At 44.6% G+C, this 72,089-nt stretch overlaps 1 protein-coding gene across 1 annotated transcript; it reads left to right on the top strand.

Moving 5' to 3' along the window:
* The first annotated feature begins 37,328 nt into the window (after nucleotides 1–37,328).
* HAS2 (hyaluronan synthase 2) lies at nucleotides 37,329–65,951 on the top strand. The gene is made up of 4 exons (XM_090040574.1): nucleotides 37,329–37,961; nucleotides 52,971–53,597; nucleotides 59,069–59,170; nucleotides 63,075–65,951. Exons 2-4 carry the CDS (start codon nucleotides 52,971–52,973, stop codon nucleotides 64,002–64,004), a joined length of 1,659 nt encoding a protein of 552 aa, XP_089896700.1. The 5' UTR covers nucleotides 37,329–37,961; the 3' UTR covers nucleotides 64,005–65,951.
* The last annotated feature ends 6,138 nt before the right edge of the window (nucleotides 65,952–72,089 follow it).

The following is a 72,089-nucleotide window of genomic DNA, read 5'->3' as shown; positions in this document are numbered from 1 at the left end:
TCTTATGGAACAAACAGACAGGGCAGTGTGAAATTTCACCAGCTGCTTCGTTTCGTTTCTACACTGTTTCAATTAATTTTGAGCTTGAAACAGCAAAATCGCAATGAAACGAGGACAATCAAACATTTTGAAAGTTTCAAAACGTTTTGAGTTTCAAAGCTCAAGCTCAGCTTGCCTGCAGGGAAACAGAAAGGAAGAGGGAGGAGGAAGAGGGAGGAAGGACTGCTTTCATATTGACTGTGTAGTTCGCCAGTGACTGTGATCCTTCCCTGAGGTCCCTTCCAATCCCAGTGCTCTCAGGGAGGGATGGAAAAAAAGCATAAAGGGCAGCATTGTTTAAACTGGCCTGCTTTCTGCCTTGGGGTCTGACAGTTACTGCGGTATGTTCCAGCAGCTCAGAAGCATTAGACAATGAAGGCCACTACTAGCATTGATTTGAATGATTTCCTGCTTGCTAGCTAGCTTAGCAAGCAGGATTTCATAGATTTCATAGATTTCATAGACATTAGGGCTGGAAGGGACCTCGGGAGATCATTGTGTCCAGCCCCCTGCCCAAAGGGCAGGAAGTCAGCTGGGGTCATAGGATCCCAGCAAGATAAGCATCCAGTTTGCTCTTGAAGGTGTTCAGTGTAGGTGCTTGAACCACCTCCGCTGGCAGACTGTTCCAGACCTTGGGGGCTCAGACAGTAAAGAAATTCTTCCTTACGTCCAGCCTGAAACAGTCTTGCAGGAGTTTGTGACCGTTCGACCTCATCATCCCTTGGGGCGCTCTGGTGAACAGACGTTCCCCCAGATCCTGGTGGTCACCCCTGATAAACTTATAGGTGGCCATCAGATCACCCCTGAGCCTACGCTTTTCCAGGCTAAAGAGTCCCATGGCTCTCAGCCTGTCATCATAAGATCTGTTTTCCTGACCTCTGATCATGCGCGTGGCTCTCCTCTGGACTCTCTCAAGCTTCTCCAAATCCTTTTTGAATTGTGGAGCCCAAAACTGGACGCAGTACTCCAGCTGCGGCCTCACCAAGGCCGAGTACAAGGGGAGAATGATGTCCCGGGATTTGCTTGAGAAGCATCTATGGATGCACGCCAGCATTTTGGTCACTTTACTAGCCGCAGCATCCCATTGCAGGCTCATGTTCATCTTGTGGTCAATGATGACCCCCAAGTCTCTTTCTTTGTAGTGCTAACCAACGTAGCACTGCCGAGCCTATAAGGATGCTGCAGGTTTTTCCTCCCAAGGTGGAGAACCTTGCATTTATCGGTGTTAAACACCATGAGGTTCTCGTCTGCCCATTTGCTGAGCTTGTCCAGGTCAGCCTGGATCACCCGCCTATATTCTGGCGTGGATGCTTTGCCCCAAAGTTTGGTGTCATCGGCGAACTTGGCCAGTCCACTCCTAACTCCAATGTCCACATCGTTAATGAAGATGTTGAACAGGATGGGTCCCAGGACAGAGCCTTGAGGGACCCCACTGGTCACAGGGCACCATGATGAGTGACTGCCATCAATCACAACCCTCTGGGTCTGACCACGAAGCCAATTTCCCAGCCAGCGGATCGTGGTGGAGCCAAGGCCACAACTGGGCAGTTTGGCCAAGAGGTGATCATGGGATACCAGATCAAAAGCTTTTTTGAAGTCAAGATATATGACATCAATCTCTTCTCCCTTGTCCAGGTGATGGGTCACCTGGTCATAGAAGGAAATGAGATTGGTCAAACAAGACCTACCCGCAACAAACCCATGCTGGCTGTCCCTTAGGATGTTAGCCTGGGCCAGTCCCTCAAGGACGGCCTCCTTAATAAACTTTTCTAAGATCTTCCCCAGGATAGAAGTCAGGCTAATGGGCCTGTAGTTAGCCGGATCCACTCTCCTCCCTTTCTTGAAGATCGGCACCACATTGGCCTTCTTCCAGTCTTCGGGCACTACACCAGAGCGCCAGGAGTTTTCAAAGATCTGTGCCAGGGGCTGGGCTATGACGTTCGCCAGCTCCTTGAGTACCCTGGGCTGCAGATTGTCAGGGCCGGCTGACTTGAAGGTATCCAGCTTCTCAAGGTGTTCCTTCATGAGGTCAGCATTGATGGAGGGTAGGGGATCCCCATCACCCAGTATTTCCCTGTCCCATAGCAGGCACGGGCATCCCGTGTGACTGATGAAAGACTGACGCAAAGTACCTATTTAATAGGTTGGCTTTTTCCTGGGCGTCAGTTGTCAGTTGCCCCATGTGGTTCAGCAGGGGTCCAACATTGCCCTTGCTTTTCCTCCGGCTCCCCACATATCTGAAAAAGGACTTTTTGTTGTCCTTGATGCCTGATTCTACAATACCTTTTGCTTTCTTCTAGACCTTTTTATTTATTACTATATTAATTGATTTATTCTTTTCAATTTTATAATTATATTGGATATTAAACTATAGAATTTATATAGGAAGGGAGACACATTTAAATTTTATTTCTATACATTTATACCTTGCAGCATATACTACATCCATATCTTATAGAATTTATATAGGAACACAGATACATTTATACCTCGCGGCATATACTACACACCTTATAGAATGTATATAGCAATGCAGATACATTTATATATTTTTATTAAAAAAAGACACTATGAAACATACCATGAAGTGTGGTGGAAAGGCAGCTGGCAAGCCTTCAGGGAGGGGTAGAAGAGGGGGAATAGGGAGAGGTATAAGTCCCCCCCCACACACCCCTGCCCCAACTAGCAGGGATGAGACTTCCAGAAGCAGCAAGGAGAGGGGAGCAGTGCCAGTGCCACTGCCTGTGTCTCAGATTGCATACCCTCCAAGAGCACCAGCCACAGCCCCCACCCCCACCATGACAACAAGCACCAGCACCAGCATGACAGTCTCCTCCATCCCCATTTCACTTCCCATGCTGAGCCTTCCAGTGCCAGAGGAAGAGCTGGAGCTGCATATGGATCTGAGTGCCCCAGCAAGGGAAATTCTGGGGAAGGAGGGGGAATCATCTGAGTTTGTTCTCCACATCCCTCAAGTTTGCCTTAGAGCCAGGTCTTTTTCCCCAGAAGGCACTTCAGAGAAGGCAGAGGTAGAGGTTGCAGAGGCAAGCAGCAAGTCCACTCCTGTTGCTGTGCCTCTGCCTGCTGAGGAAGAGGAAGTGCAGCATCCACACATGCATCCACACTCCAGAAGCGAGTGGGTAGTGTGGTTTGGAATCATTTTGAGCTGGCATATGATCCCACATACGATATCTGCCTGCACTGCTGAGCCAAAACCAGCCAGGGCAAGGGAACAGAACACATGAGCACCACAGGGATGCTGATGCATCTCTGCAGGCACCACCCCCTTGCCCTTGCTCCTCCTCAGCCTGGCACCAGCAGGAGCAAGCCCAAAGGGAAGGCCCCCTCTTGCTACAAAGCCCCCATCTCCCCAAAGCAGAGACAGGCCACCGTGGAACAGTGGAAGAAAGGCAAACAGAAAGTGGGGTGCATTGCAAGGGTGAGCGAGATCACTCAGAGCACTGGGGAAATGCTTGCTGTCAGTAGCCAGCCCCTCTCCTTAGTTAAGCAGCCAGGGTTTGGGCAGCTTATGGTGCTTGTGGCCCCATCTTACCAAATGCCTGCATACACTACCTTCAGCAGGATGATGGTGCCCTCCCTGTATGAGGGCATGCAGGGAGTATCTGAGGGAGGAGCTGCAGGAGGCAGGTCCACAGGTGGCCTTACACTTCACTTTGGACATCTGGAGCAGCTGGAATGGAGATCATGCCTACCTCTCCCTCACAGGGCACTGGTGCAATCAGTCAGGCTGTCGGTGGACTCTCCTTCAAGCCGAGGTGATGGATGAGTCCCACACGGCAGCTGAGATCATAGGGGCCATGAATCACTTAGTTCAGGGGTGGCTCACTGGGCAGGGTGAGCTCACATGGGTTCGTGGTCACCGACAATGGGGCCAATATGGTCAAGGTGGTCCATGATGCCAACATTGTTGGCAACCACAGTGTGGTACACGATTTACATCTCATTGTCAGGGATGCCTTGGAGGGGGACAGGGCTGCTGGTGACAGTGCCAGGACCACCAGCAAGCTCATTTCCAAATGCAGGAAGGTGGCAGGCTACTTCCACCGGAGCATCAAGGGAGCTGGCAATGCCCTCTTTAGTGAGGGAACTTCAGAGCCGAATGGAGAGCTTCCAGGGGATCAATATTCCTGGCTGGGGCAAGCCGCTGTCACTAGCCATCCACCACTGGTGAGGCAGCTGAAGGAGGGCAGCAGGAAACAGCTTGATGCCTTGCGGTTTAGTATGGTCCACATGCTGGCCGCCATGTGTGACCTAAGGGTGAAGGGCAGCATATGCAGGAAAATCCTGAATCAGTGGACAGAGGTGCTGGTGAAGAGAGGAAGGCAGAATGGCAGAGGTGGGGGGACACTGAAGAGGGGGATCCACTGTCCTGTGCTAGCACACCATCCATCAGCCAGTCTCCTCCTCTACCACAGGCACTGCCAATGTGGGCTAAGGGCATGGCTTTCATGGTGGGGTCCAGAGGCACCAGACCCCACCATCAGGCAGGTAGTGCTCAGGCCTTCGTGGCTGCCTATCTCACTGAGGATGTGGAGCCACTGCTGTGTGAACCCTTGGCCTACTAGGCAAGCCACAGCCAGATGTGGCTGCGTCTGGTTACAGTTGCCCATGAGCACTTGTCCTGTCCACCCACTAGTGTTCAGAGCGAGAGGGTATTCAGCATTGCTGGGAATGTAGTGACACCCCACTGCACCTGCTTGGATCCCGGTTTGCTGGAGCAGCTGGTGTTCCTCAAGGTGAACCTCCTGCTGCTGGGGTTCCCCACGCTCCAGGTGCAGACAGAGTGAGTGCCTCCCTCCTCACTCTGTCTGCACCTATTTCATTTCTTCATTTTTCAAAAGCCATTTAATGCCTCACTTTCAGAGCTGGAAGAGGCACTCACTGCATCACCAGCCAGCAGGGGAAGAGCATGTCCCTGCTGAGCTTCTGTGCCAGGATGAACTTGGAGGTATGGGCTGGGACTATGGGGGTGGGAGACCCCAGATCCGGGGCATGACCACTAAAACTGCACTCTGCCAGCAGCGCAGCAGCTCCAGGGAATGCCAGGAGAAAGTATCCCCCTGGTGAAAGGCGGGTAGGAGGTGCCATAACCTCCAGGTACCACACGCATGCACACAGTCCTGGATGAGGAAAGCCCAGACCCGTCACATCTTTGATAGGCCTGAGGCTTGCTGGTTGCAGTGGAGCTGTGAGGCTCCAGGTGAGCTCAACTTACCTGCCTGGGATGCCAGGTTTCAGGTTGAAAACCCCTTTGTCAGGCTGAGGAAGCACCTGCAGTTGGTATGTGTGTGTGCTGTTCCTGGATGGAAGGAATAGGAAAGAAGTCAGAGGCTGACACGCAATGCAGGCAAGAAAGCCAGTCAGTGAAAATGGAAATGGAGGTGTCAGGGGGTGAGGGACAGGCTGGGGAGGGGAGGGGGGAAAGGGGGATGTACCAGGGCAGGTAAAAGTGGAGAGGTACCTGGGGAGTCCGACGTCTGCCAGGTTGCAGTGTGTTAGAATTCCAATGTCTGTACTGAGTCCATGAGTTTCTGCACCTAAGAGGCTGATGAAGTGAAGTTCATAGGCCCAGCTGTGTAAAGTGGTTTGTAAATTCCCTTTCAGGATCAGGCCTGAGAGACTGGAGACAGAGTGGTTATGTTGTGAGAAATGTACCCCCCCACAGGTAGTTGGGTATTCTTGTCTTTGACAGATTTTGGTGTGCGGTTTGTGGGGGTCCTGGAGATTGTTGGAAGGTTTTGTGTTTTGAGCTGTAGGAAGTTGGCTTCTGGTGATGAGGTTAGCAAGATTCGGTGCTTGTTTGATTTACAAACCACTTTTCAGAGCCAGGCCTATGAACTTCACTTCATCAGCCTCCTAGGTACAGAAACTCATGGTCTCAGTATAGACATTGGACTTACGACACACTACAACCTGGCAGACATCTGACTCCCCAGGTACCTCTCCACTTTCACCTGCGCTGCTATATCTCCCTTCCTGTCCCCCTACCCCAATCTGTCCCTCACCCCCTGATGCCTCCATTTCCATTTTCACTGACTGGCTTTCTTGCCTGCATTGCATGCTAGCCTCTGGCTTCTTTACTATTCCTTCCATCCAGGAAGAGTGCACACACACCAACTGCAGGTGCTTCCTCAGCCTGACAAGGGGTTTTTCAACCCAAAAGCTTGCTAAGTTATAGTTTTGAAACTATTCAGTTGGTCTGCTAAAACATACCAGATTAGATTGAGCCAAAGGAAAAGACCTTGTCTGCCAGTGCCATGTCCTCAGATCAACACCCCTAGCACTTGACCGGAAGGAGACAGGACCCTAGGCACATCTAAGCCCCAGGGCTGGGGCTAGAAGGGACACTTCTCTGGCAGCTGCTGGAAAATAAGTTCCTGCGGAGAGGAAAAAAAGGCTCTGTCACAATTTGGCTGCCTGAGATGCTGCTGGTGCTACTGTGTTAGTGCTCACTAAGTTATTTTATTATCTGTTGTCATTTAGAGCGGTGGACTGGACTGAGGCTGTAGGGGAGGAGGAGTCCTCATTGGGGCACACTACCATGTCATGTAGAGACCCCAGCACCAGTGAGGGTGTGCCTTAACACACACACACACACACACACACACACACACACACACACACACACACACACACAGTGTCACCCATGTCACGAATTTTGCTTGTCAGCAACCTGAAGTGCAGTTTCCCAGCAATGCTTGCACCTATCTCCTTGAAACCTGGCAAGCTCCATGGCCTCAGCAGGGCCTAGCACGCCTGCAGTTTTCACCCCACTGCACCTTAACATATACACAGTGTCACTCATGTTGCAAGTTTTGCCTGTCAGCAGCTTGAGTTGAAGTTTCCTAGAAACCCCTGGACCTATGTCCTTGAAACTTGGCAGTCTTTGTGGCCTCTTCAGGGGCTACCATGCCTGCAGTTTTCACCCCACTGTGCCTTAACACACACATGTGACATGAGTTTTGCTATCAAGGCTTTGAGGTGCAGTTTCCCAGAACTTCCTGCACCTATCTCCTTGAATCTTGGCAAGCTTCATGGCCTCAGCAGGTGTTACCATCCCTGCAAGCTTCATCTGAATCAAGCAAGAAATAACAAAGTTATAGGCAGTTTCATGCTTCCCCATTACAGGCAGTCCTTAGACTTATGACACAATTAGTTCCTGAAAGCCACATCTTAAGTCCAAATTTTGTAACTCGGAACCAATTTTCCTATAAGAAACAATATTATAAATGGGGGATTGGTTCCTCAACCAAGGCCTGATACCCTATTTTTGAAAATACCCCAGAATTTTGTACTTGATCAATTATAGATGAGTAATATAGCTACATTGATGTATTTATATTGTAAATAGCAATCATATTGATTTGGAGGGACTTCTTTGAGGTGACTTTGCTGGATTTTTTGAAAGGCTCTTGTTGGACTTGTTGGACTTTTTGAAGGGTTCTTGACTGGAGTCTTCTCAGCAGTCTTGGCTGCAGGTTTTTCTGGAGTCCCATCTGCTTTCTTAAAGAAAGTGTCCAAGGAAGTTTGGACAGATGTTCTCAAGGGAGATGAGTGATGCAGTGAACTTGTTCGCTGGCATGGCGTCGCATCGAATCAAGTGTTGTAAAGTCAAAACTGACGTCATAAAGTTGAAACAGGGTGTAAATTTATAAATGTTGTAAGTGCAAAATGTTGTAACTCAAAACGTAAGTCGAGGACTGCCTGTATAGCCTATGGGTGAAATGTCAAAACAGTGCTGAAACAGTGAAACAGTTTTAATGAAATGAAATAGAACAATGGTTTCAAAATGAAACAAAATTCAAAACGAAACACTGTCCCATCAAAACGTCAAAATGAAAGTTGAACAGAATGGTGCTACAAACAGATTTAGAAAGTCCAACACGTTAACATGAGTCTGTCACTGTATAGAAGTAAATAGGTCAAAATAGTTGAGCATTTTGAGTACGGAGATCTCAGTCTGTTCTGTCCCAGAAATCATTAAAACATTTTTTTAAATATGCAGCTCAACAAGGAAAATCTTTTGAAATATTTTAAATACAAAAGATTACACACAAGGCATTTAGCCTCATATATTACCACAGAGATATTTTTAAATGAATTTCCCTGTTTTTCAATCTCTTAGATGATCATAAAATTGATATTACCTATCCTGATGTGGGAAAAGATTAAAAAATAATTGAGATGGACTAGAGCTCTCATTGAGCAAAGAGAGGTAGTTTTCCTGTTAATCTGAAGTCAGGCAGAAGAGGCAAGGTATATTTGCATCTTATAGACCAAGGAAATCAGAGACTCATAAGCTTTTGTAAGCATCATTTTAGGATGAAGTAAGCTGCTGGTTACAAAAGCTTATGCACCTCTGATTTAGTTAATCTATAAGATGCAAATATACCCTGCCTTCTGCCTGGAACTCTCAAGTCCAATCCTGATCCCCTTAAGACAAAGACCAACAAGATAGAAAAGAATGGCAAACATAGAAATGCAGGTTCTATCTCTGGTGCTGACTTCTTTGCAACCTGGGGAGGGTCTTCCCAGCTACCAGTATCTGGCAAGCCTGTGTCAACACTGAGCTGTGTAAGGGCCATTTAAAGGCAGCATTGGGCTCTTATCTGCCTGCTTTTGGCTGTCCAATTTGGAAAGGACATCTCTCAGGACCAGGAAAATGAAACCTCAAGGGTGTCAAAATGAATGCTGATAAAAGTAGAGCATGAGGGTGGGAGCATAAAGGATGATGGAGGTCAATCCCTATTTCAGTCCTTTTCTCCGAGTCTCTCACTTAAGAACCCAAAAGGAATGATGGGCAAAATATTGTATCTTCTCATTGTTTAGGCCAGCAATTAAGCCAAATTTCTGACACACCAAAAATTTTGGTCCATTGATATGCAATGTCATTCTTCTGCTTCAAAGGCAATATCTTGACACCGTCCATGAGTTGTATCAGGAGACCTTTCTGACCTTTCCTAATCTCCTCCTTGTTTATTCCTTGGCTGCATCTGCATGAGATGCTGACTGCGCAGTAGCCCAAGTCTGCTACGCAGTAACGATGTGTGGCTACAAGTGTGATGGGACACTACTGCACAGTAGTCTTGAGCTATTGCAGTCAGTGTCACAAAAAAGCTGTGCATTGGTGCTATTTGTAGTAATGCAGGTTACTGCACAGTCATTTAGTACTTGTTTATACACGTACTTGTTTATATACGTATAAACAAGTACTAAATGACTGTGCAGTTAACAACTGCACAGGCAGCGTCTCATATAGACACAGCCCTTATGTACCATTTTTCTCTTAACATTCATTGATGCAGGTCATTGAAACGTTTTATAAACCTTACCCTTTCCGTGTACTTTCTACTTGAGGGGACCTGGATGAATGCCAGTTTTCACAACATGAGTTTGATTGCTGTAAATGGCAACTTTAATTGAGAGGAAAAGAACTCAATTAAGCAGACTAAATATTTAGACATTGTTATAAATGACTAAAAACACATATGTGATTTAGCTTTCTTGTCTGAACATGTTAACTGTTGATAAAGAATTCAGGCCAGATCCTATTTCATCTTTTTGTGTCTAAGTGGGCACACCTACAAATATGCTTTAATTCATATTAACCTATTTTAATGAGCATTAAATTGTCACAAAAAACATGCTTTTTAGTTAATGCTCATTAAAATAGGCCAATATGCATTTTTCTAGTACCTCACGATGGAGGTACTAGATTTAATGTGCATTACCTAAAGCATATTAATGAACGTGTAGATGCACCCAGTGATACTTAAATATCTAAGGCCTGGATTTTTTTCTGCCTCCTAAATGTAGTGCCATTTATACAGATTTTAGGTCCTATTCCATGCTGTCCACTGAGAATTATTCTACCACACATGCTCAGCAGTAATCCATTATGATCCCCAAGGCTGTGTGTAGATGAAACAAAAGCACGTGTGCACGACACTTTAAAGCAGGCTAAATGCTGTTGCACCACTTCAATGGTGCCAGTGTTTGATTGCCTTGGTGGTGTATTGCGCAGGGACTGCTCTGCCTGCCTGCAGCTCACCCTCCCCTCCCTGCTGCCAGAGCGGCAGGTAAGTCAGCAGGATGTGTGCATGACATGGGAGGTTAATCAGCCCTAAACTGAAGCAGTGTTTTTTAATACCCACTGTTCAATTTAGGGCCCCCGTTTCGTCTACACATGCCCCAAGGTATCAGCCTGCTGCAATCCTAACCTGTTTTGGAAACCAGGTACTTTTCTTGTTAAATCCCACATAAATTGCCAGAACTTTAGGCAGAGAAAACAGTCTATTATGTATGCATCTACGAGGCAGAATCTGATCTGATCTGAACTGATTTGGCAGATGACAAACAGTAGTGTATGGCACATTCTTTCTTTATGGGCTTGTTTCCGTGACCGTTCCATTCAGTGGTAAAACTAGCATTGGTCTCAATGGGACTGGATGAAACCCAGGTCACTGGTGGCTGCAGCAGTCCCTCAGTTGAGGCTGACAGTCTTCCAGTAAATAGATAAATCATTGGTGAGTCCATAGATGACTGAGGAGGCTGACCCAAGAGCCATGTGTTCAACTGCTGATATAGCAAATGGTTCCAAGAGGAAAGGAAAGAGAAAGTTGTTGTGATGTCGGGTCACTGCTTTGTCCCTCTTTATCTCCTTTTGTTTCTCTCATCTGTCTGCCTCCATAGCAATGTGAGTTTCCTCAAAATAATTGTTTTCATGACCCCCAGCTGGTTCATCTGTTGTTTCCCAAGAAACCTGAAAGTCACCCAAACCCTCACTCTCCGTGGTCCCCAATAAACATGTTCAGTTCATCACCCAAGAATACAATCTTCTGCGAGTTTCCTCAGTGCCATCCTTTTCTGAACGCCCCACCCATATTTTGAAAATCCTTTTGTGGGGTTTATAGAACTCATATTACGTTTTGCTGAGACAGCCGTCTACCACCATGTTCAAGAGTTGCAATCCAAATAAAAGTAAAACTGTGTTTTTTAAAGAGAAAACTCAAGGAAATATTCAAGTACCTAAAAATACACAATAAAGATCTCCACTGGCTCTAGTAGGGCTTGGATCATCAGGTCCTTGCTTTGGTCCATAATTTTGGCAGGGGAAGATCCTTTCCACCAATTTATATATATTCAAATAGCAGTAAAAATCCCTTGCTCTTTTAATCACTAGCACTCAAAGCACTTTACAAAGGAGGTCAGTGCTGTTACTTTCATTGTATAGATGAGGTACAGAAAGGTACAAAAGGTCACTTGACCATAATTAGAGCTGAGAATAGAACTGAAGTACTAGTCTATCCAGTAAACAGTATTGCCTTGCTTATATTCAAAACCTGAAAAAACTTTAATCTCTGAGAACTGTTCTAAACATATAAAAGATTAGGATAAATCAAATAAGTATTATAATTTTCCCTTTATAGAAACAACTCTAAAGGTTATGATCATTGTATTTTTTTTTACAGTTCTTTTAGAAAAAATGTGACTACAAGGAACATCTCTGGAGACCAATTTTTTCTTATTTCACAATACTGTTAATTAATCTTTTGCCATTTCTTGTCAAAGGTTAACCACAACAAAAAGATGAAAAATACTTCTGTTCCTTCACCCATAATCTGTCTTTGTTTTATGAATTACCAGCTACTGTACTTCTTTCCTGTAAATTCTGTTTTCCTCAGTGGTATACTTCAATCACATTAGCGGAACACAAATTAAAGCAATTAATCACTGCAATTATTTTCTCAAGGGCATTTATGAACCTCCCAAATGAACCTGTTTTCCATAGACAGACCAGGTCATTTATGTAATCATTGCAAACATTCATGACTATTTACTCATGTGGGCAATCCCATTGAAACCAATGGGACTAGTCACATAATGAATGGCTGACCAAAATCATGAAGGGTTGTACAGTCTGACCCATGGAAAGGAAGTGTCTGGCTTAGGACACAGCCTTGAGAAATAGACTGTGCCTTAGGACACACTCTGTTTCTAATTCCTAGATGGGAAAGCGAGGTTACTCTTAACAAGTGGGAGATTTTTTAACCACAAGTGTTTATAAAAATGATACGTGAATGAATAAAACCAAAAGTTTCCTGTCAAATATGTGTCATTTCCTGCTCAAGGGAGAAATATGCATTCATAATGCATAGGAATATCACAGACCAGTCTAGCCTGTTGACACCTAATCAGCATGATTCCCATTAGACTAATAAAATAAAAGGGAATTGAGTTAAGGCATGGGAAGCTGATGGGGTGTTTTGTTACCAACTGTCTTGTTCCCCACAAGCCTGACAATGTTTGTGGAACCTAATTATGGGGAGAAATTGAATACTTAATGCTATCATGTCTCAGCATATAGGACCCAGGAAGAGCAAATTAAACTTATAATGGCCTGGGCAGGGGAACGTGGGTAAATAACATGGCTTTCACTTGGCAAGTTAAAAACAAAGAAATTTGGAAAAATGATTCAACAAACTATATGAATATATGAAGTGACCATATTTATTCAAATGCAAGACATTTTCCACCAATCAACCTGGGGGCAAAAAGGCTAGTCTTGCAGGGGAAACTGCATAGCCTGTCCCCCACCCAGTAACTGCTCCCACCCCACCCCTACTCTCTGCCACTTACCTTCAGTTCCAGCTGGGAACCAGCCCCTCCAAGTCCAACCCACCCAGATTTGGAGCTGCTGCCACTGCTTGTCCCTCACAGGGCCAAGCTGGGCTGGGGCCACCACTGACTGGCCTGGAGCCAGAGCAGAGAAAGTAAGCAGCAGATTGGTGGTGGTGTAGGGGGTGGAGGAAGTAAATGAGAGGGGGGCCAGCACTAGGGACAGACAGACAGCAGAGGGTGCATTGGACTCTTCCCTTGCTCTTGCTGATGCAGGAGGATCCCAGGATCATGGGCTTCCCCCATACTGGCAAAGGGTGCAATTGATTCCTAATCCCACAATTGTGCTTTCTGCTATGCATGTGTGGCAAGGCGAGAGGCTCAATTGTTGTGATGAGAGATTAGATCCCATCATGCCTTTAAGTGACCATCTGAAAGCACCCACAGCCATGCTCCATTTTTCCTGCTCACCTGCCAGCCCCACGTATTTTGCATACTTTGCTGCACCAAGTTCATCAGAGGGGTAACGAGTGCTTCCATTTACAGGAGCCTCTAGCTTGGTGCTTAGGACATTCTTCTGCATATTGTGAGAGGTGGGTTACAATCTCTAGTAATTATAACAAAAGAGCATGGCAGCAGCACCACCAGCATCGTGACATCCTAAAAAGAGTGATCCTTCCTCAGTCCTTTCAAAAACTGTTTGTAGGTGCCCATGCTCAGAAGTCACTTCCAGGCTCCAAATTTTGAGGGGATGGATGGGCCTAAACTTCAGAGAAAGGTGGGAGTTCAGATTCATCCAAAGAACCTTGCCTGCTTATGTCCTTAAACCAACATGGCTACACCCCTGATTCATCCACATTGCATTTTCAGTATAGCTTTGGCTTCCTACTCAGCAGGAAGGTTTTTTGGATCACCCTTTTGAAGTGACTGAGGCTCCCCATGCACTGAGCAGGAAGCCAAAGTGCCTAACTGTCTTTTGGATTCCATGTAGGGATTGGGAGCTGAGAGGTAAGGATAATGGCACCTGCAGAATTTATATAGATGCCTTAGTCCTTCTTTGGACCTGGTGAATAGTTCTTATTTGAGTAACCATTTAGTTTTGAAAAGAATATAAAAATACTGAAAAAAATATGAAATATTTTCCAGGGTAGGTGTCTAACTACTCATACATCACCATATCCATAGTACATTATAACACTTTAATATATTTTAATGAGTTATGTTTAAATTCATCCAGATTAATTTTATCTAAGTAACCATGTCCTAATAGCTCATCTTGGAATAGAAATTTGTCCTAATCCTTGGGTATTCTTTCTATAACTCCTCAGGGGAAAATTCTACTCTCTTCTACATTCATGTCATTTCAGAGCAACACCAATGGTGGTGATACAGTGGAGTTATTCCAGATTTGTATCCATGTTAAATAAGTGCAGGATTTAGCCCTTATTCATGTATGTACTCTTGGAAAGAATATAAAATACTGAAGAGAATACAAAATAATTTCCAGTAAGGTTCTATAAAACTCTTTCGGTTTTTAAAAAAATTAAACTTCTAATAGAAAAACAATGCTGGTTAAAATTCTAGGGTTACTGTTTTGCCTGACCACTAGCCACAGATGGAAGCCACATTAAACACTTGAGAATTGCTTAATCTTTGAACATAATTGCTGATCATAGTTTTGGCCATTTTAAGTAACAAGGCCCACAACTTGGACATGAAGTCATAGAGACCAGCCAAAATCAAATCCAGCCAAATTCAAATATGTTCCTTGATCTTACATTTTTGAAATGCAGGTCAGAGCTCGCCTTGATAAGCTGGCCCTATTTGTTCACTTAATTTGTGTGAGCGGAAACCAAAACTTGGACAATCAGTCATCCAAGACTTTTATCTTACACTGAATAGTAGCTTCTCCTGTTGTGGCTATTTGTGTCATCCTGCGTAGTCTGAGGTCATTCTATGGGTCTTAATACGTCTGCAAACTGACCAATGTAAAAAACACAGATGGACTTAAGACCACACTATGATGTCTCATTTTTCTTCTTATGTTTGTCTTAGATGGTTGTGAGATTATTTTGGAAAAGAAAAAAAATATCCCTCTAAAAAAAATTACAGCATCCAATAGTTTACCAGAAATGTAAATCTGTGATTGTAAGCTTCGCCAAGCTTTTCAGAATATGATGACTTTACATGTGACTTTCCAGTTAAGTATTTCCTGGTTGTGAAACATTTTAACGGCATTGATAACCTCTGGACCTGAGGAAATGTTTGTTTCAGAAGAGGTGAATTCATTCGAATTGAAAGGTTTTTCTAATTTGTTGGAAGTCAAATGTTTCATGGAAAAGCAATATCTGTTTTGTACAGTGTATATGAAGGAAAAAACAGCTTGCTTCTCATGGATTTTTGTCAGTTACTACACTATTCTGTAGGAGGGCTTAAAGAAACAAAAATACCCTGAAGAACAACACCCCCGCAATAAACAAAACATCCTGATATATGTACTGATCCTATACCTTCAGTTTGATACAAAATGACATCTCTTCTCTTTTCTATTAATAAGAGAAACATGAATACACCCACCTGTTTTCCTGTTGTCTTTGTTCAGAATTGATCCTTTGCATTTTCATTAGAGGAATAACAAGGATAAGCACTTCAGCTGCATTTAGTAGCTGTGTTAGATTCTAGTCAATTCAGCAAACATCTCAGTCTAACTCTATGCCACTGGCATTTTTAATGTCTTTGGATATATAATAATACATTAGATCTATGAGGGCCCCTCTGAAAGAACCAAGCTTTGAACTTAATCAAAATCAAGAAGATGAAGACTAGTCTGAGTACTGGGTATTCTGGGGTGAACTTTATCAGTCTTCCTTGTTGAAGTCATTCTAATGATTATAAATTCTCGGTGGTTCTTCACAAACGAAGATGTTAGGAAGGTAACTGCTCGTGCCGGTTGCAGGCCTGCTGGTGACTAATCAGTCCAGTTCCATAGAGGCAAACCCTGCTGCAATGGTTACATGTGTAATGGCTGATTGCTGCTAGATGAGGCTGTATCTTTCCTCCTACTCCGCTTCTCCTTGATGCTGGCCTGCACTGACATTCAAAGAGGGCTGTTGTCCTTTTGATTTGGAGCCACTAGGCATCATGAGCTGTAGTCTGTGTTTCCCACAGTTTGTGATCAACACCACAGGCAGAAAAGGACCTCTTCAGAGTGTTCTTGAAGCACTTGCATGGGGACACTCTGTCACTTTTCTCCATCTTTAGTTCTCCATATATCACAGCCTTTGGTAGGTGGTTGTCATCCATCCAGGTCTGCCCACTGCAGCTGAGTCTTCAGGATAATTGCCTCAATAATGGTGGTATTGGCTCTTTGTAACACCTCCATGTTGGTATCATAATCCTGCCAGCAGATTCTGAGAATGGTACAGAGGCAGTGCTGATGAAAGCACTCAAGGAGGTGTACATGGCAGAGATATAAGACTCATGACTCAGCACGGTACATCAGAGTGGAGCTAAGAACAGCTCTGTACACCTTGACTTTGGCCTATGCCTGTAGGCTGTGACTATTCCAGACCCGCCTATAGAGTGAAGGCACTGCTCGCTTTTGAGAATCTGTAGTCTACCTCCTTGTTGATCACAGTATTATATGAGATGACACTTCCCAGGTAGGTGAACTGCTTGACAACATTTAGCTCAGTTCCTTTGATAGTCATCTTTGGTGGCACATAATCTTGGCATAGAATTGGCTGATGAAGAACTTCAGTCTTTCTCAGGATGATGGTAAGTCTGTACAGCTGTGCTGCAGTAGCAAAGCCCGTGGTTATGTGGTGCAGATGGTGTTGGGTGTGAGCCACCAGGGCACAACCATCTGCAAACAGAAGTTCATGGATGAATTGTTGTAAGGTCTTTGCATCATGGCAAAAAAAATGGTGGACAAAGTAGGGGCAAGTATATTGCCTTGCTTAGCTCTATTGAAGATCAGAAAGGCATCTGAGAGGTTGCTGTTGTACTTGACTTGCCCACACTAATTGTCATGGTGAGGAACTTAGAAACATAGAATCATAGAATCAATGAGTTGGAAGAGACCTAAACAGATAATTGAGTCCGACCCCCCGCCATGGGCAGGAATGAGCACTGGGGGTGGGAGGGGTCATAAGACCCCAGCCAGGTGCCTATCCAGTCTCCTCTTGAAGATCTCCAGGGAAGGTGAGAGCACTACCCCTCTGGGAAGCCTATTCTAGGCTCTGGCCACCCTTACAGTGAAGTAGTTCTTCCTAATATCTAACCTAAACCTATCCTCCCTCAGCTTGTGGCCATTGGTCCTGATGACCCCAAGGGGGGCCCTGGTGAACAGACTTTCCCCGAGTCCCTGTTGGTGGCCCCTGATAAAGTTGTAGGCAGCCACAAGATCCCCCCTCAGTCTCCTCTTGCGGAGACTGAAGAGATTCAGGTCCCTCAGACTCTCCTCATAGGGCTGGCCACGGAGGCCCCCAACCATACGAGTGGCCTCCTCTGGACCCTCTCCAGGTTCTCCACGTCCCTCTTGAAGTGCGGCGCCCAGAGCTGGACACAGGACTCCAGCTGCGGCCTGACCAGTGCCGCAGAGATGGGGAGCAAGACCTCTCTGGACCTGTTAGCAATGCCTCTGTCAATGCCTGACAGGGTGCAGTTGGCTCTGCGTATTGCTTCATCGCGTTGGCGACTCACATTCATCCTGGAGTCAATTATGACTCCAAGATCTCTCTCTGCCTCTGTCCTGCTGAGAGGGTCAGCCCCTAACCTATAACCATAATGCTGGTTCCCTCTTCCCAGGTACAGCACTCTGCACTTGTCCTTGTTGAACCGCATCCTGTTCAGATCCGCCCACTTCCCCAACCTATCCAGGTCTGCCTGGATGCGGTCCCTGCCTGCCGGTGTATTCACTTTACCCCACAGCTTGGTGTCATCAGTGAACTTGAACAGGGTGCTCTCCACACCCTCGTCCAGGTCGCTAATGAAGATGTTGAACAGCACCGGCCCGAGGACTGAGCTCTGGGGGACTCCGCTGCCCACACCCTCCCAGGTTGACATCGACCCGTCCACCACCACCCTCTGGGTGAACCCCTGGAGCCGGTTTGCCACCCATGTGACCATGCATTTGTCAGTGCCACAGTCCCTTAGCTTGCCTACCAGATTTGGGTGGGATGCTGTGTCGAAGGCCTTGTGGAAGTCCATGAAGATGACATTGACTTCCTCCTTCCCATCTAAGCTTTTTGTTTCCTGGTCATAGAAAGAGACCAGGTTAGTCAGGCAGGATTGGCCTGGCACAAACCCGTGTTGATTACCCCTCAACATCACTTCCCCTGCAGGGCTCTCACAAATGTGGCTCTTGATAATTTTTTTAAAGACCTTCCCCCGGAAAGAAGTGAGGCTGACTGGCCTGTAGTTGCCAGGCTCTTCCTTCCTCCCCTTCTTAGGGAGGAAATAGGGATCACATTGGCCTTTTCCCAGTCCTCAGGGACTTGGCCCGAGCACCAGGAATCCTCTAACAGCCATAGTAATGGCTCCACAGTGACACCAGCCAATTCCCTCAGCACCCACGGATGAAGGTCATCTGGGCCCGCCGACTTGGGCACATCTAAGCCCTCCAAGTAATCCTTAATTAGGTCTGAACTAACAGTCGGGGGACTTGCATCCTTCCTGAGCCTCTACGCTGTCACCCGAGAGCGCCCCATTGTCAGCGGACAGGAACACGGAGGCAAAGAACTTGTTGAAGAGTTCTGCCTTCTCTCGCGCGTCCATCACCAACTGCCCTGCCCTGCCCCGTTGGGGTCCAGTGTTACCCCAAGACTTCTTCTTGCTACTTATATACTTGAAGAAGGACTTTTTGTTATCCTTAATCCCAGAAGCTAATCTAAGCTCCAGTGCTGCTTTAGCCTTCCTTACCAAATCCCTACAAGCTTGGGTCAGGGAGGTGTACTCCTCTTTGTTCCCTGCCCCCTGCTTCCACTGCCAGTATGCTTTTTTCTTTGCCCTCAGGCCAGCCTGGATATCCGCGCTCAGCCATGAAGGTTTCTTGGACCCTTTTCCTACCTTCCTGCGCAGTGGAATTGTGTCCTGCTGCACCCCAAGGATAGCCTCCTTGAGGAAGGACCACCTTTCCTGGACCCCCATACCCCCTGGGCTCCAAGTGCCTCCCTGACTACTGCTCTGAGCACATTGAAGTTGGCTTTCCTAAAGTCAAGCATTTGCGCTGTGCTAGTTATCCTCCCCACCTTTCTCTGAATAGCAAACTGGATCATTTCATGATTACTGTCCCCTAGCCTCCCTTGTACTAGCACATCCCCCACCAGGTCATCCCCAGAGGCTAACACCAGATCCAGTATGGCGTTTTCCCTAGTGGGGACAAGTACTTCCTGCACTAGGAGTAGGTCCTGTACACACATCAGGCATACAGGACATTTGCACGCACGGCCTCCCCCAGCTGCCTGGAAAATTCCAGATCCAGCTCTTCCTCTTGATGTGGTGACCTGTAGTAAACCCCTACCACCAGATCCCTTTCCCCCCGCCCTCCTTGAAGTTTGACCCAGAGGGTCTCAGTTAAGCCTTCCTCTGGTCCCATTTGGAAGGTAGAACTGGTATACTGTTCCCTAATATAGAGCACAACCCCCCCACCTTTTTTCCCCTTCCTATCTCTTCTAAACAACCTATAGCCCTCTAGGTGGGCATCCAAGCATCTTGATAATCTTCCAGGGGCCATTTCACTTTATGGTATCAAATGCCTTAGTAAAAGTGATGTACAGCCCCTTATTCTTCTTCCGGCACTTTTCCTGTATTTATCTGAGCAAAAATACCATATCTATCATGCCTCTGTTTGATCTGAAGCCACGTTGGCTCTCTGGGAGGACCCCATCTGCTATGGCAGGCACCAGCCTGCTGGGAAGGATTCTAGCTAGAATCTCCCTGGCGATGGACAGAAGGGTGATCCCTTGGTAGTTGGAACAGTCTGACTTGTCACCTTTATTTTTGTAGAGGGTGACCATTACAGCATCATGCAGATCTTGTGGAATTTTCCCCTGCTCCCAGCAGCTATAAAGAGTTCATGGAGCTTGGAGTATAAGGCAGAACTGCCATATTTCAGAGCTTCACATAACCTGGGTACACCTATGGGTGTGCCCTATTCTCAATTGAATGGGATGGGTAGGCAGGAGGGGGTGCTGTGAGAGGGATGCCAGAATTTTGAGCAGATCCCTCTTTCCTCTATAGAGTTAGCCGAAGCCCAAAGTTCTTAACTATATACAAGTTATTAAGTTATAATATACATAAACATGAAACTAAATACCATATACATATATTTACACAGTGAACACTAACCAATAACCAAGGTCAAACCCTAAATAACACTGTTTACAACATCACAATGCAACATTTCAATTACAAAGTATAAGGCGCAACCATGAACAATCTTAATAACATCTATCCCTTAATATAGTCCCTGACCCATGGCAAGAGATAGTTCTCCTTCCAATGGGGTCCCTTGGGGGGTATCCAGGAAGCACCAGGGGCCCCTCCCCTTAGGGCCTTGACTAGGCAGGGGGCTGCTCACCCAGCCCCTTCTCTAGGTTAGCCCGTCCCAAATGTCTTTCCCCTGTTGGACCCAAGGGCCTAATGACTCAGGCTCCCTCAGGTGGCGGTGGTTAGGGCACAGCTTTATGGGGTCTCCTTTGCTGGAGCGCCTCTCCGGGCCTCTCCTGTGTTGCTGGGCTCCTCCCCACCCTGTGCCGTGCTCTGGGCACCGAGGGCTCAGGTCCTCTCAGCTGTTGGCTTCTGGGTGCTGGGCTCCACGCTGCAGGACTACTATTTCCCCACACCCTGGCTCAGCACTGAGGGCTCTCTTAGCACAGGCCAGGCCCTTCAGGCTCTGGCCAGCTGTCCTCACACTAGGTGGTTAACCCAAGCAGCCTCTGCTGCTTCCTGGCTCCCAAGGCTCAGGCCTGTGCACTGCCCTGTGCACCGTGGGACCTGGCCACTTGCTGGAAGATGGGGCCTGAGCTGCCTCACTGCAGGCCCAAGGCCTTTGCCCTGTGTGTTGCCCCACATACTGTGTGGTTCACTGGCCCTGCTGGGGTTGCAGGTTCAAGCAACTGCTTACGGCTCCCAAAGGCTGGGCTCCGTGCACTGAACTGTGCACTGTGACGGGCCTAAGCAGTCTCATACCGCTACCAGGGCCAGATCTCCATGCACCATCCCTGTGTGCCGTCAACAGCCCGAGCAGTCTTGCACCACTCCTAGGGCTGCTCCTGCAGTAGCAGCTTCAGGAACTTTCAGCCTGTTGCCCGCTGGGAGAGAGCTCCCCAGCTTTTCTTGGCTCCACTCTTCTTGAATCCCTTGCTGCGTCTGCCAGTTGTGCTGGGCATGCAGCTCCTTTTATAAACCCCAGGCCTCCGCCCCCTGAAGTCTTCCAGACCTGACAGTTTACAGTCTTCAATCAGGTCCAGGGGAGCTCTTCTCCCCCTCCCATCAGGAAGGGGCAAATGGCTTTATTTCTCCCGCTGCTTCCTGATTGGTGGATGGGCTCCACCAATGAAAACAGCAGGATCTCAAGCCTGGGACTCAATCCAAGCTCTGAAAGCCTGCTACATTCAGATGGAATTCCATCAATCCCAGGGGCTTTGTTGCTTTTTATCTTTTCAGTAGCGGTGAAATTTTCTTCCAGTGCAGGGTGCATATCTAGTTCCTCCTTAACAGGCAGTTGCTTGACTCAGTTGGTGGCAGACTCATGTACTATGCGTTCAGCACTAAAGTGTTTGAAAGTGCTCAGACCATTGGTCCATGACAGAGTCTTTGTCAATGTGTAGGGTCCAGCTGTCCAGACCTCCTCAGTGGGCTTTGGATCAGGAAGCTGGGGCCATAGGCAGATTTTAGTGCTTCATAACAGCTTCTGATGTCTCCATTATCAGCATATAGTTGCATTCCTTCTACAAGATTAGTCCACCATTTGTTTTGGATGTCACACAGTTTCCACTGAAGGGTGTTACATGCCTGGCAGTAAACCACCTTTCTCTCTTGGTTGTAGGCTATACTAGAAGGGCTTGATGAGTGGGCTTTTTTTTTGTGAGCAGGGCATGGGCAACTGGTACCTCCAAATCTAGGGGGGCACCAGATTGCCAACTGGGGGGAGGAGGGGTTCCCTCAGTAGCCAGTTGCCAAGCTCAGAGCTACCAGTGGCAAAACTGGAAGTGCACTTCCACCTCCACTTCTGGTTTCACAGCTGATTGATTCTGCATGTGCACTCCCTATGCATTGCCAATGAAGCAGGGCTTGGATGCCTGTGTCATTTTCATGAAACCAGTCTTGGTTTCTCTTAGTACTGAACCCAAAGATGTCCTTGGTGGTCTCCAAGACTACTGACTTGATGAGCTCTCAGAGTCCATCGGGTGAGGTGTCTGCAGCATGAGCTTGGCTTTCAAGCTTTGACTGAAGTGTTGTTTGAAATTTTTGTTGGCAAGGTTGATTTTGCAGCTTGAAAACATGAAATTCCTTTTGGGGGATTGCTTCTGTGCTTGGGCTGAGGCTTGAAGTGGAAAGACAGCTTTGAGCAAATGGGTTGGTGGTCAGTATAGCAGTCAGCACTAGGCATGACTCTAGTGTGTAGGACATTCTCAAGGTCACGCTGATGCACCAAGATGTGATCTATCGGGTGCCAATGTGTGGAGTGGGGATGCATTCAAGTGGCCTTATAATGGTTTTTCTGCTGGAACTGCATGGAGGTTATTGCCATCTGTGTTTCTGCACAGAATTCCAGAAGCAAGCATCCATTGTCATTATAGTTTCCCAATCCATGTTTTCCAAGCACGCCTTTCCATGCTAGATAGTCACCGCCAGCCCTTGTGTTAAAACTGCCCATAATGATGATCCTATCTTTGGGTGGTATTTTCTGGATGAGATTGTGGAGATCAGTATAGAATTTAAGTTTCTCAACTGTGTCTGCCAGAAGGGTTGGAGCGTACACACTGATAATGGTGGCATGCTGCTGGTCATGCAAAGGAAGGCATAGAGACATGATGTGATCAGAAAGACTGACTGGTAAGCTTTGTAGCCTGGAAGCAATGGAGTTCCCTATCATGAAGCCAATACCTGTGGGGCGCTTCTCCATCTGCAATTTACCTGACCAGCAGATGGTATAACCAGCACTGTGGTCTATTAGGCTGCCTTGTTCTGGGAGGCACCCTAACTCAGGGCTGCTGTGAATGTCTAGCCTAGCTAGCTCAAGTGTAACCAAGGCTGAGCATTGCTGAGGGCAGCTACTATCTTCAGGGTCCAGCATTGTACAGGTATTCCAGAAAGCAAGACGTAGAGGTTTTCTTTTCTTCCTGCCTTTTGAAGTGGGGGTTAAAGTTTTTGTTTTCTTTTTCATTGTAATTTGGCCACTTTGAAGATGCCCACTGACCACGGCAAACCAGTTAGGTGGTAAGGAGATGAGTATTTCTTTAGGCCACCTTTTCTAGGCCCTTCTCCTATTTAGGAGTGAGCAGTGCTATCCTTCAAAAAGGCTGCTCGGGCACTCAGGGTGCTGCCGGGTGATGATGTCATCTCTAGCGGGCCCTGCAGCCTCTCCCCGCATTCCGCTCATGTGGGGCTTTTGGCCCGCTGATATGTCCTCCACAGGAGGTTTATATTGAGCAGATTCTTTTTGGTAATGGTTGGTGGAACTGGAGCGTGCTCCGTCCACTCCATGCATTGACCTGGTATTGCAGTGCTTCCAGGACCGGTGCAAAAAAAAACCCAAAAAAACCCAAAAAAATAAAAAAAAATCATTGGTACAACCCATACTCCTGAGCCGCCTGCATGTAGGATTGAGACTGTGGCTTCCAGTATCGTCTTATACCTGCTGTTTTTGCCCCACTCCCAGCATTGCAGGACTTGAAGGACTTGTTTCCTTCCTGCCTGTGCATGAAGCTTCAAAGTGGAGTGAAGTTTGTGCTGACTGGCCCCACTTTTTAAGCCAGAAACTCCTGTGCCATGGCCTGGCAAATTAGGATGGCAGCAGAGAGATCTCCAGGCTGCAGGGTTAGTTTAGGAGTATCCTCCTCCTAGGTGGATTGCTGAACCAGGGCTAAAGACTTCCACCGACCCTAGTTATTTGAGTTGGGTTGCCATTTGTTTGGAACCTCACTTTTGAACTTGCTGCCATGAGAGACCCTTCCAGAAAAAATTCCAGACAGCATCGCCGTCAGGATCATCGGGACACACAAGCCTCTCCACCACCACAAGGTTGCAATTCAGGGAGAGGAATGATGATAAATAATGCAGAGAGAAGAGACTTGAATCTTCAGTTCTGGTGAGTGCACTAAATAATCAGTCACTAATCACTCTGGACTATTGCTGTCCCTGTGAATAGGAACACCATTTTAGGTACCCAAGTCAGTTTGGTACTTTGCTTTCAACGTGCATTCACAGTCCAGAATCCAGTCAGGCAGACAGACACCTCTCTGAACAAGCAAACCAGGCTGGGAGCAAAAACCAAACCCCTTCCTCTGCATTTCATTCCTAATTTAAGCATCTTAATTCAACTGTTTTTTATAGATATCACCCTATATACACCTATGTTTCTCCATGTATTATATAAGGAGCCTGGTATGTAACTTGGGAGTGAGGATCATACAGGCTCCAGGGTGCTTAGGGGTTCTGTGCTGCAATACTTATACCACCAAGGCTCTTGGCCTGATGTCTTGTGGTATGAGCTCACTGGTGTATGAAAAAAAGGTTTCTAACCAGCCAGAATGGATTTTCAGGAATCTCTCCCCCCTAGGACTAAAGAGAGAAAATAATCAAACTAGCTTGAAGATAATTCTTGATAACTTATGACTGTTTGCAAGGGGGAGGCAGTGCTCTCAGTGACCCTACCTTAAGTGCTCTGCTTTTATGGTGCTATATAAAACAAACCTACGTGATCAAAAAGGGACCTTGTGATAGCACCAGTTGTCTACTGGCAAGCTTAAAAAATAATTATGTATTGAAGGTGGGGAGAGCTAGTTTGCATGACAGCATAGCTATGATCATGTTCTTGAATCATGCTAAAAGCTGTGTTTTGGAAAAAGGATTTTCAAAAACCTCAGCAGTGATGGTGGAAGTCCCTGCCCCAAATCTCTGATGTTGACTAGGGGTCAGCGTGAAGGAGATCAAACCAAACTAAACCCAGAGCTGGTGGGAGCATATTCCCCACATATCCTTCTGGAACTAATAATGTTTTCATAGAGTTATTTCTGGGTTTGGTCACTTTACATGGCAACGTTCATGATAATGTCTAAGGTTTGGATCCAATATGCAGAACAATTATACAATTCAGCTTAAATTCTCCAATTAAACATTTGTATGGAGGAAAATGAAGAAATAACTAAAATAGTTTCTCTGAGAAAAATAGAGGGAAAGGTATTTGCCATCTCCCAAGTGGATTTTTTAATCAAGGGGGGAGGGGAGGGAGGGGATGCTGTGATTAGATTAAGACACCAAAGTGACACCAACTCTGTTGTGCTTTGAACTTTGAAAGGCTCCCAGGCTGAAGTGCTGTTCAAAGGATAATTCCCTTGCATGAATAATATGGGGGAGGGTTCAATTACCACCACATCCTCTCATCCCTCATCTTCTCTAGCCAGATACACAGCTCAGGTTTCAGCAGTTTCTTTTCTCCCTGACAGTGGGCAGGGGGAAATGCTACAGAGCCAGGAAAAAGAAACCAGAAGTCAATTAACTGAACCAGAGAAGAAGAAAGAAATGTTTGTCATTACCTGTATGACCCAGTGTGAAAAAACCCCCCCTGCACTATCTCCTCATTCCTGTGTGCATGGAAACTACCTTGTGCTAGAAAAAAGGACAACGTATGCTAAGCCTCGTTCCTCTCAGTGTTGAATGTCACTCGTGTTAGCTATAATGAGCACTCGTATGAATACTGGTCGGCGCTGTTTTAACCATATTTCAGTCTCTGGCTCAGAGGAGCTCTTAACAGCCCAGGCCCACAGTCTTTTTTGTACACTAGCTCTTCCAAGTGTCAGAACTGGTAGAGTCACATTCCTGCTAGACCAACATGGGAAAAATCCTAATATATTCTATGGAGACAAGGACTGAATTAATGCTGCCTCTGGGTCTGTATCACTTTGGTTGCTCCATTTTTGCCTTTGTTGATTTGTAAGATATTACTGCTACCAGTGGGCTGTACTCAATGGAAAGAGGTTTTGTTCTTTGTTTTTTGGGGGTTGGGTTGGTTTTTTTGCCTCACCATCCGAACACTGAGGGGGTGAGGGTCTGAATTCAAACATCATCTACTTGGCATTTTGCAACTCTAAAAATAATCATGGGGAAGAAGCAGGCAATGTAAAAAATGGAGGGGAGGGGAATACGAACAATAGAGCAGGAGGAAAAACAAATGCAAAGAGCATATAACAAGGAGAGGAGAGAGAGGGAAGCAAAGTCATGTTGAACAAGTACTGTGAGTCTTTTGTATTTAGAGCGGCCCCTAGTCTGCAGTAGATTTAACAGACAGAGGGAGTGAAATGAGGGCTTTTTCTGTTCTCTAAGCACATGATACAGGTTTTTGTCTAGCTAGAATAGGATGTTGTTGATTTATTTGTTTTAATTAGACTGACCTTTGGAAAATGCTTGGGTTTAAATGAGCGTATTAGAAAAGTTCACAAATTCTAACTTGAATTATTAATGAACTTCAAATAACTTAGGATAGGCCAAGCCTCCCACTCTGTTAGTTTTGCAGATCCCTTTAATATCTCCATGGACACAACAGCTCCTCTTGCCAAGCAGCGCAGAATGCTGTGAACAACGTAGATAAGCACAAGGGGAGTTGATAATGGATCTTCAAACCTAAGAAAAGCTCTGAGCTAATGGTTACTGTAGCTTATGCCAACCGCCTAGGAGCTCCTATCTCCCAGCTGAGGATTCATTTGCCAGCTGAGGATCACTGAAATATAGTGATTCTTCACCTGTATCAGAATATCTCTCACCCCTTCTGCCAGGAGATGCAGGAAGGATGGTATAGAAATAGACTATGGCAGCTTTATGGCAACTGCAGCTGTTTAACTCTCTGTATGAGTAGCACAACACCAATCACTCAAAAGCAATAGTCTCTGGCATGGCAACACAAAAGCCAGACAGACAAGTGGAAGACAGCATACTTACTACTGGAGAGTGTTGTCTACGGGGACTGTACAGCAGTCTTTATTCTGATGAAGGGGGCTGTAAGGTTTTTAGCAGACAGAAACCTCGATTGAAGTCTCAGCTGAAAGTCATTTACACAGTAAACTGCAAGAAACTCACTTTTCCTTTTTGTTATTGGTATTTGTCTTTTTCTTTTTCTTAAGTAAGCTCAAGATCCCTCCACAAGACAACATTAATTTTAGTAGGCAAATAAGCTGCCTTCCTGCTGTGGCTGGTTCAGGTGGGACACACAGCAACCAAGCTGCTTCAGGAAAGAAGACCTGATGCACTCTTGGAAAAGATGTGGGTACCCCCTATTAAATGTGGGTGTTCAAAAATAACAAGAGGACCTACAAAGAAGAAGCTTTAACAGGCCAGTACTATTATTAATCAGCAGTAAATCACTACTAAAGTAAGCCATCAAGTCTAGCATAAGTAAAAATGTGTATTTCATTAATGAAGGCACAAATTTGCTTCACTGATTCTTGTCTATTTTGTTTTTCTTTAAAAAAAATGTTTTGCTTAATAAAATGCATTTATTGATTTACCCCTCTCCATTTTGCCAGGTTATTAGTTTCGATCTCCCCAATTTATAATAGCACAAATTGACATTTCAGAGCAATGAGGACCAACCTTTTTGGTAGGCATGCCACAAATTTGCCTCTCACCCTCCCTGAGTGCCAGTCTGATCCTCTTTCCCTGCCCAATCTGCTGCTTTGCTTTCTGCTCTGTGCTTTCTGACTGATCTGCCATTCTATTTTCTGCTCCCTGCCCTATCTGCCACTCTGCTGCCTGTCCCCTTCCCGGTCTGCCACATGCCACACACAGAGGCTGCCCATGCCACTTACAGCACATGTGCTGCAAGCTTGTCACCCCTGGTTTAGAGAGTTTGAAAAAGAATAACTACATACACAAACGTTACATTGGCTTCATTTAACCTTTTCCAGACACAATTCCTTTGTACATATACATCTACCACAGGTTCTCCTTTGCCTTGTGCTTCATGTAGTCATTTCAACCAGGGCAGGACAAGTGGTAGACCAGTGCTATTGTGATTCACAATTTGAACCAGTGAAAATTAGGTCATATGGTAAAGGTAGTGAAGAATCAAGCCATTCATCTTGGAGACGCTGTGTGCACCAGATAAATTTGGAGCTGGGGGCATCTATTGGCATTGCCAGGATGCCTACAGAAATACATAACCAGGCACAAATCCTCCCAGATGCCAGGCACGAATCATCTCGACACCATTTGGATTAAACTTAGTTGGAGCTGCTGTGCCTTGGCAGTGACAAGACAGTAGGGAAGACGGGTGTGTGGAGTGTGCACTAATTGATCGCCTCACCTCAAAAGCCAGGATCCATCACAGCAAGAATCAAAGAAGCCCATGAGTGATGGGCAGCTCTACCACTGCTGTGACAAAATCCCACACACTTCCCCTGTAACCACTGGGCCTAGCTACTGCAGAGAGGCATGATTTTTATAACTTTGCACCAGCTTTTCTGAAGGCCCAAATATTTAGCTATACAGTAGCAGGGTGACAATGTTTGCTTGAAATACTGTTAAGAGCCATTGCTTTGGCTGGCCTGTGTGAAGTCAATGAAATATGTGCTCCTTTATCTCACCCAGGAATAAAAGATTTTGAGGCTGGGTAATCTGAAGTGAGAGGGACTCAAGGAGAAGCCTCAGTTGAGGAGAACATTTAATTTTGCTCTGTTATCTTCATTTCTGGGTTAATAATAATAACTTGCTAATAACAATGAGCATTCAAACCAAAATTACCTCTGGTTGTCTGTGTGGGAAAGTACAATGGGAAAGGTACTTGTTCATAAATGCTCATAGCACTGAAGAAAGGGTGTGCTGATTAGCTTCCAGCCCTCTGAAGCTTTAGGAGGCAAAACTCCCAGGGAAACAGTGCTGCGGTTTCTGAGGAAGTAGTAAAAATGTTGGGGCAAGGAGGGGGGACTTTCATTAGGGTGGGTCTCAGGACCTGCTGTAACTAAAGTGCCCACATCTTGTGTATTCAGTGTCCTGCACTTCAAAATGGTGGCAGGGATGCTTTAGTTAAAGCTCGTCAAGTGAGCTTTATTTAAATTGCCCCCACCACCATTTCAAAGTAGGGAAATGATGAATACATGTGATGCTGAGGTTGCTGGAGCATGCTAATCAGCATGGTCCAGCAGACTCAATGAACGAAGTCTGTTCTGACGTGTTATCATTAGAACGAGCTGGAGCAGGCGCTGGGCACGTATGTTGGTGCCCTGGGAGAAGCTGCGCTCTGTTCTGCTCAGATTGTGGCTTGAAGAAAAGCAATCAGAGTAATGGCCCTGAAATGCACTTTCCTGACAAACAGGCCCAGCACTCCTGGAAATGGAGGGTGGTTTCTCCAGGGAATCAGAGTTTTATAGAAACCTAGTATAACTTTCATTCATTTCTTTTACTATGAGAGAGAGAATTACTGGACACGAAGCCCCACCTGGACATGGGTCCCCTGCTCTTGATCTTCAGAGGCCTGTAACTTAATTCCATAATGCAGTTAGAACAGGGCTTAGTCCTATCTATAACGGCAAGATCAAACTGTATTATGCATGGGCAGAACTCTGTGGCAGTGTAACATTATTCTTCACCATAGTAGATTGGCAGAAATCCAGCAAGAATGGTTCTGCTCAGTGTAGCTAGAGCTTGAAATGCTACAGAGAATTTTCAGATTGATACTGAGTCAGCAGTTTGCTTTTCACATGCACTCGCATTAGGGGAAAAAAAATGACCCTCTTCTATCTTCCAGCACTGCCCACTCAGCCACATATCTGCAAATCAGGGTTGGTACCTTTGGCTTTGTGCGTCATCGTTGCAGCCGGAGAGCTTAGTGAATTTCTGACAGATGACTGACATACAATTGTATTAATCATGAGCAGAGATAGTACTAATCTATGGAGAATTTGCACAATGTCTGCAGGGTGTCTGCAGAGAGGGGAGATACATACGTTCATGACATATGTATCTTTTCTATCAAGAAGATAAGGAGTGTTCCCGGTTTCTGATAATTTTCCTACCAATACTCATTTTATGAAAGATAATCACACCCAGAACTCTTGTGTAATGGTTTTTAACTAAAATGCTGAAGTACCCTGTCTCCTTTAATTTCCTTATTTTCAGGCCCATGTCTTTCCCTAAGGACAATATTTACCTCTTACTGTTACCTATTACTGCTTGTAGTGTTTATAATAAACATTAAAACATACTGACTCAAACATATCCCATCTTTCATAAAACTTCTCTGTTCAAAAATGTTCAAGAGAAACAAAAAAAATGCTCATATGAAAGATGGCGCATAGTGATGTTGATCTGTGTTATCTGGAGCTTCCTAAACTTAGACTCCAACATATGTTTGGAGTGAGCAAGTCCTAAAGCAGGTGTTCTTCAACTATGAATGGCCTCCCGCCCTCAGCAAGCCAAGCTCTAACTAGCAAGCATTGAGATCCCTGCCTTTATGGAGCTCAGATATCATTATTAGCATTATTTTGTTTTCTATTAAAAATGCAAACATCCCCATTTGTAGCATAAACCAGAAGGCTGTTATCTACTTTTGTGTCATTTTGCCATATAACACAGTCAATACAGAGCTTGGATATATGCACTTCCTTGAAAAACTGTTGGAAAGCTACAACTTTTCAAGTATGCTTAGCTTTTAAAGATAGATAGTTTCCTTCAAATCCTATAAAGCTTCTATTATAAACACTTTACATGTAAATGCCCAGAGCATCAGCAGCATCTTATCTGACTCTGTCTACAATAAAACTGGTAAGTGTTTTGGTAGATAAGGGAAATGCAGTGGATTTGAATATTGCTGGACTGGCTAGACCTCAGTACATGGGCATCTATATACAAGTTGGGGCGGGGAGGGGAACGGTGCTTTAATTAAATCGGCTCTGAGAGCAGCTCTAATTAAAACACCCACGGTGTCACATGTATTCAGCATCCCATGCTTCAAAATGGCCATGGGGTTCACTAATTAAAGCACGTTCAATGAGTTTTAGTTAAAGTGCCCCACTGCCATTTTGAAATGTGGGGGCATTGGATACACGTGATGTGGAGGCTGTTGGAGTCTGCTAATTAGCATTCTCCAGCAGACTCACAACAGACTTGTTTAATCGAGTCTGCTCCAACATGCGTTAATTAGCAGGCATCAGAGCAGAGTTCAATCACATGTATAGGTGCCCCTTGGGTCTGGTTTGGGAAGTTACATTTCAAGAAGGATGTAGAGAAACTGGAGAGGAGCAGGAAGGGAGTAACAAAGAAGATAGAGGGCTTGGGATGGTATATAGATGAAAAAAAAGGAACTAGGTATATTTAGTTTGGAGAGAAGGTGTTATAAGGGGCCATGGTAACAGTTTTCAAATACTTGAGAGGCTGCCATAAGGCCAATGGAGAAAAATAGTTCTCTCTTGCCACCGAGACAATGGGTTTAAACTACATCCAAACAAACTTAAATTAAATCTGAGGGAAAACTTCCTACATGAAAGAAAGATATGGCGAAGGAAAAAGCTGGGTAGGGCAACTATGGGATTTCCTTCACCAGAAGTTTTCATGAGTAAGTTGGCATCTGTCTGGGATAATTTAGGAACAGCAAGTTCTACCTCTATGTAGGTTGGACTAAATGACCTTTTTGCAGTCCCTTCCAACCCTATGCTTCTATGAAAACAATCTCAGCTATTTTGGGTCAGTCTGTGCTCAGTCTTAATATTTTTTGTGAACTTCAAGCTCCCAGCGATGTTTACTTTATATCTGCACGTGGCTTTCCAGTTAGCATTTCAACAGACCTTATGGGCCTGATTCTTCCACTTTTACAGCAGTTGATTCCCTGCAACTCCATTGCCTTCAACAGAATTTGCTACACATTGAAATATATGTGGAACATAACTGCGATGGCATAATTTAACCAGTTCTCAGGGTTACATAGACTGTAAGGACAGAAAGAGACATTTATAAACTCATTTTCCTTCCTGCATATCAAACTACGCCGGACTTTAGTGCTACATGCTAATTGCATGTGTACATGCACCCATGGTGTAACAATTATTTTCCAGCACTCACATCATTTTTGCAGATAAAAATATGCTTCTAAAATACAGAATGCAAAACAGGTCCATTGTTTTAGTTTCAGGCTCACCAACACAGAAATAAAACCACCACCTCACACATACTCGGTACTTCCTCGTTTTTTGCCTTGAAATACTAATTTACAGCACTACTTGGACCCGGGCTGCCAAGCCACAAATGACTCTTCTATGTACCCACTGGGGCCCTTCATGGAAAATGTTATCAAAACTTCTTTTTTTGTTTTCTGTAAACACTGGGGATGTCTTTCCTGTGCTCATAAATAATACTGCAAGGGTGCTAGTTGGACTTCATAAGTGTTACTTCATGGACCAGAGGTTTTTCTTTTGAGCAAAAGTGTGATTCCGCAGTTCACCCTGGGGTGGATAAGTTGCTCTGGCTTGTTGGTTAGCACTGGCTACTCGTATGCTCTGGTGAGGAATGAGTGTGAGTTGTGAACTGGTCCATTTTGCCACAGTGTTTGGAGCTGATGTTCACATGATTTTGTCAGAGTTGCTGCTTTCTGGGATACTCCGTTCTGCATCCTTTGGTTCTAGCTGTGTCCTCCTTGCCTTTGAATCAGACCAATTTACCAAATAATCCAGATTGCTCAATAGGGTTGCCTTGACTTCACATTCCAGTAATATTTGTTGTCAACTGCAAATGTTATCATCAGTGGTGTAGGCTGTAGATTCACCCAAAGAACCTTGTCTGCCAATGTTATCATCAGGGATTTTTATATTTACTTCCTGATATTGCATAGTACCAGGCCTAAAAAAAATTCCCATGAAAAAACCCTGGAAAGGATCTCATTCAGGGATGTTTCTTCATTGACAGCTACTTTTTGAGATCTACCAACCAGGCTATTCTTAATCCACTTTACACATGCTTTATAGATAGCATGTGGTGGTAATGTTTTAATTAAAATAGTATGTGGTAGGAAGTGCAACACCTAAAAATCTAAGTATCTAGACAGCTACTTTTTCAGACAAACCCTTTATCTCATTAGAAAATGTAATCAATTTTGGTTGACAAGGCCTATTCTCCAGGACACTGGGCTGATTGGCATTAATTAAACACCCATAACTTAATTCTTTATCAAGTATCCTCTAATTAGCTCAGTTGTCTTATTGGCTCTGGTAGACTATCAGGAAAACATTAGCACTAGCTGTGGAAACATTAGCTCTAGCTGTGGAAAGCAATCAGCCCAATGTTGTTTGTTGAAACAAAGCTTGAATTTGATTTAAATGCTGCTGCCCTGGTAATAGAAACAAGACACAAAGAGTTTTCCCTCTCTCCTGAAGCCATTGTAAGTTTAGGATGCTCAAAGAACACAGGATGGGCCCGGTCCACCAGAGTCAATACTATGGTGTTCATACATGTATATTTGTAAGTGCATTAAAGGGACTTAAAATAAGAAACCTTTATGACAAGCTATCAAAAACAAGTCTAAACAATTTAAAGTCTGAAAACAAGCAGAGAAATTACAGTTCAAAACCAGTGTGGTTATAAAAAGAAACGTTAGTATCAAAACTCCTAAGGAATTACACTTCACCTTTAAGTTATCTACACAAGATGTGCTCCAGGACTAGAGTGAAGGAAAAATGCATGAACTGTTCCTAGGTGAAGCCAGCTAGTGGTGTGTGTCAGAGGCCATCCCTACAAGTACAGCCACACTGATAGATAGTTATGAGCCAGCTGGGTTACAACCTAAACACTTCTTGCCTTTGTGTAGAGAAAAAAAAAACCTGATGGTAGGAAATCCATGTTTTAGGACATGCTCACATTATTTCATCAGCCTTGGTTATAACATACTTAAGATGTGCGGTCTTGGCAGAAACCAAGCTGTGGCTCTCTAGCTGGCCATGCTACAAATGCTGAGCATACTCAAAGAAGCTTGTCTACATCAGACTTTTGTGGGAGGTGGAGTCATACTGTGGATTTGATCAGACTTGTGTTGCTCTCCTTAGTCAGGTCTGTACTAGAAAGTTTTTCTGGCAGAGCTGTTCCAGCAAAACCCCTGATGTGGATACAACTTGGCTGACAGAGAAGGGGTTTTATCAGCTTAGGCCAGGTCTGTATTGACTGCTCTCTGCCAGCAGACAGCAGCTGCCACCCGCAAGCTGCCAGTGTTTGCATCGTTGCAGCTCTTTGTGGCTCCACTGCAGAAGTGGGGGCTGCCAGTGAAGTGCTGCATAGGCCGTTGAAAGGACTTCAGCACGAAGTGACTACTCAAGCTGGCTGCTGGATCAAAGCACAAGCCTTGCTTCATTCCACAGAAGTGGTTTAGCTCTCCTGGCAAAATTAGGGTTCTGCCACTGCAGAGGAGCTCCTGGGGGTGGACCCACTCCAACTTTTGCAGGCCTGGCATTTTGTCAGTGAAAATACAAGTTAGACTAGGCCTGATATTGCTTGGAGAGGGAGTGTGACTGCAGCAGCAGAAAACCCTCTTCTGTCAGCCTATGCTGTGTCTACATTAAGGGGCTCAGCTGAGGTACTGGAACAGCAGAGGTTCTGTAGTGAAAGCAAGCTCACTGATATCTAGACCTGCTCTGGGCAAAGTTAGATGTGTCAGTGGCCAGGGTCCTGTCTACGTTAACAACCCTAGACCTGCTCTCAACAGCAGGCAGTTTCCTGAACAAAAAGTTTTTTGTAAAAATATGTCTCTACACACACACCTTGTAGTCACGGATCATTGCTTTTTTAACCCACCATAAGTATCTGTGCATCCGTTACAATATATGCACCCATGGAACTGCACTCCCACACACCCGTCCACAAGGCATTGTCTCTCTCAAACCCCTTGTCTTTTAATCCTGTCTCTGAATACGGGGTTTAAAACTCAGTTCATTTGCTGTCCCTTTTGCTGGAGGACCCACTGCTGCTGTCCTCATTCATCACTGTCTTCCAATCCAGTTGTCTCAACATCCTCCTCGTTGTCTGTTTCCGGGGGTGGGGGGACTTGAAAGATCCTGTGCCGAGTGTCCCTCTGCCAGGTGTATTTGGCTGCATCCTCACTGTCCTCTGCTACCAATTTCTGGTAATGGGCATTTTCCTCAGAATGCCTCAGTAAAGCATGGTTATATCAGGATGGCCAGATGTTCAAATGCATTCAGGTACCTAAATAAAGCCCTTTCCCCCTACCTGCCTGTCTCACACCTATTGTCTCCCATTCCCTCTGATCCTCACTGCCATGCATTTGCATTTTCACAGACCTGCATTTTGCTTTTTGGCTTCTGTTCCACCCAGGGGAGCACACAAAACACAAGCAGACTCTCCCTACGCCTGGAGAAGTTGTGCCCAAGAGCGTGAAAAGAACTGTTTTTCCAACTACTTAGCTGGTCTAAGAAAAGATACCGCATTTACCCAAAGAACCTTGTCTGCCTGCGTCCTTAGACCAGCACAGCTGCAGCCAACAACCCTAAATAAAGTGTCCATCTTTTGAGAAGTGCCCAGCATCAATACTGCGGCAAGGAAGTTTGGTGCCAGGGGCAAAGCCCGTGGTGGCAGCCTACGCACAGATCTGGGGGATACACGCCCCACCACATGCTTGGGATTGCACCCAGTGGCAGGAGCCACCTCCCCCCCATCCTCACATCCCTGAAAATCAGCCACTCACAGCTCCATCCCACACCCTGCCTGCTCCGGCTGGGCAGCACCTGTTGGCACCCCTTCGCTTCATTGCCTGGGGCGGTCGCCCTGCTCGCCCCTGCCCCCGGCTACAGCACTGCTCAGCGTGCAGTAGCTCCTCTTTTTCTCACTGGCAACTGAGAAGAAAATCTGACCTCTTCCCTTAGGAACTTAGATGTATACAGAGCTCTCTTAAAAGTCTGGCCACTTCAAGGTCTATTTAGATACCTAGACATAAACGTTGCTTCAGCCTTCATTACCATCAAATGTAAAGCAGTTTCCTGGCATGATTAGAACATAGTTGGGGATTTTTTCCTATGTGAAGAAGCAAGAACAACTGGGTGATCACTGATAACTCAGTGAGGAGTCATAACCACTTTTCACAACCCTGTTTAAACATAGCTTGTAGGCATGACTGTCTGGGAAAGTAACTGCTGCACTAAAACTAAAGAAAGGGCGCTAAGAAATGCTAAAATGTCCCTGCTTCCTGCAGCTGCTGAAGGCAGAGCAGTGACTCTTAGACTGCAGGAATGCATAGGTATAAATAGACTGTGTGCAGCCAGGTCACCTCCTTAGTGTAGTTAGAGACTTTTGAAAGCCTGGGGATTCGTCAGAGCAAAACTTGAGTCTGAGCTTTTATTATTTCCTAAACAGTGCCATCTGGTGGCCAGTTTGAAAAAAAGCTGCAGGGACTCTCCCAAAAAATGCAATGTTCTCCAAATTTGGGGGTGATTTATAGTGAGGTAGCAAGAGGGTATACAGATAACGATCTTGGGTAGCCTGGGGAATAATAGCTCCAGACCACTGCAACTTTGGAAGCAGATGGCAGGTATACTGCTAACCCATATCTGCTTACCTGCAGGGTTCAATGTATCAGGGCACAGAGTGAGAGTAGGGGCTGAGGGTCCTTGTGCAAAATTGCGCTGCTGAAGTAACATACAGCATGTCTCGGGGATGTATTTGGGAGCGGTGTTGATTTGAGACAAAAAAGAAATGCAAAACGCTAGAACTCTTGGTTTGGAGAGGACACCTTTTATTTAACCAACTAAGAAATGGTTCAGAGATGATACCTTTTTATTAGCCCAACTAAGAAATTGCAAAAAAAAAGTATTGTTTTTAAAAGTTCTCAGAAAAAAAAAAGATTTTTTTGGGGTGATTTCTTAGTTGGTCTAATAAAAGGTATCATCTTTGAAGCAAGAGCTCTAGAGTTTTGCATTTCATACAGGATGTCTGGGATTTTAACTGCAACCACACCACAGCAGTCATTGCAGTGGGAACCTTCCCATACTGCACATTACAGAAAGTGAATCTTGGAAGAGATCATGGCTGTAGAGAAGAGGATAGTTAATTCCTGGCAAGAAGGGGTGTCAATGCCTAACTCCATTGGACATTGAGCCATTCCCTTATACAATCTGACCCTGTGTAGAAAGCAGCTGTGGGGGGGAGGAGGCCCCCCCCCAAAACCCCCAACCTAAAACCGTTCCCCCAACTGCAGTGAAAGGGATTTGAAAAAGCGAAGCTTTCCTCTCCTAACTGCTAGACATGAAAAAGGAAATCAGGTGATGGCAACATGTGTGTATTGCATTTCTCTGCAAATGTTTGCAATTAAGCTAATTGAATTCACTCCGCGGAACGGGTCCTACCGCCAAGTTAGTTTGAATGGGCAGTGGTTTTTTTTTTTTTTTTTTTTGCTTCTCCCTTACAGGAGTTCCCTCCCTCTTCCCCGTCCCCATCCTCCGCCCTATTAAAACAAGTCGACCCCATAACGTGGAGTAAAGCAGCAGCAGAAAAGAAAAAGTCAGGACGTCTGGGAAATATTACCGGTTTGCTTTTGCTGCTGCTGCTCGGGAAGCCCAGGCATCACCAAAGAGCCTCGAGACTGATGCATCTCTACAGACATCTCCCAACTTTCAGAGCCTGCCTCGCAACTTCTTCAGGCTCCCGGCGAGCTGGGTTTGAAACAGGATCTTCAGCTCGATCGCGAGAAACCAGCCTCTAATTTATTATTTCCAAGAGATTTTTTTTATTTTTATTTTTTAAGAAACTTTGGGCTGGAAACTTAAGGAGAAAAAAAAATTGGGGGAATAATAATAATAATAATAATAATAATAATAATAATAATAATAAAGTGGGGAGGGAAAAAAATGAGCAGAGCTCAGTAATTTTCAATCTTTTTTTTTTTCCTTCGAATCTTTTCCCTTGTCCCCCCAACCGCCCCTTGGGGGGGAAACACAAACACACACAACCCCCCCAGCAACAAAGTGCCATTTGATCTATTACCTCAATCTTGGAAACTATTCCGCGGGAGCCACAGCCTACCAGACCACACACGGGCTGAAGACCCTTGATGACCAAAGGGGAGCAGGACAAACAAGGTAGGTGATTGATTGATGGTGGCGGGGACGGAGGGCAACACAAGGGGCTTGGAAACCCCGACTTGGACGGGACAGAAAGCGGCGAGGTGTTTGTAAACCACGTCTAGGACTCCCCGGGGACCCGCTTCGCGGGTGTCTGCAGATCTCTCTTGGGACCTGCTCCTCTGCACCCCCGGGGATCTCTTTCCGGACCCGTTTCCTGCGGATCCCCGGGGACCGGGTCCGAGGCCGGTCCCTTTCCACCGGCTGAGCGGGGCCGGGGGCTCCTATGGACCCCGCGGCCCGCCCCGCAGGTTGCCCCATCCCTGCCCCGGGGCCAGGTGCGCCGGGCTCGGCTCGGCTCGGCTGCAGCACCGCGCCCGCGGCCCGGGGAGCTGGCGGAGGAGGGGCGCGGGCGGGGGGCGACCGAGCTACGCGGCTGAGCCTGAGCCGGGCGGCCTCTCCCACAGGCGGCGGGAGGTGGCAGCCCCAGCCCCGCCACTTGCGCCGGGATCGCTGCCGCGGGGGAGGGACCGACGTGGCGCGGCCCCAGCGCGGGGAATGGAGGCGAGGCCGCCGGCGAGCCCATCCGCGCGGGGCAGCGCCCTCCCCGCCCGGGGCCGGGCATTGCGCGGGGGCTGCGGGCGGGCGGGGGGGGGCGCGATTTACAAACTGACACCCACGTGGCAGAGCAGGGAATACCTGTGAGGTCACAGCCGCTCGGGCCGTCCCCATTGTGACGCGGCGGCGAGCCCCTCCCTGATTGGCTCGCCTCGGCGGGAAGGGGGTTCCCCGCGAGCGGAGGACCCGCGGGAGCCCCGCCGGCCAGAGGCGCCGAGCCGGGTGCGGCCCTGCGGCCCGGGCCGCGTGCGGGGGCAGAGCGGGCCCGAGGACGCGCCCCGAGGCGCCGGCAGGGCGCAGCGCTTGCCCGTGCCGCGCGCTGTAGGCCGGACGTGTCGCTGCCTCCCGCCACGGTCGTAGGGGCGGCGCGGCGGGGAAGGGGTGGCTTTCCCCAGAGCCGGGGCAGCCAGCAGGCCGCGCTCGGCGCTGAGCGGAAGGGCACCCGTGGTGGCCCGCACCCGCGAGACCTGTGGCTCTCATCCTTTTGCAGGCCACGGCGCCCCGGCTCCGCGGAGTGCGGCTGTGGGTGCTGCGCCCGCTTCCCTTGGTGCTGCGCAGCCAGCCCGGGACGCTCCCCTGTGCGGAGGCTGCAGTCAGCCTAAAGAGCTGCCCCGTGCTGCGCTGCCTGTGCTCCACCTGCACCCATTTCCAGGAGGAGAATGGCGAGGCTGGACCATGAGGCGTTGCATAACGGGGGTCTGCTTTAGGCTTACAAGAGTGCTAATGCAGGAGGAGGCATGGGGTAGTTTTACCTGGTTGCTGTAGCTACAACGCCCCTGAGAAGGCCTCACTGGCACCCCAGGGTGCTGCAGCACCCTGGTTGAGAACCGCTGCACTAGACAGACATGATCCTCCAAGAGCTAAGAGCTGGACTAAATGACATCCTGAGGCCCCTTCTAGCCTCTCTTGCCTAGGATTGGACAAGTAGTGTTGTTGACATGAGTATAACTCTTGCAAGTCCTATGAAAAAACACTCGAACCACCATCTGCCTTTTAATCTTTCTATTATAGGCATTTAAAAATTATTAGAATAGGACTGATGCCAGCAATCTTTCCCTGAACAATTATATGTATACTAAAGTAATAATAAAGGACCACAGGGGGGTTGCCATTGACTTTAGTAGAGCTATGATTTTTATCACGGTCCTATAACTCATCTCGCATACAATTCCTGGGAAATGCCTTTGCTGGAATCAAAGGACCCAACTGCACTGATTTCACTAGAGTGCCAAGCTTTAATGCTAGCCTTATGCCCAGCTTTAAACACAGCCTTACATATTTTTGGCATGTATGCATAACATTTGTCTTTTGTTCCAGATTTATGTATACAGGGCCAATTTTTTTCTTTCACCAAAGATAATGGGACCCTTCAAGAGAGTGGAACAGATACGGCCCATGATTTATAAATATAAATATATTACAAGGTAGTAAGCAAGGTTGTAAACACCAACATTTTTTTTAAGGTGGGTAACGTGGCATTACTATAATTGGTTTAATTCCAAACACTTGCCTACACTAAATTCCAAGTAAATTGGAAGTGATTTATAACCTGGGTTTTTAACCCTATTCCACAATGTTTGCGCGCAAACATTTTGTATTTTTTACCCAGTAGTTTGAAAGACAGGATCCAATTAAGAATATAGAGCCCAGTTATTACTGCACAGTCCTTACTCATGCTCCTAACAGCTTACATTTGTGTAGTTCATAGTTAACAGTCAGGAAAGGGTCTTGGTTTGATGTTCAAAAACCAGAGGCAGGCAGAGTCTGGCATTATTCATGATGATATACTATCCCACTCTTTATTTTTAACCTAAACCCAGGCTTAATTTTAATCTCCTGTGGGCCCTTTTAGAGAAGATCAATGGCATGTAAAATCTGGAAGTGATAAATAACTATAAACAACAGATATGGGAACTCTGTTGCAGTAAAGATGTACAGATGTAACATAACTTTTCAGTTGCTCCCCTGCAGGCTGTTAACTGGAAGAGAGAAGCTGGACAGCTATTTCATGGTTACGATTAATGGTGATCCAGAATTATTTGTACTTCAAAGATGAAGCATTTATTTTGCTGTCAAGTCTAAATCTCTTTTAATTGGATGCAAATCCATGCTGATGAAAATGAAGTTTAATTTATGCATGGACATGCAGTGTGCATTTGTACAGATGCATATACTGTTCAGAACCCACCTTGCTTATCTCATATGAGTTGTTTCACTGATGTCAACACAGTTACTCAGATGAGTAAAGAAATTTAACATTTGCTTATAAAACCCATTCCTTTATAGACATGTGAATCTCAGTGACATCAATAGGAAGTTCATTTATATGGATATATAAAACACAGCGAGAAAGGCATGTGAGATACTTTATGTTGGGCTCAATCTTGAAAACTTCACTCATTTTGTTGCCGTCAAGCAATATTAGCTGAAACAAGGATTTTCTGATGAAATGAATTCTTGTAAAATGCTGTTTACCTTTATTGCTGTGAATAATCACATTCAGGTCAATGGAACTGCCCATATAGAATCAAAGGAAAGTAGAGCTGGAAGGGATCTTAGGGGGTCATGTAGTCAACCCTTTGCTCAAGGCAGGATCATCCGTGTCTAAGCCATCCTAGACAGTGTTTATGTAGCACTACAGGGGATTTTAGTCCCCTTGGCATCCCATACTAATCAATTCCCTCCACACCTCCAAGGTCATAGAACTGCTGCTGCCCCAGGGGATCAGTGCTCTTCTGTGGGACCCTGCTTCTTCCACCACATGTCTACATAGCCTAGCTTTCTCTTAAAAGCACCCAAGAATAAAGATTCCTTAACCTCTCTGGGTAGCCAGTGCCAAAGCTTAGGCACCCTTTTAGTGAGAAAGTTCTTAATACCCCACCTAAATTTCCCTTGCTTCCATCTAAGACAGCTAGAACCATGTGGCCACAGCAAATAGTTTATCACCATTCACTTTATAACCACTTTTCAAGTATGTGAAGACTGTTATCAAATCCTTCCTTAGTCTTCTCTTCTCCAGATTAATAATCCTAGCTCTTCTGACTTTCTCTCATAAATTATCTTAGATCTGTAATCATTTTTATTGTTGGCTGCTGGAATTTTTCATCTTTCTTGATGTCCAGTGCACAAAACTGACACAGTTCTGCTTCTGGTATATTAAGCAGGGCTTGTGATATAATAGCAGAAGAATTGCCTCCCTTGACTTGCTCCTATTCATTCAGCCTCATATGCTATTCTGTTTCCCACCCTGCCACAAGAAGCATACTTGTTGGCTTATATTCAGTTGATGGTCCACTGTAACTTTCAGGTCCTTTTCTGCAGTACTAAAGACCAGCAGGTTATTTTTAAGTCTCTGTTTGTCCATGTGATTGTCCTGTCCTAAGTACAGGACTTTGTACTCATCCTTACTGAATCTCATCTGATTAATTTTGGACCATTCCTCAAGTTTATCAAGGCCTGAAATGATTCTGAATTCTAAACCTACCCTCCAGGGTGTCTGCATCTCCACCCAGATTCACTTCATCTGCAAATTTACTAAGTGATATATTAAGCCATACTGAACACAGCCGTGGGGATCCACACTTGAGGAATCATCAGTTGGGAGGAAGTATCATTAGGAAAGGGATAAGCAACAATGTCCTTCAGCAGATGTTACGAATGGACTTCCAGAGAACAAGGGCTCATTTCAGCATTTTGCCTGATTCTGCCTTCCCTTTGCCTGATTTCAGACTAACACGGCTGATTATAGTTTCATAGTTTCTAGGGTCAGAAGGGACCTGAGCAGATCATCTAGTCCGCCCCCCTGCCATGGCAGGAAAGAGTACTGGGGTCAAATGACCCCAGCAAGGTGTTCATCTAGCCTCCTCTTAAACACCCCCAGGGGAGGAGCCTGCACCACTTCTCTTGGAAGCTGGTTTCAGACCCTAGCCGCCCTGACCGTGAAGTAGCGCCTCCTGATATCTAGCCTAAATCTACCCTCTGCCAGCTTGTGACCGTTATTCCTGGTCACTCCTGGTAGTGCTCGGGGGAACAGTGACTCCCCCAGTGCCTGCTGATCCTCCCTGACTAGTTTATAACAGGCCACTAGATCCCCCCTCAGCCTTCTCTTGTGGAGGCTGAACAGGTTCAGGTCCCGCAGCCTGTCCTCGTAGGGCCTGCCCTGCTGCCTCCTGATCATACGAGTGGCCCTCCTCCGGACCCTCTCCATGCTGTCCACATCCCTCCTGAAGTGTGGCGCCCAGAACTGGACGCAGTACTCCAGCTGCGGCCTGACCAGTGCCGCATAGAGGGGGAGGATCACCTCTTTCGACCTGCTCGAGATGCATCTGTGGATGCATGACAAGGTGCGGTTGGCCTTCCTGACTGCGTCCCCACACTGCCGGCCCATGTTCATCTTGAAGTCAATGATGACCCCCAGATCCTTTTCTGCCTCCGTGCTGACGAGGGGAGTTCCCTAACCTGTAGGTATGGTGCTGGTTGTTCCTCCCCAGGTGCATCATCTTGCACTTGTCTGTGTTGAATCCCATCCTATTCTCGTCCGCCCACCCTTGTAACCTGTCTAGGTCTGTTTATAGACTGTTGCTTCCTTCTAGTGTGTCCACGTCCCCCCACATCTTAGATTACTTCTCTCTCAAATTCTCTGGGAAATCTCAAATTGCATTACTCCCATTTTACAGATGAGGAAACAAGTACAGAGAGCTGAAGTGACTTATAGCAGGCTGGGAAAAGAAGGAAGGTGTCTTGAGTCCTAGTCCAGTCCTCTATGAAATAGGTTGCACTGATAAGAGCTTCTGCAGCAATACAGTGTTCTATATTTCAGGAACTGTATGTTTCTGCGGAATACATTTTAAAGTATAAAATACAACTTTAGATACTCCTTTTAGGGTTAAACCAAATATAACCCTGCTTTACAAAACAGCTTCAATCGATATCATTTCAGGGCTATTTTATATGATGGTGTTTTCAGCAGAAAAAAGCAATGGCATAATATTGCCTCTAGCATTCAGAATTGCAAATGATGCTATACCATATTTGACACTAACCTTTGAGAAATCAAATGCATTTTACCACATTCTCTTTGTACATGACTGTTCTTAGTTTTTTCATCTGACAAAGATGGCAGATTAAAAATATGAGAACAGTACATAAATTATCAGGTTACAAAAAATATCTAGCACTGCTCTAAAAGCCAGCCATTCCTTGGACTACCTGGGAAATTGGAAAAAGTTCTATGGATGACTTGCAAGATCATAATGAAAATTAAGTATCTAGTATAATATCAGAGATGCATGTAAATTTTACTGCAAAGTATTAGTGGGGGAGATGGCTGCTGGGCCTGCAGGCCACATGTTAAGTGCTTGTGAGAAACCACTTAGACAGCCTTGGTTTAAACAAATGCTAAAACAGTTAAGCACATGCATAAGCATTTTGCTGAAGCAGGAGTTTTACTTAGTATGACTCAGATTTACAAATGCTTAGTGCCCCCAATTAGTGGACGTTCAGGTCAAACTCCCAGTTGGTCAACTGCACCAAGGATAGATTTTCAAAAGTCCCATAGTGACTCTCAGGGCCAGATCTTCAAAAATAATCATCTCCTAAAATGTTAAAGTCCTTTGGAAATCTACCCACTTATTTTTGTACTTAGGTGGAAGCTGAGGTCTTTGGAGTCCTAGGGCTAGGGATAGACATTTCACACAAATTGGTTTAAGTGATCAAAAACTGGTTTAAACCTGTAACAGAACAGATGTTCAGTTCACATAAACCAGTTTCAGAATGGCTAAAACTGGTTTGAGATGAACCTGGTTGAATGTAGTACTAGACTTAACTGATTTGGCTCAAACTGGTTTATGCAATGTCTGTCTCAGACCCTTTCCTGGTTTAAGATAAACCAGACACCGCCATCTTCCTGGCATGTTCCCTGGGCGAGGTGGGGTTCTCTGCTGTACAGCAGGGCTGGCACTTCCCCTCTGCTCCCTAGCTGCAGCTCCCCCCCCATCCCCTCTTGCAGAGATGTCTGTGTATTAGCTAGCAGACCACAAGCTGGCTACCATTGGTGCTGAATCAACAGTCAGAATCAACAAGTAGCTGATAATATCCCTCTGTTGTTTGTTTTAATTAGGTGATAAAAACTGTCATTAATTCCCTGGTGGGCTAATCACAGTGTCCTGCTAGGGTCTGGCCACACCCCCGTCAGCTATGTACTGTGGAAGGGAAGGGAGGGCTGCTCGAGTGCCCCTGGCTTCTAGCCTGAGCCATTGCAAGCATGTACCTGCATGTCTGGGATGTCTGTCCAGTTACAAAACCTAGCCAGGTTAGACTAACCCACAAAGATTGAATCAATTCAGGCTCAGGCTTTTTGAATGCCTGTCCCTAGGAGGCCAAGAAAGTTGCTAATTACACTGGCAATCAGCATGTTAAAACTGTTACTCTGTTCTTTGAAAAATATTAACTTTGTACTATGGCACCATTTTATTTGGGTTTGCTTTTTTAAACCAAAATCAGAATATTTGAAACTGAACAAGTGATTTACAAAATCCCTCATACTGTTGCCTTATATTTCTGACCTCCCTGTTTCTTTCTGTCTTGCTTTCACTCTGTCTAGAGAAAAGTAGCCAAGGTTCCTTTTGACAAGATGTTTGTGTGTTAAACATTAGGGACTTGCTCTTAAATAGATGATGTTGTGAGCTAGATGCCATGTGTTGCAAACAAGTCTTTCTTTAATTGGACCCTGTTAGTCACTAGTTCCAAATCCCACAATAGCAGATGGAGAGGACCACCTGAAAGCTTTCACACACACACACAGTTGCATAATGTTTGAGCTGTATAAACAGATATGTTGTAATGAATGCTGAAATGTTCATATACCAAGATATGTGGGAGTATTTTATTCCCTGTATTAATTCTCTTCATCTATTTATTAGATGGTTAAAAACTTTTACTCCTGTTCATTTTTGGCCTGATTTTTTTTCAAAGGTGTCAAGCATCTGCAGCTCAGATTGGTCTCTGAGATGCATATCACCGCCACACAGATGGAAATTAGCAGCGTTATGATTGGTTTGTTCCACTCTTAATCCTTAGATTTTATTCCATAGCTCCAAATGAATGGGCTTATTTTCTGAGTCCTTGATCCAAGAAAATATCTCTAATCACAAAAGAATTTTTAAGGATATGCTGCACTTCAGGCACATGCCCAGCTATAACTGAAATCAAACTTAAAGTAAAGCATATCACTTAAGTGTCTTCCAGAACAGGGATAGACTGAAACATGCCCAGATGTATTTTCTTGATTCAGAGTATAAGATGTTGCTCAAACTGCATAAGAATGGGCACAGTCTAGTCCTTGATTATAAAGTTTTTACCATGGCTTAATTATATTGAGGTTGCTAACTACATTTTGACCACAAGCTTTTAAAAGGTTTCACCTGTAAGAGTTCATGTCTTACACTATTTTTAATTGGCAGTGCAAGTTATGATTTCTATAATCCCAATGATGGCAAGAAAAGTCAGTTTCCATGAATGCATGCCATGATGCTAACATGGACACTTGGTCTGATGGTCCCAGGGGCCTTAATAGGAGGCACAGGCTAGTATCAATGAAGTCCCTATCCCTGGCCATTAATTTATATGCAAGCTAGATGAGGTCCATAAAATTATCTGATCTCCTTATGCCTTTGTTACACTCTACTTACTAGTACAAGACTGGAAGACCTTTGTGAACTGGAGTGTTGAAATAAAGCAGCAACATTTATATATAGCACTTCAGTTTAGTCTATTACACTTTGACTTAATTTCTACTAGACAGGCTGATTACAACTAACTACATGAAAAATTATATCTCCAGGATCATTTGCAAATAAATCAACCAATCGTATAACAATATCAAGCCTCTTGTGCATATTTGACTCAATTCTGCACTCACTGAAATCAGTACTAAAGTTTCTATTAACTTTAAGATGGTACAGGATTTGGGTGTAAGCAGCATCTTTTAGGTGCTTGGTCCCTGAAGAAGAATTCCAAATCATGGCTAAACTCCAGTACAGAGTAGGGGAAAGTTAGCCCCTGCAGAATGAGGGACACAAATCAGTTATGATGCATGCACAGAGACTTCTGAAGTCAGCTTAAGTGTGTAATTGCCCAGAGCTAAGCAATAATGAAATGCTAGGCACATCTTCATAAGACACTTTACTGAGCATTAGACTAATCCAACGTGCAATAAAGCATCAGCATCTACATGTATGGGATTTGCTGCACAGTAAATTAGGCTAATGTGCTGTTTGCTAGCACCTAGAAATACAGGTACTAGATTAATGGCACATTAGCTACTGTGCAGCAGGACACACGTAGACGCTGACGGGGAGCAATTTGCTTCCGATCAGCACCAGCAGCAGCCCTGATGTGGGGGAGCTGTGCTGGCTGCAGGGGCAGCTGTCTCTCTACCACATGGGGATCAAGACCTGTCCTGATCCCTACATGGCTGGGAGAGCTTTCCAGCTGCTGGGACTGCTGCATCCTGGCCATGTAGGGATTGGCCACCTGGCTGGAATGCAGCAGTCCCAGCTGCTGGGGCAGCTCTCCCCTGCCCTGTGGAGATCAGGACTAGCCCCTGTGCCCCCTGCTAACTTTGACCTGGCACCTGGGGGAGCCTGGATCTCCCCCTGGCTCCTGCAGATGGGCAAAGTAGGGCGAGAGCAGCCCTGGAGTGAGCTGCTTCTGTTGGGAGCAAACTTGCTCCTGATGGATGCATGTTCACATGCATGTTGGGGCACAGTTTAATGCACCTGATATTTTCTGCAAAGGAAAAATCAGGTGCATTAATTGCATGTGTAGATGCACCTGCTGTGTCTTAAACCCTACTTCAGGTACCTCTCCCAGCATTGCCAAGATAAAGTCCCTATTGTTTTGGGACCCAGAGACATGAATCCTCTCCGAAAAGTAGATGTCACATGCCTGGTCTCGGTGAACTGAGTAGGGCTTATTTTTTTTCCTTTAAAAACATGACTGATAGAAGATTTGTCTGGGTTAAATATCTCCTTCTTTGCCTGACTATGTTCAAAACTACAGCTTCCAACCCTGGAAACAGTTCACTAATCACCAGGCTGCAGCCTATTCTAAGGCATTCTCTACCCCTTCTGTTGAAGAAGCACCCCTTTCCAAAATCCCAGCACATAAAGGAATTGAACCTGGCTCTACTACTTCCTGGCTGAGGCTTCTAATAACCAGCTGTTGATCTAATAAGTTACTCCCCCACTAGCACTTTTAAAAGAAAGGGGTCTGCTGCTTCAATTTGAATGGAGCTCTGTCCTGTTGCTATGTAGGTCTGCTCAGAGGTAGAATAAATAGAATAACACCTTGTTTCTGCACCTTCAATGGACTGCTCACCTTTGTTAGACTGAGGGGTTTCTGCACATCTACAGAGGCCAAAATTGAAGGCACCAAGGGGGCTGTCAAGTTCCAAACTGAGGTACTTGCAGTGTTTAGGCACCTTCCAAATCAGTCTGCAGCTGAATGGACATTTTCAGGATCATAATTTTGGACATAGGTGCTTAAATTCCATCTAAGTCTCATTTTAGGCTTATTATTATTTTGGATATAACCCATAGTGCTGTTACATGGCCAACAGGATTTTGTTCAGAGGGCCTGACTAAAGACTCACTAAAGTTAAAGACTCTTACTAACTTCAAAGAGCTTTGGATGAGGCCCATAACTGGAATTTTTATAGACATGAACTGATTCTCTCTCAAGTCTGGGACAAAACACCAGGGCTAGGGACAGATATTCAAAAAGCCTCAGTTGATTCAATCTTTGCAGGTTAGTCTAACCTAGCTAGGCTGAACTGGTTTGAAATGGGACAGACATTCTCTCTGGACTCAGGAAATGCAGGCACATGCCTGCAGTGGCTCAGGCTAGAAGCTGGGGGACACTAGAGCAGCCCTCCCCTTCTGCAGGGAGCTAAGCTGAGGTGGGGCATGGCCAGGCCCCAGCAGGACTCTCTTGTGAGGGAGGTCTGCCTGCACAGTCCCAGGCTTTTTCCCGCTGCCTGCTCAACGGGTGGGAGTGTTGCCAGCCCCCCAGCCCCGGGCAAACACTCTGGGGCAAGTTGCGGTATGCAGTGCATGCATCTGTTGATGACATGGAGCTTTTCAATCTCGCTCCCTGCTTCATCATTCTGCCTGCAGAGGGGGTGGGGGCATGTCTGATAACAGCCTCTCTCCATATTAGTTCAAACTTCTTAAACAGCTTACCAGCCAGCCCTGCTGTGGGGCAGAGAGCCCCACCCAGCCCAGAGAGCATGCAGGGATGCTGGGGGACTCTGATTTAATTTAAACCAGCAAGGGATCTGGGGCAGACATTGCATAAACCGGTTTGACCCAAATCAGTTAAGTCTGATACTACATTCAATCAGATTTATCTCGAATTGGTTCCAGCCATTTTCAAGCTGGTTTATCTGCACTGAACATCTGTTGTTACAGGTTTACACCAGTTTCTGATCACTTAAACTGGCTTATGTGTGATGTCTGTCCCTAGCCCAGTAGTCTTCAGCAGGGACAGGATTAGACGCTGTATACCAAACACACAGGTTTACCCTGCACACATATGCATGCACACACACGTGTGTGTGTGTGCACACATGTACGCGCACACACACATACTTCAGTGGGAGCAGGAACAGGATTGAAACATCTTATTTGCCCCAAACACCCTCTGAAGTCAACAGGAAGTAGGCCTAAATGTGTAATTAACTTCAGTACATACCTTCCAGAGGTTTTAGGCTCTGGTTCAACCATAGAGCTGCTCAGCATTGATCAGATTTTCTGTTTGTCTGGTAATTACTGCTGCTGGGCTTACAAGATGAAAACTGAAAATCATGGTCAGCATGCGGTAGTGTTATCCAGGTAATCAGGCAAGATGCTCTTAATGGCCTCTGTTGGCCTCAGACTCAACATATGTGAAGTGCTGTTGTTTGACTCAGCAATTATTTTTTGGCCCCGGATTGGTAATACTGTGAATTTCCTTTAACTTCTTTGGCATCATTTTTAAAGCAGGGTGGAGTCTTTTTGGCTTGCTTGTCATTGCTTGGGCACATTCAAGCTGCTAAAGATGAGATCTACTGGGCAAAACATCAACAGCTCACATGCTAAAGCCTGAGAATGTTGAGTAACTTTTTCCACCTCTTTTTTTAGCATCAGCTAATTAAAAGTCCAAGTGTAAAACCTTACATACGTTATATGTACAAAAGGAAAAATTTATTTAAATTCATATAAAGACCTGTTCTTCACCTGGGTCATCATTTTTGTAATGGCAGTGTTTGTTTATTTTCAAAGAACGTTGTACAACATATTTAGGTCAAAACATACTGTTTACCTTTAAAGAGCATATTTAACATTTAATATTGAATGTGGCACGACATTTCAAATGACAGCCAAATAAATGATTTTTATTGTAGAACTTCTTTGTAAATAACGTTCACAGTGTTTTCTGTTGGCACCAGCACATACAGCTTTCTTTGCCTGCCAACTCTGGAGCAAGCCACATATAAACCATTTGTGTGAAAAGTATTGTTCCCTTAAATAGTCACTGGAAGCCTTCAAAAAGGGTCAGGTAAAAAATAACCCACCGATAATTTTTTCGGGTGGTATTCAGTGATTTTGGAAGGTTTCAAGTAGATAGGACCCACCATTCTCGAGGTTACAAGTGAACATACAGACAGACGTGCACTTCATTTTATCAGAATGACAGTTGAACAGCTGAACTGAATTCCCTGCATCCGAAATGGAGTGGTACCAGTTTGTTATCCAAGAAGTGAAGTAATCCCGGTCACTAGAAGCCCCCAAAAGGGTCAAGGGAAAAATAACCCAGCTACAATTTTCCTTGGGTGGCATTCAGTGATTTTTGCAAGATAGGATTTTTGGAGAAGATAGGACCAGCCATGCTCAAGTTATAAGCAAACGTATAATAGTGACAGTTGAACTGAATTCTGAACGGACGGGTACCGAGAAGTGAAGGAATCCCAGCCCGTGGAAGCCCCCAAAAGGGTCAGGTGAAAAATAACCCACGTCTAATTTTCCATGGGTGGTATTTGGTGATTTCTGGAAGGTTTGGAGTAGATAGGACCAGCCATTCTCAAGTTAAGTGAATGTACAGACATACACTTAATTTTATAGAGAGAGATAAGGCCAGGAATCTAGGTCCAAATATGCTTTAGTTTATGCTTTTTCCCTATGGATTGCTTCAGATTTAAAAATGTGATTTTTTGTCAGGTCCAGTAATCCATTTATTCACAGAATCGTAGAAATTATTGCTAGAGGGGACCTCAGATGGTCATCTATTCCAACCCTGGTGTTCAAGGCAGGATCATCCATGATCTTACAGTAATTTTTTTTGGAAGAATTTATGCTGTAAGAACAGGAATGTTGATTTTTTTCCTCCCCCTTTTGTGTGGAAATGTTTGATAGGGAGAAAAGTATAACGTTTATATGTAACGGCTGCAAATCTAAGTCCAAACCTTACTCACTGTCCCCATACAAGCAGTCTATTGATTTTGGTGGTATAACGTGTATGAGTAATGTGAGCAGAATTTGGCCCCTACTCACTAATAGCAATAGTCTGGCTCGGGCCAGAAGACAGATGTAATAGACCCAAAGCAAACAAACATACTGTAAAAAGGCATCGTTACTGGAACGTTCAGCCCAGGTTGAAGACTGCATTGCACCTCTTGATTTCAGTACATAACGAGCCTGCTTACACTAGGGATGAATAAACATGAGGACAACATATTCTGATTTTTCAGAGAATCTGGATGAAATCAGTGTTTATTTTATTGTGTAAAGCACTCAGCATCAGGCTTTCCTTGTATTTCCCCTCGACGCCTACAATGCGAGTCTTTTGCTTTGTTGCAACAGTGCCAGAGTAGGCACTGTCAGTTTACAGGTAGTCACAGATTGGCTAATGCCTGCCTACAGCACCTGCCAGATTTTGATTTAGATATTGAACAAACTCTTGGAGCTTTACTTAAGTCTCCAAATGGCAAGTTTCAGAGATGTCCCCTCCTATTTTGCAGCACATCAGCCATAAGCTAAAAGTACCATCTTTTCAATTTAAAACTCTGTTACTCTGTTACAGTTTTAAATTGAAAAATTTCCCGCCCCCACCTCCCCCAAAGGTCATAGCTTTCTAGGAAGAAATATAAGTAACCAGAACTGCGTTGCAATAGTTTAATAGAAATTTTTCCAAGCATTTTAAAAGGAAGGTCTGGAGGGATGAGGTAAGAGGGTGTTGTTCCAAATTCAGCTGTAGCCAACAGCTGGTGTAACAAATACAGCATACACACAGACTGATAACAGGAAGGAAAATATGAATAATGGAAAGGGAAAGTATACAAATACCCTGTACGGTTTTCAAAGGAAGGACCTAATTCAGCTAAACACTTCAACACAATCTTCGATCCCATTACATTCAATGCATGTGCTTGGAATTTAGGAATGTGTTGAGATGATTTATGGAATCAGGGCTCAAGGACACCTTGCACATTTTATGGCTCTAATGGGCAAAATTATTCAATTTATATAAAACACTGGCTACAATTTTGCTATCATTATGGGAAAGCTGCGCTGGTAAATGGTTGATTTGAGTGTGAATTAAAAAAACTCCAGTAATATATTGTACAATTGATCTGTCCATCTGCCTGCCTTTATTGCACACATCATTCATCACCACGATACCGAATCACCTCCGTAATTGCCAGATTTTCCATAAACCAGAATTTAGCTTAGGGAATTCCAGAGACAACACATCGAAGAATGTTAAAAGTTGTCAGAGTCGACTGGAAGCTCTACGGCATTCTGAATACCGGGAGGTGAAATCTGTCGCTAGTGAAAGCCAGTGGGAATTTTGTCATTGATTTCAATGCGGTCAAAATTTAACCCAGCTGATGTATTTATAAAATGCTTAGGATAATATTGGAAAGATTTTTAAAACACACATCAATCTTTCCATTAAACATAAAGTATACACGTAAAAATATATATAAAATGGCCTTTCAAAATTATTCCAAACATAACTAAACAGCAGAAGCAATGATGTCATATCAGTCTTAGAATATCATCCAGCAGCCCTAGACTTTCACATAGACGTACTCCTGTCTGAGGCTGTTAGAGGGCTATAGAAAGTTTAACAGACTTATAAGACCCCTGTCAAATCGGGGAATATGTGGATCCCTTTCTGCAAGAGGGGAACAGTGCAATATAAAGATGTGACCTGGCCAAGATGATGATGTAAAGCTGTGGCAGAAAAAGCCAGAAAGAACCCTTGTAGAGTCCTCTCAGTCCAGTGTCTTAGCCACAAGACCATCTAGATTATATCCTGTAGGGGGAAATTACAATCACGTTAACTACTTTTCTGATTCTGTTGCAGATGTATTGTGAGAGGTTTATATGTATCCTGAGAATACTTGGAACCACACTCTTTGGGGTCTCCCTCCTGCTTGGAATCACAGCTGCTTACATTGTTGGCTACCAGTTTATCCAAACAGACAATTACTATTTCTCTTTTGGACTTTATGGTGCTATTCTAGCATCCCATCTCATCATCCAAAGCCTGTTTGCCTTTTTAGAACACAGGAAAATGAAAAGATCACTAGAGACTCCAATCAAGTTGAACAAAACAGTTGCCCTTTGTATTGCTGCCTATCAAGAGGATCCTGACTATTTAAGAAAATGTTTACTTTCAGTAAAAAGGCTGACCTACCCTGGAATTAAAGTTATCATGGTCATTGACGGGAATTCAGAAGATGATATTTACATGATGGATATTTTTAGTGAAATCATGGGCAGGGATAATTCTGCCACCTACATATGGAGGAATAACTTTCATGAAAGAGGCCCAGGTGAGACTGAGGAATCGCATAAAGAGAGCATGCAACATGTAACTCAGCTGGTCCTCGCCAACAAAAGCGTTTGCATCATGCAGAAATGGGGTGGAAAAAGAGAAGTCATGTACACAGCATTCAAAGCACTCGGGAGAAGTGTGGATTACGTACAGGTAGGTATGAAAGCACAAGGGCAATGCCAATTCAAACATGCCTTGTAATAAAGTGGCTTTTATATACACTGTAGCCCATCCTAGTCCCAATGAAAACAGTGCTTCTTTCAGTCTTATTTGGAAACAGTACGACCGTTGAAAGCATATTTTGTAACTTTTTAAAATGGCTACACTATCTGTGAATATGCTAAATCCATGTGCTGCTGTTAGAGAAGTCTGAGGGATTTTCTGAAGCTTACAGCACTATTCCCTTATCAAAACGGCTCCATTTCTAAAAAGCACTACTTTAGCAGATGCCTGCTTTACCAGTGTAAGTCAAGATCAGAGGTAATTTTTCATTCTCTGATAAGCTCAGAGGCCCTGTGTGCAAACATGTAATGATCTATTAGGTGGTTCTAGAGGACTATCTCAAAGGACAGACAGACTCAGTAGGGGGAAAAAACCAGACATTTTTACATCTTCTAAGCTTTTTAAGACCATTCAGTAGAGGGTTCAAAGTAAAGTTCTTAAAAGAGAAATTATCCAGCCAGGAGGAGCATTCACTTCATTGGCTACAGCTGCATTACCTCACTCACCACAATTTGGCCCTTAGAGCCTTTATGACTCTGTTCACTTAAGAATGAATTAAGCTGGGCCCACTCTCCCTACTTTCCAAAGTGGCAGATTTCCTTCCAGCTGTCCTGGATCCTGCAAAAGTCTTTTCTCTGTTTTGGCCCTGATTTGCAGCCCCTACATATGGAAGTACTCCTTTCTCCTGGAAATAGGCCTACTGACTTCAGTCAGAAAATGCTTCTTACATAAATAATGTTAGTAGGATCAGGCCATTTGTATGGACACTGAAGATCACTAGTGATTTTAAACTCAATTTGCAGTTTCTGAGAAGCTGAGAGCATTATCAGGTTTTTAGAGGTCCTCCCTCTTTATCCTTGTGGACCTCAAAGTCAACTGCCTTGAGCTTTGTCTTTAAGGATCCTCTTTTGATGGTCAGTCTGCTTCCTGCCAGAGCTTCTCTCCTGGCCTCTCAGAGGTTCCATATTCTAATCACTCAGTCTTCCTTGGCACATTTACACATGCAATTAATGTGAATGACTATACTTCTGCTCAATTTGAGCTGGAGTAAACTAATCCTGATATCACCTTCTACATGTGCATTTAAGATCAGTAACTTACTGTGCTGCTGGATACCACTTGTATCTGATAAGACTATTCTGCAGCACAGTAAATTAGTCTACTATACCATAGTTGCCATGCACGTGTAGACAGTGAAGATTTACTGCACAGCAAATTAGTTTTCTACTCAGTAAAGTGTCTCATGTAGCTGTGCCCTTTTACCAGTGCTGATCATAAGTTGATAGAAGCATGCAAGATTTGAACATTCCCTTTCTAAGGTTATGCAAAAAGGTCACCATGGTGGCTGAATAAATACAGAAGGGTCTTCAAAGGCAGGAGAATCAAGCACCACTACTGGAGAGTGCAGGAAATAAGTCTTTTATCAGGATATGATCAGTTCTTATTTCATTAATAGGGCAGAGATTTTTTTTTTAAATCTCTCTTGCCTGTCCTGTTAGAAAACTCAGACTGGTGTCTTCCAAAAAACTATGGATTCAATTCTCCACTGTCCTGCACCTTTTATCAGATAATGAGTGTGCAAGGTGAGTGTAAAATTACTGTTACTGTCATCTGAGAGCAACTTGCACTAATTTTACATGTCTATAGCTACAGAACCATCAAGGCAACAAGAAGTCAGACCCATCCTACCTCCTCTATTTTCCTCAATCCTTTGTATCTGATTAGGAGAGCTTTTTTAAAAAGTGTTTCTGCTAAGGGAATGGTAGCCAAAAAACATCAGTGCTTTCATTCCATAGACATACTTCCAGCTTTGACAGCTTTGTTAGGTCTAGTGTACACCTAATTGTGACTAAGAGGGGCACCTGACCATCTCATAGGCCTGATGAATATCCCAGAAACCCAGTGGTGGCAGTGATCCCTCACAGTTGAGGATGATGACTCCCACAGGTCAAGCTGGAGTTGTAGATGAGTCCATTGATGGCTAAGGTGGCCTGTCCTAGAGCTGCAGACTCTCAGGCAAACACAACTGGCAGTCGTTAAAGGAAGGGTCAGACCACAGATTTCTCAATCTTGTTCTCTTTCCTTCCATTTCAGTCATTTTTATCATCTCAGAGTGAGATGGTTTTTCTCAAAGTAAGATGTACATTCTCTCAGAAGGTGCTGCCATGTAGTCCAGTCCCTGGCTAGTTTTTCCCAATTTGTGGTGTCAATGCCATGATTCTTAAAGTTTGCCTTCACAGTGTCTTTGAAGCATTTCCTTTGGCCCCCAAGGCTAAGTGCAGACAGTCAGAAGCCCAAGGCTGAATTGAGTCAATCTTTGCAGGTTAGTCTAAGCTGGAAAGATTAAACTGAGAAACAACTGGACACAGATTTACCTTTGATTCAGGAAATGCAGCCACTTACTTGCAGTTATTCAGGCCAGTAGCTAGGGGGCACTAGACCATAGCTCTCTGACACACTTCTTCTTCCTGACCCCAAGGTCTCTGAGATTTGCAGTCTAGGATCACAACAGCAGGGCTCTGAAGGGTTGCTCATCACTTCCTCTTCCTGCTTCCTGGTGCCTCTGGGATTTGTAGTCCACGGTTGCAGCCAGCAGTAACTTTCAGTAAGTTTAGCAGGGCAGGGCAGCTCTGTATTCAGGGGAAGTGGGGTTTAACCCCACTCCTTGCCCTCAGACCACAGCTAAGGTTTGCCAGGGAGGAGGGGGGACAGTCCCTGCCAGTCCCCTTCCCCCAAACTCTCTCTGCTGGAGCAGACAGTCCAGCCCAGCCCAGCCCAGGGCTGGAAAGCATGCAGGGATGCTGGGGGACTCTGTTTTAACTTGAATGAGGAAGGGGGTCTGGGACAGAAGTTTCATAAACTGGTTTGACTCAAATCAGTAAAGTCTGATACTACGTTCAACCAGGTTTATCTTAAACCAGTTTTAGCCTTTTTGAAACTGGTTTATGTGCACTGAGCTGCTGTTCTGTTACAGGCTTAAACCAGTTTCTGATCACTTCAACTGGTTTATGTGTAACTTCTGTCCCTAGCCCATGTGTCCTTTGTCCCAGAAACTAAGGCTACTGTAAATCAGACACCAAAGTCTATTAAAGACTGATGCAGGCAGCTAAGGCAGGCCTTGCATTAGACAGAGGAGATCTCTGGACAAAGGTTATGGTATGGACCCCTCCCTTCTCTACCCACACACTGTATTAACTTTGCCTCATGGCACCTCCTTGACCTTTGATCCCAGGGAATTGCCTTGGTGGCTAACCCTTAAAAATGTGACCTCTGAACTAAGGTCACATATACACTGTAAATGTAGTTGTGTCTCAGTGGATCAGGGTCGATATGGGTGTACCCACAATACAGTCAAAGCAAGGTCTATTTTGCAATTGCGGGCCAAAACATTTCCAAAATGGCTAGTGATTCTAAGTGACTTTTTTTTACAAGTGCCCAATGGGTGATACTTTAGAATGAAACAGATTTTCAGAAAATGTTGAGATTAATTCTCTGAAGATCAGACCCTCCCCGCTTTAAGATCACAGCAGGCACCCCAAAAATGAGCCATACACAATCACTAGTAATTTTTGAGATAGTGGCCTTACAGCCCCTAAAATGTAGCTATGTCCCTTCTGTATTGCCAAACAGAATCAATAAGTTAGTCATGCATGTAGACACATCTGCTGTAACTTCAACCCTCATGCAGCTGCATTTGTATTTAAAGAATCTGGGTGTCATTTTTGTAATATTCTGTGATGCTGTGGAAGTATTTTGATGTCACTCATATCCTCACATGAAAATACAACCTGCTGATTACCAGGATATATTGGACCAGTCCATTTCTTGCTCCTATTTATTACATGAACATGGTCAGGTGATACAAGGGAGGCACTGATCCAGGCTGGTAGACAAGGAAGAGAATTCCAGTACTAACCTTGGGTCCTATAAGGTGTTAAATGCTTGAAATAAATGGGATCCAGGGGTGCTTAGCACCTTCCAGTCTGTATTTATTTTGACTGGGAAGCTCCCTTTAGCACTCTTTCTCTCCTCCCCTCCCTTCTATCCCTCTATGTAATAAACACTATTTACCTGCAAAGGACTTGCCTTGACAGCATTTAAGCCTTGTCCCAAACTATGCAGCTAATTTAGTGAGGGTAGCTTCCTTGCTTGAATCCTGTCCAAAAGCCTTCTTTTTAGCTCCCAGTCTAACAGCTTTACTCTGTACTCATTCGTGCCCTCATATCTTTATCCTACAACTGATTGTGGATGCTTCAAATAAGTAGTCAGAGTGGTTAAAAGGATAATAGTTGTGTTCCTGGACCCAAAGACTAGGATGCCTATACAGAAGTATCACTGGAATTTAATGGATACTCTGCTCATCCCTAGTTGTTTAGATGTTACACTGCTGAGGCCCCACCTAGTCGAAGGAGGGTTTCTACTACAATGCAATTCCACTTACCTAAAGGCTGCAGAAAATGTCTCAAATCTGAAGATAAACTGGGCTACAGATTAACAGGACAGTAGGATGGGAGAATTTAACACCAAGCAAATGAGAGAGATGCCAGATTATTTTAGACAGGCTGCAGTCCAGGGCCTCAGTCTCAGAATACAACTGCACTTCAGATTAACCAGCCTGTCTGCATGCTCCTCCTACTCTCAAAGGATATAACCTGTCCTAACGCATACAGTGTTTAGTTAATTGGTTTTGTACGGCTTCGGAGGAAAATTTCACATGGATTGAATGCCTGAGTATGTCATCTCTTTCTGCACCACTATCTCAGCGTGCTACGCTGCATGACCCACTGCCTCTGGCCTCACTTCCATTCTTTATACTAACATTCGCGAAAATGAAAGGTATATATCGAATATCAAATCTCTGCACTACTACTAATATACCACGTCACCAAAGTTGAAAATTGATTTGTTCTGGTATCAAAATATGTGTCTTTTATGAATTGCTAAACCCTTCTGTAAGCAAAAATAAAAGTTTCTTCTGCTTTTTTTACAAGCATCCATAGGTTAACTCCTCACCGATTCTTCCTCATGAATGTGGCAGACATCACCACATCACATCCAGTTAGTTTACCGATGTCAGCAGGATACCCACAAAAGTTGTGGTCTTCTGTCAAAGATTCTTAGTGCTCATCTAAGTGAACACAATTCTTGTCCAAATAAGCAAATCTGTTGTGCCAATAAAATAAATACAGCTGATATAGAAAATAGAAGGTTCTTTGTGAAGAGACCACTGATGAAAGTTGTTTCATTCAGTGCTACGCCCAGTTGCCTGCTACAAGTGGCCTTTTAAATGAAGTAACAAAACAAAATCCAAACGGGCATTGAATTGCATTCGCCATTCTATGTACATCGAGTTGCTAAAATCATTCTTTTCTCATTTGTTCCCTGTGTTGCATTACTTACAGGTTTGTGATTCAGACACAATGCTTGATCCAGCATCCTCGGTGGAAATGGTGAAAGTTTTAGAGGAAGATCCAATGGTTGGAGGAGTCGGCGGTGACGTGCAGGTGAATACGGTGACCTTCAGATTAATTAAGAGGCGCTAGCAGTAAATATCATTACAACAAATGTTTCCTTGCATTTGAATGACTAGCACTGGTCATTCTTTGGCAGTGTTCATGAATCCTGCTGCTTTATGTAAACCTTTTATGACAGCCACTACTATAGGATCTGGGCAGCTCTGTGCTGTAGTTAAGTCTCATAACACCCATACAAGATAGGGTAAGGGTATTATTCCCATTTACAGGTGGGGAACCTAGATTCAGATGCTATTTTGGTGTTAGGCACTTAAATAAGGGCTGTGAACCTGAGTTAACGTAGGAAGTCTGTGAGGAGAGGGAGAAGGAATTGAACCAATGTTCTTTGAGTCCCAAAGTAAGGCTCAGACTGCTGACCCATCCTGTTAAAGACCGTTAAAACCAAAAGATCCTTTAAAATCCAATATACTGCATAGTCCTTATACACTATTTGTTTCTTTTGGCAATTCTGTCAGATGGGAAAATCACTGAAGGGAATTTCAGTTTAGTTAGTGTAGGTACTCTATTTTATGTCCCAAGAGTCTTCAGGGAGGGGCACCCCCGAGCACACCCCACCCACCCACCCGCTTCCTTTCTCAGGAGGCAATTGTGGGAATGTAGCTGTGAAGCTGTTCCAAAGACACCAGTGGGGCTATTTTTAACATCTCTGGAGTGCTTGAAAGTAGCCTTGTAGAGTAGCTTTGTTGCTGCATTTCTGGGTTTGGACTCATGGAGACAGGAGTGGGTAGGTGGGGCATTCCTAAGAACACCCCTTCCAGTGAGTGCCAGGGACACGGTGTAGATTTTCCCTCTCTCTTCAGATTTTAAGTAGTGCATTTGCTTTGTAATTGCACCAGAGAGGTGTTTCTCTCGTTCAGAACAATCACGTCTGTTGCAAAAATCATGAAGATAAATGCATCTTTTGTATTGGTATAAGTTTTATCCCTTCTACTTTAGTAGACTTTTACCATGGAGTAAAAAACGAAACAGCCAGCTAGGTTGGCCAGTAGCCAAACAGCTAACAACTGCCTCCCTATGTGAGCTGCTCTCCAGTGTCCCAGCTCTTGCAGTCTGAACAGCACAAGCCAGGCACTGCGTTTTGCTCTACATATGTGAGCAGAGGAGATGGAAGACGGTGTGAGTCAGATAGGGAGGTGAATGGTCAAAGGTTCTGTAGAAAGGAAAGTTTCTGCAAAATCATAGAACTATAAAGCTAGAGAGATCTCAAAGGTCAACTGGTTCAAACCCCAGCAGGCAGGTTTTATTGTACCAAGGCATGTGTCAGGGGTGGTTTATCCAGAATCCTCTTAAAAACCTCTAGTGATGACTTCTGCAAGCAAGGAAGGATTTTGTGGTCTCCTTAGGCAGCCTGTTCCAATATCTAGATGCTTGGATATTTCATTTTTCTTTCCAGATGTCTAATAACCCAAATCTTCCTACCTACCTTCAGTGGCTAAAGAAAGATTTGTTCACTATCCATTTTAAGTCAATCTTACAATGATTAGAAAATGTTATCATGTTACTCCTTAAAATCTCTTTTCTCCAAACTAAACATTCCCTGCTCTTTCAACCTCACCCCACGTGATTTGCTTTCCAGAACCCCAGTCATCATCATTGCCTTCTTTGAATCATCCCCAATTCTTCCTCAGGCTCTCCAATATGGCTTTCCTGAAAGAAAATAGGATAATGAGGACTCTGCTGGGGGGTGCTTCTCTCTCCTATGCTCTGCCAAGGAATCTCCTGCAAAATAAGTTTGAGGTGCGATGAGCACTTCCAAAATCTGATTATAGAAGTTCCCACCCCTGCTACTTTCTAGCAGTAAATAGAAATGAAAAGAAGATGTTTACACTTTGGAGATCTGAGCCTGCCAAAGTGACTGGATACAATTCAGCAGAGAGTGGGCACATCTGTACAAGATGTTTACTGCACAATAGACTATTAAGCTGCACATTACACATCTCCAGCGTCTATACATGAGGCCCCTATTAGGCTGAAGTAAACTAATTTACTTCACAGCAGGATAGTACTTGCAAATACAATCCTGCTGTGGAGTAAACAACTCTGCAGCAGTGCACATGTAGATGCTGCCCCAGCTGGCTAGGGCACAAGGGTGCTGACAGCCAGCCCCATGATAAATCATCCTCATGGCCCAGGCAGCCTTTCTGCAGCACTTTGAGCCAGGGGGAGCATTCCCTGCACTGGCAGGATGACTCCCCTGACTTGCCAGCCCGGGCTGCTCTGACCCAGCTCAATGTGCTCCACTCCCAGGTGCACGTTCAAGCAGCAGTAAACTCTAGAGTTTATTACGTTGCATTAATTGCACATGTAGACATGGCCAGTGGGTGCATCTACATGAGACACTTTACTGCACAGTAGAGCTAATTACTGTGCAGTAACTGTCCACGTCTACATGTGCAGATGTTTACTGTGCAGTAATTGGCTCCAATCATGAGTACATTTGCTACCTGCAAATGCACTACTGCACAGTAAGTAATCTTGAGTAAATTTGCTATTTGCATGTGTAGACACTTGACCGGGAGCATATATGCTCCTGGTTAGCTGGGCAGCAGAGGACGAGAGATTGCTCTCTGCCCCCGGGCACTGCCTGCTGCCGGGGCAGGCTCTACCACTGAAGCCCAAGTGAGGGCAATGTCCCTCTGCTCTGGCAGCAAGGACCTCCCAGCCCCCGCTCCATGATCACTGGGAGATCCCAACCCCTGAAGCTGGTACTGGGAAAAAAGATCTCCTAGTCAAGGGGTCGGGCTGGGAGAGAAGGATCTCCCTGTGGTACACATTGCAGAGTGGGGGCTGGGAGCTCCCCGCTGCCAGGGCAGGGGGCCATTATCCTCACTTGATGGAGCCCACCCTGGAAGCAGGCAGCTCCTGGGGGTAGGGAGCAATGTCCCAGCCCCAACCAGGAGCTTCCTTGCCCCTGGGTTAGCATCCAGCAGGAGTCTATAGCTCCTCCTGGCTGCTGCAGGGACCATTGTAGGCTACAGGGAACAGAAGAAGTCTGCTGCTAGGAGCAGCAAATCTGCTGCTGCATCTCTGCATGTGTAGACACATGTCTGGAAGATTTTACTCTTGAGTAGTTTACTCAAGTAAACTGCTCAAGATTATTTGCACATATAGACACACCCAGTGAGAACTAAGGTTCAGATAGTGTCTGTTCCACTTCCTGTGTGCTGTTAAGGTACCATGGAGGGAGAAGAGTCTTGCACATAACTTTCCTCAGGGGACAACCCTGACACAGGGAGAATCTGTGGATGTGCAGAGTTGGTATAAACAAGCACTTAAACCTCCATTGTTGCTTCAAACTATTCCTGAACCGGGGAGAGAGAATCCAAAAACTATATTTAACACCTTGACAGACCCTCTGCTCTGCTATAGTTAGCAAAAACTGAATGCAGCAGCCATCTGATCCCAGAAGTCTACTGGATTCCTTAAGCAGCAATAGGGAGAAAGAAAGAGAGAAAGGCTTGATTAATGGGGCTGGAAGAAGATGATCAGTAAAAAAAAAAATAAAAAATTATGAAGTGAGGGAAAGAACTGTTGTTTGAGGCAGGGGGGGAACAAGTACTGATAGCACAAAAGCCACTGTAGTATTGAGCTTCCCAGCAGTGCTCTTCTGAAGAGGCATGACTTTGGTAGCACAAGTAGAGAGTCAGTGGGGAAGCCTGGCTCATGGAACAGCTCATTCAGCTTGGTAGGAACTGTCTGTCCAAACCTGCCTGTTTTACTGATAATACTTGAGGCTCTTTATTAGCTGTAAGAGAGGAAATCTCTCCTCAGAATTTGCTGTCCTATATTTTGGCTAAAACATACTATTTATGAATATATATTATATATAATTTAATCCAATGGAACTAATTTTAAATGTTTTATGTACTTGCAGATTTTGAACAAATATGATTCCTGGATCAGCTTCCTCAGCAGTGTGAGATATTGGATGGCATTTAATATAGAAAGAGCCTGCCAGTCCTATTTTGGCTGTGTACAATGCATCAGTGGACCTTTGGGAATGTACAGGAACTCCTTGCTCCACGAATTTGTGGAAGATTGGTACAATCAAGAATTTATGGGCTCCCAATGCAGCTTTGGAGATGATAGACATCTAACTAACCGGGTGCTGAGTCTGGGCTATGCAACAAAGTACACAGCTAGATCCAAGTGCCTTACTGAAACACCTATAGAATATCTAAGGTGGTTGAATCAGCAGACCCGTTGGAGTAAATCATACTTCAGAGAGTGGCTGTATAATGCAATGTGGTTCCACAAGCATCATTTGTGGATGACTTACGAGGCTGTAATCACTGGATTCTTTCCTTTCTTCCTCATTGCCACAGTCATTCAGCTTTTCTACCGGGGGAAAATCTGGAACATTCTCCTTTTCTTGTTAATAGTTCAGTTTGTGGGCCTAGTAAAGTCTTCTTTTGCCAGCTGCCTAAGGGGGAACATTGTCATGGTGTTCATGTCACTCTACTCAGTGTTGTACATGTCAAGTTTACTTCCAGCGAAGATGTTTGCAATAGCCACAATAAATAAAGCAGGGTGGGGCACATCAGGAAGAAAAACCATTGTAGTCAACTTCATAGGACTCATTCCGGTGTCTGTTTGGTTTACAATCCTCCTAGGTGGTGTGATTTTCACTATATACAAGGAATCAAAAAAGCCATTTTCTGAGTCAACACAGAGAGTCCTCATCATTGGCACAATAGCCTATGCATGTTACTGGGTTTTTCTTTTGACTTTGTATTTGGTTCTGATCAACAAATGCGGCAGGCGGAAGAAAGAACAACACTATGACATGGTGCTTGATGTATGATGTTGCTGTGGAACGTCACTCAGAAATTTTTTAAGTAACCCAAATGACCTTACAGTATTTGTGGCATCGAATTAATGTTGCCAAGGGAAATGGATCACTGCTGCTGGGACTGGAACATTTATGTTCCTATGGTTCATTTTCATCCTGCCAAAGCAAAAAAAAGTGATTTTTTTTAAAGAAAAACAAAACCACAGATTCAACCTGTTTGCAAGAAAATGAGATGACTTCTTTGTTTATGCACTTTTTCTATTGTGCATATGCCTGACAGTGTTATGTTCTATATATACCTCACTGGTCATGCTTATGTGGGACAGAAAGGAAAGGAGTTTGGTGACTTAAGCAAAGGATCTTATAACCCCTTGCAACCTAATTTATGAACTACTTTTTGTAATAGTTTTATTTTATAGGAAGGGTCTTTTGTGTTAGGCTGCCAAATGTAATGCCAAAGGTAAATTTTAAGAGGCTATTGAATGAGCTGTATTTTTATATTATTGTGTGTGTATTTTTTAAGCCAACTTTTTTTTTTAATTGCATATTTTATATTTTCTGTGTCTGCCAAAAACAATGCCTCCCCAGCATTTTGTTTTCTATCTTCTTTATGTAGGTTTTGGAAGAATTCGTACTTTTCCTAAGAACTGCCCACAATGTGAAAATTTATGTTGATCTGATATTAGTCACATGAGAAAGAATAAAATGTCTCTCTACCTTTTTTACGATGAATGGTTACTTCTGTGAAAAATATTTAAAATGTGCTTTTTGAACTTTTGACTTAATTTTATTAGAAAAGACCAACATCATTGACAGTTTTCTAATACAAACATATTTGTGTGCACAAAAAGGCCAAAGGGGTAGATAAGTGCAATTTTTTTTGGAGAACATTGTAAGAACAGTACAGTCCTGGCATTCAGTATACAATAAGCCTGGTCCTCATGCCATTGAAGTCAATGGCATGCATTTTTGATGGGGACAGGATTTGGACCAAAAGCTTCTGATCCTGGGAATGCAGAGTAGTCAAAACTCCTATTGACTTTAATGAATGTTGTCAATGCCCTGCAACTCTTAGAATCAGGAAGATCGCGTACATGTGGCAGAGAAGCAAAACAAAATTTCATTGACATAAAGAAAGGGTCAACATTTTCAAAATATGGGTGCCTAAAACAGAGCTTCCAATTGATGTTCCTGTAATCTGACCTCCCGTATAACAAATGCCATAAAATGTCACCCCTTACCTCTATACTGAATCCCATAATGCGGGTTTGACTAGAGTATCTATCTTCCAGAAAAGTATCCAGTCTTGAATTGTGTCAAGTAATGGGAATCTACCACTTCCTTGGTATCTGCTGCCTAAACATTCAATTTTAGACCCTGGTTTTGCAAAGTGATGTTCAGGACCAAATTTTGCCGTCCTTAACCAGCCAAAGGAATGTGGCATTCAGCCTTAATACACTTTTATAAAGGAAAATGATAAAACATCAGCTCCATACAAATATATGCCCTTTTGGATTCTGGTATAAAAAGCACTGTGGTAAAGCAGAAATCAGCATGTGATATTTTAACAACCTAGAAGCATTTTCAGCTTCCTTAGAATATTTTTCTGCTGTAGAATGAACTGCACACACCTACCTTACTTGTCTGATTATCTTGAGGTACATGGTTGCTTGAAAGTCATACTAATACTATGGTAATGATTGGAGAGTTGATACTCATTGGTTACAAAATAGAACAGTATTAAAAATAAGTAAGAGAAACATTAAAAAGAAACTTGACTTTGCCTTTTACTATTTATGTTGTAAGTTAAAGCTTGGGTAACATTCAAATGTCAAATAAATCTTTTCATTCTATAAAAGATTGAATTAATTGCCTGTATTTATTCTAGCAATTCATTCAATGTACTTTCAGTATAGGTTGTATAGTATAATTTTTACTTTCATAAATAAAATATTTTTGATAAGATTATGACTAATTCATGTGGTTTTTGGTCATCACTTCTACAGATAAACCCTAGTAGTCCCCAACATTACAGCCACATACTGTACATTGAAATTTTGCAATCTGAAATTTAGCAGTCCTTGCATATCTGATTAACTTTCTACCTAGCAGGCAAAAAAGACTGGCTTGTGGTTAAACAACTAGGCTAGGGAGACACATTACACATAAACCAGTTTAAGTGATCAGAAACTGGTTGAAACCTGTAACAGAACAGAAGTTCAGTGCAGATAAACTGGTTTGAAAATAGCTGAAACCAGTTTGAGATAAACCTAGTTGAATGTAGGATCAGACTTAACTGAACTGGGTCAAACCTGTTTATGCAATGTCTGTCCTAGACCCCTTCCTAGTTTAAGTTAAATCAGAATCTTCTAGCATCCCAGTTGCTTGGCAACCCTGGGTGAGACTCTGATCTCTGCTCCAACCCAGCAGGCCTGGCCCTTTCTCTCTGTTCCTGGACTGCAGCTCTGGCAGAGACTGCAAGTACAGGGCATCTGTCTGGCTTCCTCCTGTCCGCCCCCGCCCCCCACCACTCCCTGGCTGAAGCAGGGATTTCCCCCCCTCACTTCTGCATTACACAGACACCTCACATTAGTTAGCATACCACAGTTCACTCTGTGATAGACAAGGCAGACAGGACAGTGCCACTTAGGGCTTTTTGGAGCTAATCAACAGGTATCTGGTATTGTTCCCTCCATTCCTTCTTTGGAACAAGTTTTTAAAGAAGGTCTTGAACTAATGACAGATCCTTTTATTTTGCTGATGAGGTGATAAATGCTCCCTGCTGTGTAACTAAATCCCTGATGGCTCCCTTGCTGACCAGCAAAGTGGTGGGGGGCTCCCTAATTAGAGCATCCTGCTGGGGCCTGGCCATGCCTCCCCTCAGCTCAGCACTATGGAAGGGAAGGAGGGCTGCTCTAGTGCCCCCAGATTCTAGCTTGAGTCACTGTGGGCATTTGCCCACATTTTTTCAGTTTAGAGGGGATGTCTGTATGGTTACAAATTGATTCAGCCTAGGCAGGTTAGACCAAGATTGAATCTGCAAAGATTGAATCAATTCAGGATCAGGCTTTTTACATGTCAGGCCCTAGCACTAGGAAGGGGAATCAGTCCTCATGGTGATAACACAAAGAGGTACTGTTAGTGGGTTGGATTCCTAAGTACAATGACTAAATATAGATTGTCAAAAGCCTGAGGCTGAATTGATTCAGTCTTTATAGATTAATATAAATTACATAGATTGAAGCAATAAATGAACAGGCATTCACTTCTCATTCTGTAAATGCAGCCAGCGGCCTGCAGTGGTCCAGGACATTAGCCGGGGGGCACTAGAGCACATCCCCCTGCCCAGCTGGGGCAGATAGCTTGAGCCAAGACTAGCTCAACCACCCTGCAAAGGGTTGTTCGTGAGGCATATGCAAAGCATTCTGGGATGCTGAGGGATGCTTTTGCGTTAACTTGCATCTGGAGAGCATCTGGGATAGAGGTTCAATAAACTGATTTAACCTAAATCAGTTAACTCTGATATTACATCCATATAGGTTTATCTTAAACTGGTTTGGGCCATTTTTAAAAGCAGTTTGTGTGCACCAAACTTCTGTTTTGTTACAGAATTGAACCAGTTTCCTGTCACTTAATACCAGTTTAAGTGTAATTTGTCCCCAGCCAATAGGAAGTGTGGTGTAGTGATCTGGAGCAATTTACCAGGAATTGGGAGAACTGATTCCTAGTCCTGAATTTGTCATGGGATCTGCTGCTTGAGCCTGTTCACCTGCCTGATCCCCAGCTTCCCCATGTACAGAACAGGAAGAATCAATGTTTTCCTTCTTTGTAAAATACTTTGAGATTCATGGAGAAAATACCTCCGATAAAAGAGCTAGGGATTAGTATTAAGCACTGTGCAAACAGATTATAAAGAGGATACTTCCGTGGAGCAGGGACACTCAGTCTATTTTTGTATATGGATTATTACCCATCATGGAAATAATCTGTTCCCAAATTTACTATGGGTTTTCCTCGCTGTATGCAGGTTCTGTATATGTGAATTTGATCTTATGAGATGGCCCTTTTTATACCAAAAAATCATTATATGCAAGGTAAATTCACTCTTATGTGATAGGTATGGTGGAAGCCCGCAGTCAGCTGCTATGTGCAGTGCATTGTGGGAGTGCTGTGCACAGAAATATAGTCTCCTGTGTGGATCTGTGGTTTACACTCGTAGTCTGCAACACATGTTCCTGTAGTTGCCATCCCCATTATGGTAACATTCACCACCACCCTGTGCTTGTTTGCACTGTAAACTGGTGGTAAGTACCAAAATTGTCTTGTAAAAGTGGTAGAAATGGGGGTCAGTACAGCTGAGGTATTGGAATGTACCCCTATTTGTTACATTGTAAAGTGGGTTCCCTTTACTCAAATTCAAGTTATGGGATGTTTTCCAAGAACGTGTGTTTAGCATAGAGCGAGGGAATCCTGTCCAGATTTCTTATGTGATCTTGCATACTTGTACTTTGCAAAAAGTCCTCTGCAAATCAGAGCAGTAACCTCTCTGTTGATCAGTTTCCGCATCAATACCAGGAAGGCTACCAGGATCAATTTAGTGAATAATTATCCAGTTCAAGCAAGATTTCTATTGACAAATATGTTTTAATCAAAAAGTAACTGTACATCTAAATAGTCTTGGAAGATTTAAATTTGCAGCGCAGCAACATTTTTTTTTCTTGGATCAAAATGAATTGTTTTCTTTAAAAAAACCCTTTTTTCAGTTCAAAACAAAATTGGTAATCTCTCTCTCTCTCTCTCACACACACACACACACACATTTTTAAACTCACCCTATTTTTCATAAAAGAGCCAACGTATTTTTCATTGGAAATTTCAATTAAATGAAAATAACCAGAAAAAAATACATAAAATATTGTAAAAATTGACATCTTTTAACCAACTCTATTGTGAGAAGCCTGTATAGAATGATGATAATCTTAAAAATATAATCCCTACCTACAAATAATATAAAAAAATCTTATCTGGACTTATCTCCAATTTTAATCCATTTCTAGAACTGAATTGATTTGCTTTCATAATAAGCATCTACAAGTACCAGGTGGAGAGAATTACCTGAGGCAGGGGTGGCCAATTATTTCAGCCGGAGGGTTGCTTAATGACTTTTGGTGAGCTGTTGAGGGTCACAAGGGTAGCCCCACCCTTTGATAGGTGTCCCATTCCCTGGTCACTATCTTGGAACCAGAAGCCCCACCTGTAAACCCTGACCTTTGCCATCAGAATTACTCCTTTGGCAAGGGGGTTTGCCATCTTGGAACTAGAAAAAAACAACAAATTATTATTAATCGAACATATATGGTGGTGTTTGGGGGTGTGTGTGTATAGTGGAACCCCCCCAACAAACACGCTGTGTGGGATGCCCCCTACAAACATGCCCCGCCATTGTGCACGGCCCCTGCCCACCAACGGCATCAGCAGGCAGAGCCCCCAGGTGGTGTGCGGTCCCAGCAAGCCCCAGGACTACATGTGGCTGGGCTGCCAGCTCCATTGTGCAGGACTCACATGCCTGAGCCCCACGCTGTCAGGTGGAGCATCACACGATGAAGCCAGTGGTACCGGTCATGGGCTTGGCTGGGGTGGCAGGGAGAGGGGTGGAGCTGGCCTGACTCCATAGCATGGAGCACCCCTCCATTCCCCATGACCTATGCATGACAGTGATCCAGCTCCATCGCACGGGTCACCCCACGGAGGCACACAGCTTGGACAGAGACTCCAGGAACTGCATATGACCCTCGGGAGCCCTAAGCAATGGAGCTGGGGGGACCCCATGCCCCTGCTGGCCTGGGTTCCTGCCACCCCACCCTGGGCCCCTGCAAGCCCCATCCCTGGGGCACCAGCACAGGCCCCATGCTCTTGCCCACTGCACCCTACACACCCCTCCACTTGCTTACTGCCGCTGCCACCCTTCCCCTACCTGCTGCCGCCCTTCCTTTGTACCCTCCCCCACCCACTGCCACTCCTTGCCTGCCCACTGCCACTCTCCCTCCACCACCTTTCCCCCACTGCTGTCCTTCCCCTGCCTGCTGCCACCACTTCCCTATCTTCAGGGCCAGGGTCAGGGCTGTCCCATGGGCAAGGGTGGGAGCGCAGTATGTGCTGTGCCACAAGGAGTGAGCAGGGTTCAGCCCTATTTGAGCACATCAGGGGCAGCCCAGGGCCAGGCCGGATACAGTGAATTGGTAGGCACCTGCCTGCAGCCCAGATAAAATTGCCTGGTGGGCTTGATTCAGCCATATTTTACCTGCCCCTGAGCTTAGGGAGCCACAGTGGTAATATTGTTGAAGAAGCCCTCTTGTTTTGTATTGCTAAAGTGCTTTGCTCTGGTCCTAAATCAGACTTCTTTCAGAAGAAAAAGGATTACGTAGCATAATTTTCTAACAGAGGAGGAAAGGGGGGGGGGCAGACATTTACTGCCAAAAATGTCTCAGTGCATAAGCTCTTGTGAGTCAGTATTTTGTAATTTCTGCCTTTTATTCCTAGCAAGAAACAAAAGAAGGGTGGAGGACAAAGATTTGAGCCAAGCAGTTGAGAAGATCCTGTATTGCTGAGATTGGGGTGAAAATAGGCAGCTTTGCTGATAGCAAAATTAAATTTTCTCTCACAGTATTTTTTTTAAAACCCCACTGAGGAAAAACTTCCAGTTGTGACTCTTGGTCCTATGCAAATGGATCCCTGCATGTAGCATCCTAGTTACTTTGATGCCACTGTGCACAGATGCAGGAGAGACCATAAGGAATTTATTATTGCAGGATTGTGGCTGAAGTCTGCTTCCCTAAACACTGTATATTTTATATTCATCCGAAATCCAGATCCCAGTTCTCCTTGCCTTTCCATCTGAAATCTAGGACCCAGTTCTCCTTGCCATTGTGAGTCATACCCATACTTATGGGTATGGTTTCTCGACCAACCTGTCTGAGAGCCAAATCCTTAAAACACATTTGATTTAGTTACTACCAACTACCAAACTCAACAGGAGTTGTTATAGTTTTTTTGTTGCCACTGTAATTGGAGGACTGATCCTGCAAGATGTTAAGCACCTCTACAAATTTAACTGAAATTAGGACATTTTAATACTGAGTCAGAGTATTCACACAGGATGTGGAGCAGGGGGAGGGGTTGGCAGCAGCCAGATGTGGTGTGGGATGACAGTGGTGGCCATCGCATGCGAGTTCCCCCCCCGCTCCCACCCGTGCCTGGCTGGCTGGGCAGCACCTATGCAACCTGCAGAGGGGAGCAGCTGCCTTCACCCCCTCCCCCGAGCCAGCCCTGCTCCTAGTGGGGGAAATGGCATGGGGTGGTGGGTGGCAGTGCTCCATCCCCAGCCCCCCGTTCATACCCCCTAGCCCTTTTCCACATACCCCCAGTTGACAACCCCTACTATAGGGCATTGATAACATAGCGCTTTTTTTTCCCCTAGCCAACTGTTTACGTCCAGCTCAAATACGGAGGGATTGAAAACTCCTACCATATGATGGCTATTCAAATACCTTAATTTATAGATTCAGTACAGATCCAGGACTAAACACCACTACCAGCTATTATGGGACACAGTGTTGCTTCCTGAGATCCCTTTCAATTCTATAATTCAATTACCTCCTTTGTTTATGTTATTAGCAAACAGGGACCCGCTATGAAAGGAGAATGAGCTGCCCCTTACAGTGACCCTTGTACTCAGTGTGCCTGCTACATCAGGATCCAAGTGTATTATGGTGGGAAATGGAGGGAATCTTGCACAGCTGCTTTTTATGCTGTGCCTTTTGGGTGGGTTTCATTTTCTGCAGCTGTCAGTTCAGCACCTTTCTCATTGTTTTTTGCTTATCGGATCAATCCTTATGTTATTAATTAAAGGAGTGGACAGCGCTAACCCAGCTACAAATGCTGGAAAACAAGGTTCACATCTCTCCGGTAGCTTTGAAATCTTTTTTATCATGTCAGTTTTGTAGCAACTACAGCCACAAAAACTGAGCAAGCACAATAGGTTACAGAGAAGTTAAAGTTAGTGGGGACCAATGGATGCTGTTTTCCAGGCATTTTTCT

The sequence above is a fragment of the Crocodylus siamensis genome, chromosome 3 (assembly GCF_052110815.1).
Source record: "Crocodylus siamensis isolate JL-2025a chromosome 3, ASM5211081v1, whole genome shotgun sequence".
NCBI lineage: Eukaryota > Metazoa > Chordata > Crocodylia > Crocodylidae > Crocodylus > Crocodylus siamensis.
This window is presented reverse-complemented; position numbering and strand designations above follow the sequence as displayed.

Bases quoted from the DNA above. Each gene is read 5' to 3' on its own strand.
- HAS2 (XM_090040574.1), top strand. From the start codon at position 52,971: ATGTATTGTGAGAGGTTTATATGTATCCTGAGAATACTTGGAACCACA. The intron at 53,598-59,068 runs GTAGGTATGAAA...CATTACTTACAG, and splicing joins GAAGTGTGGATTACGTACAG to GTTTGTGATTCAGACACAAT. The intron at 59,171-63,074 runs GTGAATACGGTG...ATGTACTTGCAG, and splicing joins GAGTCGGCGGTGACGTGCAG to ATTTTGAACAAATATGATTC.